Genomic DNA, 72,089 nt, shown 5'->3' with positions numbered 1-72,089 from the left:
ATTAGACTCCTGGACATAAACCGGATCTTATTAGCCACTCCCTATCACTATGCCTTGAGAGGATCTTTCACCAGAATTCTAGCCATGTCTAGAATCCCCCATGCTTGGTCTGAACCTGTTCGCTGTTGTGCTTGGCCTATTTGGATCCTATAATTTTATTTGTCCTCTCAATTACATATGGAATCTCTAGATCTATTTTAACTCTTAAATAGATCATTGCTTTAATAAAATCGATCTCAAATACAATTCAATTCTTGGTTCTAAAATCAATCTCATGATCTAGTTCAAGCCTCATTTAGAATTTTGTAGTTCTGATTTCCTAACTAGGTCTCTAAATCCGATTTGAAATCCATATTTGTGAGAATTCTTGTAGTATGATTGATGCAATCTCGAAGCCCAAGATTGCGAAAAATCAACTAAGTTATGCTACTCCTACAAATTACGTTATCAAAATAGAATTAATGAAAAATAAATAATCTCTAATGCATAAATAATCAACCTCCTTGAAAGATCCTTATAATGAGTATTTATAGAACATGAGAAACCCAAAGTCTATTTCAGATCTCAGATGGATTCATTATATTAAAAAGATTCAAAAGTAAATAGAGCTCAAATAAAAACCTTGAATTGAAACTAGATCAAAATGGATCCCTTGGACACATATTGCACGTTGCTATGCTCCTGCATCATTCTCCCTGGGTTGGAGAAGACCTGCCATCAAGTATGGATCCTGTTTACGCTTTTTCCAATTCCTCTCTACTCGTAAGAAACAACAAACTATTGCAACTTTTGAGAGATGCAAATATACTAGCACTAATGAGATTAGATCCAAAGAATGCCCAAGAAAGTGTAGTATGATAATCTAATTCTGTAGACATCCAATTTTTCCGAGTTCGGGCGATAGAAAGTGTCATCTGTCTCAAGCTAGATGGTTGAACCTCTCTGTCGTCCCACGACTGGACAACAAAAACTCTTGGTTGTTCACAATGAGATGACCAAAAATCTCATCTCATGTCATCCCAAGCTAGATGATCGAAGCTTCCAGATCGAATAATCAAACCTAAATTGTCCCATGTTGGACGACATACACAATTTCTATCATCCCAAGCTAGAATGCTCAAGGCTGTCCCAAGGGCCAAATGATTGAACATGCATCCCTGGTTGGATGACTGAACCTCCCAGGTTGACCCAATCCATCCCACAATGGGATGGTAGACAAACCTGTCTGCCATCCCAGGTTGGACGATAAACACACTGTCTGTCGTTCCTTGCTGGACAACCCAAGCCATGTTGTCTCAGGCCATCCCAAGCCATCCTTAGCTAGATGACCACGGCTCCCAGACTGTGCCAAGCCATCCTAGGTTAGACAGCTGAACCTCCCAAGCATCCCAAGCTGGACGCTGCCATCCCAAGGCCAGACAACACTCAGGTGTGTCGTGCTTCCCCTTCGAGCGCACAAATAAGCCTTCGAAGAGGCGTATCCTAGTCGGACTCGAACTCTCCCTGTGCGTTTTCATGTGAAACTCTTTTGGATGAGCCTTATCACCCATTGTGATAAGCATATATCCATTTGGATTGGATTTAAATTCAGAAAACCCTTTATCCATATCTCATCCAGGATTCCTATAAATATGAGCTGACCCCTAGAGGCAGATGATTAATTTTTTTTTTTACCTTAGTGTTGGCCCTAGAGAGAATGAGTCCTAGCTTTGCCCTCACTCTACCTCTCTCTCTCTCTTGAACTGCCATACCCTATGCAGAGGTGCTACCAACAAAGAAAAGCCAATCCAAGCATAAAAGAACTAAGTGAATCCTAAAATTTGAAAAAGGTTATTTTCTAATCGATCTCCTTCTTATTCATGTATTTTAACTACTATATTTAATTTGTTTTGTGAGTTCTTAAGAATACACGCTTGATTTCTATCACACGTCTCAAATCCTAATGGTGTGCTTCAAGCTGCGAATATAAAAAAACTTACCCTTGCTTTACTTTCTCATGGAGAAGGATGGTCGAGGTTTGAAAGAAGCACCCCACATCTTTTTTAATGGATTTGAAAGAGGGTTTTGCAAAATTCAGTTTAGTCCTATTTCTTTTGTTAACACTTTTTGGCGATCACAGTGTGACACCGTGTTGTTGTTCGATTTCTGTAGTTAGAATTGCATCATCGGGTGATTTTGGGTCCTAAAGATCCCCAGACCACTAGGTTTTCATGTTTTTTTTTCAGGCAGTAGACTTCTTTCTACAAGTTGTGTTGGTCGATCTCTTCTGCCACCTGCAGAGTGCCTTCTGCAGGTTGTGTTATCCCAGGTTATGCCATCTAACCCACATCTGTCGACCCCTCTCCACATGTTATGCAAATCTCAGGCTCTACCATCTGTCAGAAACAACAGTTTGAGCTTTTCCATCCGACCTTCAACTTGGTCGTTAGTCCTTCTTGGCTTCTGACCTGGGCTTTTCCACTCCCAGAGCTTGTCATTGGTCGCCCACTCAGTGCCGTCGAACCTTCCTCCCTACTGCTTGCCCTGGTTTTCTATTTTTGACCCATGCACGACCAGTCATAGTGTCCATTATCAAGATGATTATTGAACAACCAACCCCTTTATCATCCAATCTGACTTCCACCATTTGTGCCCTCTGCAGACTGTCAGACCATCTAAAAACCCCACCCTTTGCAGACTGTTAGACCATATAAAAACCCCCAGATCCAAGAGGGTTTGTTGCCTTAGTCTCCTATATTGTCTGCCAACTGGCAAGTTCCCTGTCATAGCAAGGATCATCATCCGACTGGCCTTTATGCCATCGAACACTCTTTGTCGTCTGGTACAAAAAGCTCTTTTTATAAGCTCTATCATCCCATAAAGTTGTGTTGTTCATAGTTCTGCCATCCCATCCCATGAGGTCTGTGCCGTTCGGGGGTATGTCGTTCAGTTGCCTGTGCTGTCCACCAAAAAATGGTGAAAATCTCACGATTGTTTATTTTGGACGACCATTCAATTTATTTTTTCAATGAATTTTATTATATTTTAGGATTTTATTTTTCTTTTTCCTTTTGAATATAGGTCTTTTTTTGCATTAGGTTGATGCATAAATATTAGGTTTAGATTTATCACATTTTAGAAACACTTGTTGTAAAAAATTTATGTTACATAAAAAATAAGAAAAATACAGCCTCCAACAAGTTAGGGTTTTGCTTGAGACCTTGGTTGGTCTCATTGTGTGTTTTTCATTTTTATATCCCTCTCTTTTAGGAATAAAACCCTTCTTTTATTGAAAATTATAAAAAATCTCTTGTACTATCATTTAGATCTTCGAATTCTTCCACCAATACTCTTAAGTTGTTAGCTTGGGTATATCAGTGGTGGTACCTTAGAGCCAGATTCGTAAAGCAACTTTCAAGAAAAACTAGGGTACCTAGTTATTTTTTAAAATCTCACATCACTTGTCTAGGCCTCTGTATGAACCACTGTTTGGGGTATATTGAATACTGGATCCATAAGCCGAAAACTCAAATCACTATCCATCCTTGAGGAGCAACCTTTAAAAAATTCTACATACGAGATGCCCAAAAGAAAGGAGGGGGGTAACTCCTCTTTTTCAACAACTAGCTGGTGGGTCCCTCCCCCCAGTAGGTTAGCCTCTTGTTGGCCTCCCCCTTTTTGCCAATTAATGCCAGGAGGGGCAGGGCTGACAAGGAGGCCCTCCTTAGTGGCTTTTGGTGAGAGAGAGAGAGAGAGAGAGAGAGAGAGAGAGAGAGAGAGAGAGAGAGTCTGGTGGGTGCAATTGGGTAACCTGTAGTGGCACCATGGAAAAATGGTGGGTTGCATTTGGAGCATGTATCATCAATAAAGGACACATTGAAATGTCCTTGCTGCTACTTAGATCCGGAGGATGTGACCCAACAAATGTCACTGCCATCAAATAGCCCACTTGATTCATATTATTGTTGTCCTCCCCTAGGGCATGCATATTCTCGTTCTTCCAATCATTCGAAAGTCACATAAACTCTATGAACCTCTTTTCCAGTGAAGGACATCTTTGATCCATTCTTTCGAGCATCTTCACCATTGAATCGACCTCTTAAATAATATGTTGCATGTTCGTCTTTATTTTATGCAAAGCAATTTTCATGCAACTCATGCATGCCTTTTGGGCTTCCTTTGATTCGCTTCGCAAACTTTTTAGCATCGTGGGAAAGGGTGAGAGATTTCACTAATACCAATTTGATATAATCTCAGTTATGTTATTCTTATGAATTACATTACCAAAGCAAAATTAATAAAAAATAAATAATTTTTAATTCATAAAATTAATGAAAAATAACAAGTTTCAATCTAATTAGACTCCTTGAAAGATCCCTATAATAAGCATTTATAGGGAAACATGAGAAACACTAAGTCTATTTTAGATTCCAGATGAATTCATTATATTAGAAAGATCCATAACTAAATTGAACTCGAATAAAAACCTTGAACTGAAACTAGATTCAAATGGATCCCTTGGATCCAAAATTGCACGCTACTATGCTCATGCATCAATGATCTACTCCATTATAGCTTTGCCTATAACAAAATGAATCTTAATAATAGAGAGAGAAAATATACTTAAAAGTAGGTAGATCTCATAAAAAATAGACGAGGATGTGGAGAGAGAAGATAACAACAAAGCAGACAACTGCTACCTTTATGAGGTTGTATTTCAAATTGAAAGATGAAAATATTTGGTGCTTCCCAATCCCATCCTATCTTTTGGAACATAGCAAGTTATGCATCACAAACAATGGTGGGGTTGCCTATAAGTGCTCTGCACATCTAGCTAGGTGGGTTGGCTTAAGGGATTCAAGTTGAAGGATGTCACGAGTTTAATATCTGGGTGTGCATTTTGTGCCTTATGACCAAAGCAACAAACTCCCTAGTAGGCAAAAGGGGGCGGTAGAGGGGTTTTAATTTTTTAAGGTTTGGCCATATGGAAGAAAATCAATCTCTCTTAATACTCACCACCTAAAAACAAGATTTTCTCTTCATAAAAAAAAAAAAAAGGTGAGTATAGTGGATTCGTTGAGTCTGCTCTATCAAGCGAACTACGGACTCCCAAACAAAGTTCTATGAGGCCCATATTTTTTTTGGATAATCTAAAGAAACCCCCCCTATCACTGACTACACATAAGCCAACCTTTGGTTGGTAAAACCCTTGAGGTCCCCCTTGCATGTTGGGGACTATACTTAGCTTTGACCATGCAACAAGGGATGCCACTTGTGGGCTTCAGACTTGTGATGTTTCGTCAACTTGGTGACACTCGCAAGTGGCCCCTACCAAGTGAGCAAAACATTTGTGAGTAGGAATGCAGAACGAGACGATCTAGCTTGGGCTTGACTCATTTAAGCTTGGGCTCGACCCATTTAAGCTTGACTCGAGCTCATTCGAAAAATAAATGAGTTGAGCTTGAACAAGGGTTTAGGCTCGGTATACATAAGCAAACCAAGCTTGAATGGGTAGTCAAGCTCAGATAGACTCGATAAACCCCATTAAGCTCAGTTCACATAGTTATATAAAAAAATAGAATTTATATATGTATAATAATTTTCTTTATATGAATACAAAAAAGAGGTGTTACCTTAGTGGGTAAGTATTTGGACTCTTTTGAAAGTGGCCTGGGTTCAAATCCCACCACTTTCCTTTCTTCTAAAAATAGCTTTTGTCACAAAAAAAAATTATAAACGTGTCTAGCTCAAGCTTAGCGAAGCTAAGATTTGCTCTATCTCGACTTGAGCTGATTCCGAGCATAGGTTGTTCAAGATCGACTCAAGTTGCTTGAGCTAGAGCCAAGCTTGAACAACCAGTTCTTCTTCTCGAGTTGAGCCGAACCAGCCCAAGTTTTGCTCAAACTCAGTTCATGTGCATCCCTACTTGTGAGTACCATCACTACAAGAAATATGATCTTTACTGGTGATAATTTAGCACCAACAAAAGTTTGACTAGTGTTAGTAAAGACCTTTATTGGCTTTAACAATGTGTCAGTAGTTTCACCAGTAAAAGTGTTGTTGGTAAAGCATTTACTAGTGCTAAATAGAACTAGAATTAAACTTTTTTTGGCACTAAAATAACACAAAAAAATTGTTATTTCTGGCACTATTTTAGCATTAGAAAAAACATTTTTTTTGGAACTATTTTAGCGCCAGTGATAATTTTTTTGCTAATTTATTTACTTTTTCTCATGTACATTTGTTAAAAAATGAACCTGCTCATATATTCAATCAATTCATTCATTCTAAAATGATTCTGCTTATACATACATTCATTCATGCATACATTTATTTAAAAATAAACCAGTTCATACATTTATTCATTTCATTTATTCAAAATGAACCTGCTTATTTATATCATTCATCTTAAAATGAACATGCTAATATATACATTCATTTTTTTGTATTCAATATGAACTAATTCATTTATTCATTCATTCATCACCAAATGAACATACTTATATATATATATTCACTAAAAAATAAACTTTCTCATATATACATTCATTCATTTATTAAAAAATAACCTTGCTCATATATACATTCAAGTATTCATTCAAAAATGGATAAACTCATATGTACATTCATTCATTCATTCGTTAAAAACTGAATCAGTTCATACATCCATTAATTTTATTTGTTTGAAATGAACATGCTAATTCATTTCATTAATTCTAAAAAAAAAATGCTCATACATACATTCATTCATTCATTCTTTGGATTAAAAAAGAATCAACTTATTCATTCATTTATTACCAAATGAACATGCTTATACATACATTCACTAAAAAGTGAACCTACTCATACATACATTTATTTATTTATTAAAAAGTAAAGCAACTCATACATATATTCAATCATTAATTTACAAATAAATATACTCATATGTACATTCATTCATTCATTAAAAAATGAACCACTTCATACATTTATGCATTTAATTCAGTCTAAATCACATTTCTTATTCATTTCATTCATTCTAAATAATACTTTCCATTTGTTTCATTCATTCAATAGTGAACCTCCATATCTTAAACCTTCATAACTCCAATATTCACATTTGAAACATTATAAAAAATACAATATTTAAAACATATATACACACACAACTATATAAATTTCTTTCTTTAACCCTCCATAACTTCAACATTTACAAATGAATCTTCATATCTCCAACCTCCATAACTCTAACATTTACATTTGAAACCCTACAAGAAAACAAGATTTAAAGCATACATATACATATAACTATATATTTATTCCTTCAACCCTCCATAACTTCAATATTCATATTTGAATTTCTACAATAAACATAACATTTAAAGCATACATATACACAAAACTATATATATTTCTTCTTTCAACCCTCCATAACTTCAATTTTCATGACTCCAACATTCACATATGAACCTTCATATCTCCAACCGCCGTAACTTCAACATTTATATTTGAAGTCCTGCACGAAATAAATATTTAAAACATACATACGAATACAATTATATGTATTTATACTTTCAACTCTTCAGAACTCCAACCTTTGCAACTCCAACATTCACATTTGAACTAAAAACCTTAAAATATTTAAAAAAATCATAAATTAACATGTTAGACAACATTAGCTAATAAAAAAAAAGTTTTTCGTCAAATATATATAAATAGTTTTATAGTTCATAAAATAAAAAAATATGACATTTTATAACTTAAAGTTTTATAGTTCAATATAATGCATCAATTATAACTACTAATAAGAAGGGTTGTAAGGTAGATGTGCTTTCAGGCTCTCATCAAGAGTATTATATTGCTTGAAGATCTTTTTAAGTTCGCAGCTAAAGTTTCTTCAGACTTTTGTATATTTCTTTAACACTCATGCTTTCAATATCTTATGAATATCAAACTTTTTCTGCAATAACAATCACCTATAATTGAATGAATAAATGTTAAAATTTTAAAAAATTATACTATATACACATATAAGGAATATACATACCGACACTAAAGTTCAAGCATCCTTCTTGTAAGAATCTGATAATGCATGCTAAGAAAAAAAATATAAAGATGTATGGTTAGCATCTTGTATGATTGTTTATATGAAACAACTTAGGTATTATGCCTCCCGCCATACGAGTTGCCCATACGTATTAATGCCAACCTTATTGCTTTTGTCTCTGCATCAATGTTTCTGATGATACTCGTCTAGAAAACATATATTAAAAATTTAACAATAAGTTAATAACATTTATGACAAAATAAGTATTCAACATAAACATGCATTATATAATACAAAAATATAGATTATAATGCAAAACCACTAAAGTTTAAATCATACATGAGAAAAAAGTTCAAATTTAACATATATTCACTAGAAAAATCGCAAAATATAGACTAATATGCAAAGCCATAAAATTTTAAATCATACTTAAAAAAAATATGAAATGAAGGTTATCGAGAAAATGTCATCATCAACTATTGCATCAAATTTCAATCTTAACTTGCAGATAAGGCAACTAAAAAAACTTAAAATTATATTCTAATTTTGATCCAACTTTTGTCATCCATAATGCCTGCACACTTCTTTAGATATGTGCAATTGCATAGAGTATTACCTAACTGGATATCACATAAAAAGTATTAAAGTACTATATATATAGTTATATATTGAATTAATTAAAAAACTTGATAATCTAGTTATATATAGATACACACACACATATATATATATATTAAATTAATTACAAACATATGGATTAAAGTGCAGAACCCTTAAATTATAAGTCGTATATGAGATGCATAACCCCTAAAATCTAAATTGCACTAAGCAAAAAAAAATCAAAATAAGCATGCATTCACTAAATAAATTACAAAATTAGTAATAAAAATTTGAAACCCTAAAATCTAAATACTTGAAAAAAATTAAATTAAGCATGCATTCACTAAAAAAAATCTAAATTAATAATTAAAATACAAAACCCTTAAAATCTAAACTATACTTGAAATTAAAATTAGATTAAGCATGCATTCACTAAATAGAATTTTAAATTAACAATTAAAATATAAAACTCCTAAAATCTAAATCATATATAAAAAAATAATTTAGCATGCATTTACTTAATAAATAATAAAATTAAGAATTAAAATATAAAATCTCTAAAATCTAAATCATATATGAGAAAAAAATAAGATTTAACATACATTCACTCAATAAATAGAAAAACTAAGAATTAAAATATAAAATCCCTAAAATCTGAATCATATATGAGAAAATAAATTAAATTTATCATATATTCACTAAATAAATAATAAAAATAGAAATTAAAATGCAAAACCTCTAAAACATCAATCACATATGATAAAAAAATTAGAATTTAGCATGCATTTACTCTATAAATAATAAAATTAGAAAATAAAATACAAAACCCCTAAAATCTAAATCATATCCGATAAAAATGAGATTTAATATGCATTCACTTGATAAAAAATGAAATTAAGAATTAAAATGCAAAATTGCTTAAAAATATATCATATATGAGAAAAAAATTGGATTTAACATGCATTCACTCAATAAATAACAAAATTAAGAATTAAAATGAAAACCCCCTAAAATCTAAATCATATTAAAAAAAATCAGATTTAACATGCATTCACTAAATAAATAATAAAATTAGGAATTAAAATGCAAAACTCCTAAAATCTAAATCATATTTGAAAAAAAATCAGATTTAGCATGCATTCACTAAATAAATAATAAAATTAAGAATTAAAATGCAAATTCTTTAAAATCTAAATCATATATATGAAAAAAACTCACAGATTTAACATGCATTCATTGAATAAATTATATAATGAGGAATTAATATACAAAACCTTAAAATATAAATCATATATTAGAAAAACTCAAATTTAGCATGTATTTAATTAATAAATAATAAAATAAAAAATTAAAATATGGAACCTTTAAAATCTAAAAATTATATGATAAAAAATTATATTTAATATGCATTCACTCAATAAATAACAAAATTAACAATTAAAATATATAACCCCTTGAATCTAAATTATATATGAGTAAAAAAATTGGATTTAGCATGTATTGACTAAATAAATTATAAAATTTGCAATTAAAATCTAAAACTCTTAAAATTATAAATTACAAAAAATTGAAAATTATACCTTTGGTGAGGCAATGGTGGTAGGCGGCCCAATAAGGCATCGACAGTGGTGGTGGACACAAAGACAACGCCGATGGTGGTGAAGGATAGGTGATTGAACAAGAGAGAGAGAGAGAGAGAGAGAGAGAGAGAGAGAGAGAGAGAGAGAGAGAGAGAGAGAGAGAGAGAGAGAAATCTGATCCATAAAGAGAGACAAAAGGTGCGATGGTGAATGACATTAGTGGTGGGTGAACACAGAGAGAACAAAAGAAAGAGGGAGAGAGCTCGAAATGATTTTTTTCTTAATCCTTTCTTTTTATTGGCGTACTTTTTTTGTGCACCCAAAAAAGTTATTTTTTACTTTGCGCGTATATTTGTTGCAACAAAAAAACAACTTTTCTGGTGCACCGGAAAAAAGTATTATATTGGCGCAGGATAACTGCCGCCAATATAATTTACTTTTTAATTGGTGCCAATAAAATTATTCTTTTACAGGCACACCAAGGGTACCCCAGTAAAAGCGTTTTTTCTTGAAGTGCATATTTTACCTTTATTAAAAGTACATTGTCATTTTTAAACACATGATGAGAACATTGAAGAAAATTAAAGGGTGAAGAGTATTTTGGTCATTTTAAAACATTTGAATTTGGTTAATGACAACATGGGGTCCTCATTTGACAAATGCCAAGAAATTAAACTCAAGTCTGTATCAGAAAATTAAGAAAAAAAGAGTTTTTTTTTTAATAAAAAGGTAGGTCACTAGATAAACCCCAAATTTGTTTAGTGAAGCAAAATACAAGTGGAAGAAAATGCCATGTCTAAGTAGCTGTATTTTTGGACTTTAAAAAGCATAATGAGAGAACCTACACATGCACGTTGAACTGTTTCAAGGCTCTCCAAACCAATGCACGTGAAAGCCTTGTACCTATCAATAGCCCTAAAACGTGACGGATATCAATAGATTGGGCACTCCCCTATCCTATGCGTTTCTGAGTTTGAATATTCTCACCCGATCATGAACTTGGTCGCGATCTTAATGTCGAAGTTCATGAACTGCAACTTCTTTTAAAGTCAAGCCAATGAATTGGTCATGAAACAACAAACCCTGAAGTTGAATTATTTATAAAGCCACTTATGAAGACTATCACGACTTTGGGTGCACACATCTGTCTTTGAATTGTCTAAAGGTGCAACGTTGACTATGCCTTGTTTTGGCACATTCGGTATGAAACTCTATCGTAGGGATGCAAACGGGTCGGATTCGAAACAACTAAATACATGGGGGAGTGGGATCCGATTGGATTTGGAACGTACAAAATTTATAAAACTTGTCCTGGATCCTACTCCATCTGGTATGTTTTAACTTTTACACTGGTTGCACTCTTGGTTTTGAACTTAAACTGTCCTTTTATCTTAGGACAAATCAAGCTATCACAACTAGGGATGGCAGTGGACTGCGGCGAGGGTGGGGGACAAGGTCTCCATCCCTGCCCCGTCTCAAAATCCGAACCTCCATCCCCGCCTCCATCCCCCATGGGGATGAATTTTAACTTCCACCCTCGCCTCCATCCCCGGTCCAAACGGGGGCGAGGCGGGGCACCATTTCCCCTCGGTCTATAGTCATTCCTTGAAGGATCGGGGATGGGGCGGGGCGAGGAAAAGCATAAGTCCATCCCTGCCTCCATCCCTGCACAGAGATAGATTTTAACCTTCATTCCTGCCTCCATCCCCAGTCCAAACGGGGCGAAGCAGGGTGGGGGCCCGTTATCCCCCGGTCCACTGTCATCCCTAATCACAACAATATCATTTTTATCATAAAATCTCAAAAAAATGATGAAGAAATTCTTGTGCTTAGAATATTTAATCAGTTGTGAAGATTAAGGGCACATTTGGAAGGCGGAAAAGATGAGAAAAATCTGCATAAAATATGAAAAAATAAGTTCTTCTCGTGCCATTCTAAATGAATGAAATTTATTATTTTTTTATCAATTTCATATCCATGTATATGAAAGTTTTCTTTACCTACAAAAGCTTAGAAATGGTACTCAAATTTTTCTTAGAAGTTTGTCTCATGCTTTCCATAAGACTTGAATTATCAAATATATACTTTAATATATAGCATAGAGAAGATGTCATTGGAAGGCATTATATGACAAAGATAGATAGTAACTTGTTGCTAGACGTCACGAGTTTGAAACCCATGAATGTAAGGTCATTAGCCGTGAGCCTGTGAGGCCAAATCTAAAGGTAGGTTTGTTTTGATCTCACATGTTACTATAGCTGTAAAAGTTTTGTACCGTCAGAGTGATTATTTAAGTGAATCACATTCTCAAGCATTAACTTTGTCGCTTAAGTTGTGAATTTGACTCATTATATAACTAGGTATGGCAGTGGACCAGAAAACGGGGGAAAATGAGGTCCTGCCCCACCTCGTCTTATTTGAACTGAGAACGAAGAACATGAAATAGAGATGAAGGCGGAGATGAAGGTTAAAATAAAAATCCTTGCAAGGATGAAGGCGGGGATGAACTTACTGCCCTACCCTAACCCATTAGTAAAATAACTAAAATGCTTTTAGAGATGACAGTGGACCGGTGAGAATCAGGTTCTCGAAATGAAGGCGAAGATGAAGGCCAAAGTGAAGGTTAAAATCAAAACCCATGTGAGGATGAAAGCAGGAATGAAGGGCAAAATTTTGAGAAGGGGCAGGGGTGGAGACCTTGCCCTTAGGCTCTGCCCCGGTCCACTGCCATCCCTATATACAATGTAGAACTTGTGTAAAATGTTATTCAAACCACATTGTAACACATTTTTGCATGTTTGTGATGCGTTATAAAAGTTGTAAAATGTTATTCAAAACTACAAGAAACCTTGAAAGTTAGAAAAATAATGACAGGTGTTGCAAACATGCCTTAAGTGTATTACCTGGTGGGATATGTACAACCAAGTTTTTTTTTAGATCATTGAACTAAAAACTCAAAAAGAGCCGCTAACATTATGAGATCAACGGCTGATCGCACCGCTCAAACGAGCCATGTGGATCAAGCCCCGATTTCAGAACGTCCATTTCTCGAGGAACAGACTTGTCTTTGGTATAAAACTCTTGGGGCATTCTTGTCTTTTCGCAACAATAAAAAACCGACTGGCAAATTTGACTAGGAATAACTTTTTCTAGGGTATTTAAGTCTTTTCATTACTCGACAGCCACTCCACTCAAGAGTGTAGTAAATACTTTTTGTCTTTAATGAAAATATTAGAGGTAAATAAGTCTTTTAGTTACTCCGAAGACAAGGATGACAGTGGGGCGGGGCGGGGGACAAGGTCTCCACCCCCGCCCCGCCCCGCCTCAAGATTAGAACCTCCATCCCCGGCCGGGATGGATTTTAACCTCCACCCCGCCCTCATCCCCGTTTCATGTCCTCCATCCCCAGTTCAAATAGGGATGAGGCAGGGCAGGGAAAAGTGGCAGGGACAGGGCGGCGGGGATGAGGCGGGATTGGGAAAAAGGGTACATCCATCCCCGCCTCCGTCCCCGAACGGGGATGGATTTTAACCTCCACCCCCACCTTCATCCCCGTTTCATGTCCTCCATCCCCGGTTCAAAACGGCAGGGACAGGCCGGGGCGGGGATGGGGAAAAAGGGTACATCCATCCCCGCCTCCGTCCCCGAACGGGGATGGATTTTAACCTTCGTCCCCACCTCCATCCCCGTTTCATACCCTTCATCCCCGGTCCAAACGGGGAGAGGCGGGGCGGGGCCCCGCTTTCTCCCGGTCCACTGCCATCCCTATCCGCAGACCTAACCCTAACGACTAGATACGCCTTTACGGTAAACTTCTAGGGGTATTTTCGTTATTTCTTCTAAACATGATATTCCTACCGCGAGGGGGCTCACCATTTCTTGTGTGCGCTCAGACAGACGGAGGGAGGATACATTGTTGCAGGTATCGTACGGCCAATATTTCTTCGGCGAGCCACCGGATTCCGGTCTCTCCCCTCGCCTGAATCCTCCTTCTAAGGCCGACCTGGGAGAGGTGCTTTTCTCTCCCATCCCTGCATCGTCCGTGCTTCATCGCTCGCCGCAATCCGTTCTCTCCGTGTCGCGCGTTCCTTTTCCCGGCGAGACGCCGGATTCTTGATGCCGTTGCTCCCCAGATCCTGGTTCCTACGGAAACGGCGGTATTCGGAAAAGGTTAGGATTTTCTGGCTTTTGCTTGTGTTGTTTATGCTCTGCAGCTCTCCGGAGTTCATTTTCCGTCGAATCGCCGGATTCTGGCTGGAGTGCCTCGTTTGAGTTCGTTTTCCGTCAGGGATGGAGTTCTAGTGTTTTTTCTTTCTCAAATTCTTCCACATTTTACTTGCTTGTTTCTTTCCTTTCCGTACGTGCATCATTTTCTCCGGCAAGTCGCCGGGTTCCGGCCGTTTTCGCCGAGTGGAATCCGTGCACTGGGCTTGAAATCGTTAGGTTTTGTCCTTGTCTTCTTTTGTTCTCTTGCTTGTTCAGTCTGCCATTTTCTTGAATCATTTGCCGGAATTAGTTGTTTCTTTGCGGTGCGGCCTCGGCTGCCTTCGCACTCGCCGGAATCCATTTCCCTTAAGGTACGGGGCCTTCGGAAAAGTGCCGTTCGCCTTTTCGTCCTTCATTTCACGCTTTCCTTTTCCTTTTCTTCCTTTTGTCTGTTTATCCCGTCCGCTTTTCTTTGAGAATATTTTTGTACGCCTTTTCCCCCAGAAGATCGTCAGTTTTCTTTCTAAGCTTCAGAGATACAAATGTCACTTAAAATCGTTTTAAGATTACTAATATGCTATTATTGTTTTTTTTTGCTTTTTTGTTTCATTTTTGGCGTCCTTTTTCCTTCAGCCTTTCTCTGAACAACGACATCTGTGAATTTTGAGCTTCCTTTTCAGTGTCTAGGGCTCCTCAAATTTCGGAATTTATGTTTGCCTTGACATTAATCGCTTTGAGATGCTTCTTACACAAAAAAACTTGCGTATTGTTTTCGGGCCTTCTATCTTTCTCGTTTCGAAAAATGTGGCCTGAGAAATTTATTTTTGAAGATTCGCCATCTCCGGACGCCATTTTTTCCCCAATCCTTTCTTTTGGTTTGTAAATGTTTCTATTTTTGTGGGAAAATGCTCATTTCTCAATCTGATCGGACCTCTCTCTCGTATGTGCTTCTTATTAAACCGGTTTTACTTGGGTTTTTTCTTTGTTGATAAACTTAAACTTTTTGGCTATTAATTCATTAAAACCAGGATTGTGTGTTTCTCCTCTACTGAAACCCGTGTTCGTTCTCTTTTGATCAGATTTGAATCCAGAATCGGCCCAGGAAGCGCGTCTCTTACAGAATCTTCACCAGCTTTAGGTTTTGTTTCTTCACTCTATTCCTTTATGAGACACTATGAGTGAAACAGTAGAAAAAGAAAAAGAAGCCTTTTTCGCTGTTGCAGAAGTTCGAAATTTTTAGGTTTGTGCTGATGAGGTTAGATATCCTTTCCTCCTTTTCCCATTAATTTTAGTATAAACGGGTGCAAGTGGATTTGGTCAACAAATTCTAGGGTTAGGCGCAGGCATCTTTCCCATATCAATTAGTTCGATCTCAACAAGGAGGGAGAATAGGACGTTACTCATTCTCTGCTTTTCTAACCTTTAGGCCTTCCTACCGTCATCTTCGTGCGTTGGTCAACTTCACTGGTGCACCGTCCTCTTTTTCTGCTGTCGCCATTTGCATCCTCGCACGCTTTCTTTGGTCTTCTTGACTACTGTGTCTTTTTGCAATCCTGTTTCCCTTTTAAATCTCCACACCCCTCAATTGAATCCTTCTTCTGTTCCAAATGTTTGGTGATCTCTGTCAAAATGCCACTGGAGAAAGGATGCCACTTCCTCCCCTTCATCATCCTGATCATCGTTGCTGACATCATCGTCCTTTTCTTTCCACTGATTTCCGCATCTGAGATTACCCTAGGTTCGAAGCTCACCACCTCTGAAAACAGCTATTGGACCTCCCCAAATGGTGATTTTGTGCTCGGATTCTTTAACAGATCAGGGCGTCAGAACCAGTTTGTTGTTGGTATTCGTTATAATTCCTTCTCAATCCCTGATCATCTGCAAACTCTTGTGTGGACTGCTGGAGAAGATGTTACTGTTGGTCCTGGATCGTTCCTGCAGCTGACCATGGCAGGGGATCTTATTCTCTTTGAGTCCTCTAAAGGACAGACTGTATGGTCTAGTAACACCACCAAGTTGTCCGTCAGTGCAGCCGGATTGCTCGATAACGGCAATCTTGTCTTGCTTAACCAACATGACCACTCCATTGTATGGCAGAGTTTCCAAACTCCTTCGGATACACTTCTTCCTGGTCAGACTCTAGCTCCCTACCAAAATCTCCGAGCTGCTCCAAGAGAAGACTCTGTTTCCAGTTACTATAGCATGTCAATCGATTCACTCGGTCAGCTGAAATTGCGTTGGGAAACCAATGTGAGTTACTGGTCCAGCGAAATCCCGTCTTCAACACCTCCATTCACTGCAACCTTGTCGTGGAATGGTGCTGTGCAGATCCTTAACAACAGGTCCGAGCCTGTATGGTCGAAGTTTAGTAGTGATTTCAATGATTCTTCGATCAGGTTCCGATTTCTCAGGCTGGATGTTGATGGCAACCTCCGCATGTATTCGTGGGTTGAGTCTTCCAGGTTGTGGGAACGTACATGGCAGGCAGTAGAGAACCAGTGTAAGGTATTTGCTACATGTGGTCTCACTGGAATTTGCAGCTTAACCAGTCCAACCAGTGCTGCTACCTGCCTATGCCCTTACCCGTCCACTTCAGCTTCCACTTGCTTGGCTCCATATGCGGCTTGCGATACCACTCCTGGCATGACTTCTCTCAAACACACCGTGCTCTATGGAGTATACCCCCCACATGATTCAATTGTATTTGCCAGCTTGGAGCAATGCCGGAAATCTTGTCTTGCAGACCGTCTTTGCACTGCTGTGACTGTTATGAATGATGGCAGCGGCCAATGCATGGTGAAGCGAACAAGGTACATCACTGGTTACAGGCACCCATCTCTTTCTGCTGTCTCTTTTGTGAAGATCTGCTTAGATCCATTGGCAGCATTGCCGGGAAACGTCTCTGCAGAAATGCCATTCACCTCGTCACCTCCTCATCCACAACCTATCAGATTCTGCAGGTCATGCCTGATCGGTGCAGCCTGTGGCACATTCGCTGCTTTCTTTGTGATCCAGGTTGGCATGGTTCTCTGTTTCATCCGTTACCACAGAAAATCTCAGGCCCAACCCCAGCTGTGTGGAGGAAAATTCGCCTTCATCAATCCAAACTCAAGAGGGTTGATCAGATTGTCATATGCAGAAATAGAGGACCTCAGCAAGAGCTTCAAGCATCTGCTCAGTCCCACTGTGTTCCGTGCGGTGTTGCCTGGGAACAAGCCTGTGGTCATCAAGATGTTGAACTGTTCCACCCAAGAGAGACGGTTTCGATCAGCTGTGTCCATGCTCGGGAGCATCCATCACAGGAATCTTATTCGACTGGAGGCGTACTGCTGTGAATCGGACCATAGGTATCTTGTTTATGAGTTTGCAAAGAATGGGTCAGTGGCCTCGTGGCTGTTCAAAGATAGGCGCAGCCGGAAGCTGACCTGGGAGCACCGCGTTAAAATCTGGGTCGGTGTAGCGAGGGCAATGACATACCTACACTCTGGATGCAGGCAGTTCATGGGGCATGGGAGGTTGAAACTGGAGAATGTGGTGTTGGACGGGGAGATGCGTGCCAAGGTGACCGAATTTGGGTTGGGCTGGGTGGAGTCTGGCAATGTGGAAGCCACTGCAGAGGAAGATGTGTGGCAATTTGGTGCAATGCTGTTAGAGATTGTGTCTGGAAGGAGGGGGGGGAAGGAATTGCACCGGTGGGCGTACGAAACAATGGCAACAGAAGGTGTGATGTGCGTGGTGGATGGTCGGTTGGAGGGTAATGTGGATGCAGGGGAGGTGCAGCGGGCCTTGTATGCAGCCTTCTGGTGCCTGCAGGAAGGAGCCAACATGAGGCCATCAATGGGAGAGGTGGCCAAGGTGCTGGAGGGGACATTGAATGCGGACCCACCACCGCCACCATTTTCGCTGCTTCCAGGTAGGCGGTTGCTGGAGGATGACAACAACAACAATGATGACGAAGAAACAGACAGCGATTCGTCGGTCATGGGAAATTTGGATAGTTGAGAAGGTTGGGGGGGTGCTTTTGTCAAAGCCAGTAGGATTCAAAAAATTTGGAAGGTGAGTTTGGTGGAGTTTTGCCAAAAGTTGGAACCTCCCTTCTTTTCATGGGCCCCGTTGTCTGGTTGTGGCTTGTGAGCTCCTCCACCTCATTTTGGGATTCACATGGGAGAATGTTGGCAATTGTATATAGTTTTCCCATCGTGATGCCTCCCTACTAGGAATTATTGTTTAAATTGGATTTCTGTAGGTCATGTGCTTATTAGGCATGAGACCTACTTGGATGTGGGTCCGAGCCTTGTGGTCCTAGTGATCTGGCTAAAATGGCTGAAAGGTCTAGCAGAACGAGTTCGAGGCCACACTTGGAAGCGGAAAATTCTCTCTAGAAAATTTGGATCTTTCTATTGTAAGGCATGGGACGGACGCTTGAGAAAAATTTTCATCATGATTTTTCTACCTATTTAAGACGAGGATCTTTTATGTACGGATGCGGAAATTGCACAAAGGTGTTAAGAAATTCACTCGCTTGAACATGGGAAGATTGTGTTTTTCATATTTTGCACAGAATTCACTCGGTTCCAAACGTGGAGATTTTGCAGAATTCTCATTTCTCAATGGCTTATAAATTTGGTCCGACGATTACCTAATCGTAGCTTTTTCGGGTTCTTACTAATAGGGAATTTGAAAATATTGGGAAATTCTAGATCTTCGGTGGCATCTGCCACCTCTTCAAGATGTATTTGGCACGTTTGGAAGTGAAAATCTTTAGAAAAATTATGATAGGAAAGACAATAAAAAGTTTTCAACCATTTCAAAAGAAAGTTTTTTATAAAAATTGTGATTTTTGATAGGAAAATTGCCTTTACTTGGAAGAGAAAGAATTTTTCTTATAAAAAATTCTTGTTGATTAGGACAAACATTTTCGGTAAAAAAAATTTGAGAGGGGGCTGATTGACCCGCTTTTTCTCTTATTTTTCTCTCCTCTTGGGTAGGGATGGCAGTGGACTGGGGCAGGGGTGGTCCACCCCCACCCCGTCTCAAAATTTTGCCCTTCATCCCTGCATGGGTTTTGATTTTAACCTCCATTCTCCCTTCCATGTCCTCCGTCCCTAGTCCAAATGGAAGTATCTATAGTGAAAACAAAATTATATAGGATATTTTACAAGCATAAATAAATCACCACCTTTGTTAAAATGAAGATAGCGGACTGTGAAAATTTTGAAAAGTACAAGAAAAAAACCATATAATTCAACCATGTGTGTTGAATCAACCCCCTTTCTTAAAAATAAAGTTGGTGGACCGTAAAATTTGTAAGGTCAAGATAGAACAAAATAACTGGATCATGTATGTACCGTTAAATTGGTACTCAGCAAGAAAAAATACTTGTGAATTGGAATTTCAGCTTTTTGAAAGAATATCAAGAAAAACTCAGTATCTATAGTTAAAAATGAACCATTAAAAATTAAAACGATAAAAAAACATAACAATATTGTGATATGTTTCAATTTTTTTTTTTTTGAAAATTGTATAATGTTTCAATATTTTTCAAGGTTTTGCAAAAGTATTGCAAGACTGTTAAAATCTTAGCAATATTTGTGACTATGGTTTTGACAGGTGGCGTGACAAGGGAATGGTGTGGGACTAGCATGCCCATAGCTAAAATGTGCATGGCTAGGGTGAAAGGAATGTTGGCTGCCTCTTTCTTTTTTTTTTTCCCTCTTTGTCTTTATGGGATGTGGGTGGCTCTAGGGATGTCAGTGGACCGGGTTCCATCCCCGTCTCCATTGATTTTAACCTACATTCCCGCCTCCATCTCTGTTTCATGTCCTCCATCCCGGTCCAAACAGGGCGAAGCGGATGGGGCCCCGTTTTCCCTCAGTCCATTGCCATCCCTAAAAAAAGATTGAGGATGGGGCGAAGCGGTACAAGGCAGGGATCGGGATGGAGACCAAGCGGGGCAAAGAAAGTGTAAGTCCATCCCTGCCTCCACCCCCACACGGGTTTTGATTCTAACCTTCATCCCTGGTCCAAACAGGGCAAGGCAGGGCGGGCCCATTTCCCCCTGCTCTACTGCCATCTCTAGCTGACTCTTCATATCTTCAAAGATGTAGATGGCCCTCACTTTGGGCACCATTTTGTGTTTTGGCTGAGACAAAAAAAATATGACAAACATAGACAATTTATAACTGAAATTGTGGAAATTCTGGTTAGTTGATTTTTTTTATGGCTTTACCTCTTTGTGGCATGAAAAATTAAGGGCTTTGGTGAAACTACCTGTCTAAGTTGTTGCCTAGAAAAATCAAGTGCCGTATAAGTTGTGAAAAAAAAAATCAGGAGCTCGTGAAAAAAAAATTCAGATGCCATAATTTCTACCAAACAAATGAACAAAACTGTCAAGAAAACAGTAAATTGGCCTTGTTTGTTATATTTTATGTATTGCACTAAAAATTAGTCATCTAAGTCATTGTCAGTAAGTTATACTTCAAAGATATGAGTGGCTCATAAAATCAGTAGTTGACCTTAGTTTGGTTAAAAAAGTGATTAAATGCCTTCATTGTTAATTCGTTGAACAAAGGACCACAAAATGACATAAGATGAGTTGTATAATAAAAATGATAAAAATGATAAAAATGATAAAAATGTCATTTTTATATAGTCCATGCAGGTATTTGAAAGGCAACTAATAGGGGTGTTAAATGGGTAAGGTGTATAACTGATCCCTACGGGTTGGACTGGGTCAGACCCATGAGATCCAATTATAACATATGGTTCATGAAATTTCATACCCAACCCAAATCCAATTAAGATCTGCAAATTTTCAACATAAAAAATTATTTTATTCAGTATGAACTGAGGTTGGTTTACATACCAAGTGGTAGGGGTCTGCCAATCCCAGTTTGCCTTTCAAAAAAAATAAAATAATAAGCTGTTGAATATAATAACTCAAATGATGAGCAGCTTTGCTTAAATAGTTGACAAGGCAGGCAGCTTTTCATAAATTACTTTTTTTTTTACCCCTTTTCTTGTGCTAAGATGCCCATATGATGAGATGCTGAAATAATGTGTGTGTGGTGGTGGTGGTGGTGGTGGGGGGGGGGGGGACCGGGCACTAACTTGAAAGAGTTTGGCAGCATGGGCAGACTTGCTTTGGCTGTCGTTATTTTCAGAAAGTAACAGACTGCAAAAGGATACTAGGGGCAGCTTTTGAGCTGCTTGGTTTTTGTCTTTTTTGTTGCTATGGTTTCATCAAGTGATTCCTTGAGAGTTGAATTTTTAATGCTTACAGTGACCTAGGGATGGGCAACGGGGCCCACTAATTGACTGAGTCTTATTGGAAAACCCCTGGTGGGTTTGGCCCATGAGTCTAATTAGGGGTGTCAACCCGCCAAAAACCTTATAGAGTCAAGGTATGGTAATAAATAAGAAGACCCGATTAAGATCTGGGTTCGGACTCGAAGGTCTGATTAATATGGACCCAAGTATAGCTTGTAAAATTTTATATCAAACCCAGACTCGACCCAAGTTTCGATTAAGACTCATATGATAAAAATTATGGTTTTATCGGGTATAGTTTGGCTTTGGTTTGTGACTCGGGCCTGAATCTGATACCATACTAAAAAATCTGATCCAAATCTGGTTCCACCCGGATCCCAACCAAACCCGACCCTTGACACGCATAAGCCTAATAGGGCCGGGCTTATTATATAAAATATAATATATATTATATATAATATTATGTTACATATATAGTGTATGTTATTTATATAATATATTATGATGTATATATATATATATATATATATAGTAGAGCGTGCTTGAACATTAGGTGCTTGTGATTTATTTTTAAATTCTAATCGTACACATGTGATCCATGTACTTGATTTTATTAGGATCAGCTCTTGAAGTGTTTGATTCCGACACATGGGTAGGTTTTTATAAGGTTCAAAAAAATCAATGGTCCAAAATCTTAGTAAAATTTTGAGGCTTTGAATATCATTTTTTTCATCGAAAACACATGAACCAGGTGTGGATTCCTCATAAATCAACCATGCCCAACACATTTATGGGGCCAGAACTGCGAAAAGAACACTATAAGAGCAGAAAAACTCATTAAACACGTATTGCAAATACGTAATCTTCAAGCACCTAGGTTGTACTCTCTCTCTCTCTCTCTCTCTCTCTCTATATATATATATATATATATATATATATATATATATATATATATATATATATATATATATATATATATATATATATATATATATATATATATATATATATATATATATATATATATACCAGCAGGCGTGCCGCACATCTCAGCTCAACCTTTCACCAATTAAGTTAATGAACTCTAGTGTGCTGCTAATCTCACGAATGACATTTAGGGCTGGGAAACCAGATGAGCTGCCGGTGATGCGGCTTATTTTTTTATTCATAAAGAGCTTGTTAGAACATGTGAAAGAGACTTGGTAAGCCAAAAGCTAAAAATGAGTGTTTGTCTCAGCTTGGCTCTCATGGGCAGATTTGTTAATGAGTAATAAATATATTTTATGTATATTTTTTATCATACAGTATAGATGGTTGGATGTTTGGCTTGCAAGCAGCCTACAACTTTTGAACAACATATTTATTTTTTATTCAATTTTATTAAAAAAAAACAGAAAATAACCGTATTGTATTGTACGATGAAAATGCCATGTTTCCTAAATTACCCTACAATTTTCCAAATCTACTTAATGGACAATACCATATATTTTCAATTTTTTCTTGTCGCTTTTACCCTTCACAGGTGCAAATTTTTTATTTACTCACGTCATAACGCTAAAATAATATACCCATAAAACTCGTCAATAAAATCACATATGAGGTTGTGAAATTTCAAAAAATAATGCGAAAATCCAAAAAATTTGTGAAACTCATCACGAGTTTCGCGCAAGCACTTGCGAAAATCCAAAAAATTTCCGAAACTCATCACGAGTTTCATGCAAACACTTGCAAAAATCATAAAATTTGCGGAAGTCCGATGCAAAATTGTTGATGAGTATCACATAAAATTTGTGAAATTATTGCAAAATTCTAAAATATTTGTGAAAGTCTGATATTGCAAAATTTCTTAAATTGAATCATACCCATATTGCAAAATTACTTTTTCTTGCAAAATTTTGTCCCATATAAATGACACTTCGTTTCACAATCCCTTTTTTTTATCTGGATGCCCTATTTTCGCAACACCTAGCGTTCTTGTGGTCCTCAATCATTATGGCAACATTCCGATGACATTCAGACAAATATTCTGGTGGGTGGCGATTGTGTGAATCCCTCATCGACGACGGTTCATCGACAATGGTTTACCAACAACAAGAAACCTTCAATTTTAGCCTTCCTTTAGTGAGTTTTTTGGAAAATCTCCTTCAAATATTTAAGTAAAACCATTGACAATGACTCTATCAATGTATCTCAACCAATTTTTTTTTATAAGGTTGCCGACGACTAAGTTTTCTAGTGAATAGTTTTTCATTATTGTTTTTCAGATAAAAACATATATTTTTTTAAATTGGTTGCATTTGTCAGTTACGTCCATCAGTTTTTTTTTGCATGTATATTATCCAATTTAATAACTTGTTTTTTGGTTTTTTTAGTGTGTAGAATATTGCATGCTAGTTATCTTGTTTTTTTTTTGTTGCATGTATATTATCCAATTTATTATTATTATCAAATTTCATTACGAGATACCACTAAAATTTGTTGCATGTATAGGTGTTATCAGTCTTTGCATGTATATTATTTAGTTTGCTGTTATTTCTATTTTTGCATGTATATTATCCATTATTGCTATTGTAATAATTAAGTTTTTATTATGAGATGACACGAAAGAAGAGAAAAAACACACAAGTTACACCTATCAACACAAAGAAGAATAATAACATGCAGAATCAACCTAACAGGAAGAATAAGCCTAGAGACATGTAACATTTGATGGTTACATGGTGTTTCATAACATATATCTTGACACGTACAATAAGCTTTCCACTCCGATAGAGAGAGATGCTTCTCCAACATAAAAAATCTGGTTGTCAGATATTTTCCATAAAAAAATACAACCTCAACGATCTTCAACATACAAATCTATGCTCACCGAATTCGTTGCTAATAAATGAGCTGCTAAATTTTTTTGGCTCTAAAGTGCTACTGAATCTGTAAAAAAAGTTGATAATATTGCAATTAAATATTTGTCTCCCATACTAGAAGCATAAAAGGAGAGGAGAAAAACTTATTAGTGAAGCATTTTAAGCCATTGGCTAAAGGCGAGGTTGTTACTGAATATATGTGTGCACTGATTCTTTTGGCCTAAAGCACACTCATGGTTTCTAATACCGACGAAGTCCCATATGAATTTTCTGGATCAGATGCATTTCCAAAAATTCTTGGAGATCACCCTATAGAACATCAGCTATAATCTCGTAGATTCTATTGTACAGTTTTGGATTCCATCTTCAAACACATTTTGTTGGAAGTGTTGATTCAATTGTTGAAGGTGTTCATTCTTTTGATGGAGTCATTCATGATGTTTGTTACGTTTTAGGTAACATGGTACCCCTACATAAACATGGTAGATGAGAGCCGTGATGATGTAATTGTGCACGTGAGAGACATTGTAAGGAGTGACATTTGGTTGCACAATATGAACGAAGTTAAACGACAACTAACCAGACGAGTGATCCAACAGTTTTGGCATCGTTCAACAAATATCGTGTCACCCTGAAGTAGTTAGTAAAACAATGTATGGCATAATAAATGATAATAAGGATACCTCACTCTGTTTGTTTGAATATGAGCTCGAAGACTGATACAACGATATGAAATACATCAACAAGAAATCCATGACTAATGTACAAAATGATGAAGATGGAGATAAGGTCAACATCTAAGAGGAAGTCAGGGTTACAATAACTGCTACTGAGGAGGATGTAGAAAATTCCCGTTTAAAGAAAATGCTTATCTCTCAAGGTGCTCTTATCGCTAATTTGCAAAATTAAATCAACGAGCATCTAAAGCAATGGATTTTATGTACATTAATTAAACTTTGTATATTATTGAAATTTTTTATGTATATTAATTGATTAATTGAACTTATTTATGAATGAAGTTGTTTGAGTTTTGTTATATACATTAATTAATTGAAGTCTTGTTTTTTGAGAAGGATGAATTGTATATATAATAGGGAATAAAGCTGTTTGAATCTTGTAAGTTATTGGATATGTGTTGTTTTGTAGCAGGTGATTAATTTGTTTGTGAGAACCATTTGTATATAATATGTGAAAAACACAGAATAAACATGTGTTTTTAACAGATGAATTTTTTACATTAAAAAGAAATTTTGCAAAGTGCAAATTTTTGTTTATTTTTATTAAATGAGAAAGTAAATTCATAAGGTATGTGTGAATTTCTGTTCATTCTTTTTTAAATCAAATGTCTCCTATATCGTGGGCCTTTGTTTCATTTGTTATGATAGTTAGCGGATCCTTTTCATACAAAGATGGGTCATTTTTTTCATGAAACAAACAAGCCTTCTAGTAAAATCTTGAAAGGTCACGGAGGCAAGCATTTGAAGACAAAACCTTTGTTTGGAAATCCAAACGTCATTGTGAGGTCGAGTCCACAGGATTTGTTATTGTAAGAATTGACATTTTATTCTTTTCCTTGGGCATTCTTGTTTGACTCGAGCTTTCTTGAGCTCTCAAAGCCTAGATAGAAAAATCCTCTATTGTTGATTTAAAACTATTTTAGTATATAGTTGATAAAATTGGTAATCAAATGGTTTATAGAAATTACTAACAATGTTTAACATGACATTAATTTTTGGCACAATACTATAACTGATCGTGAACTAAAAAATATTACAAATATACTGATTTATTATTTTGGTAGTTTTGCCTTTTTGTAGCGTGGAAATCAGGTGCCTTGGTCGAAATCTTGGCGGTTGATCTTTCAAGTGACAATTTATATGGTGCTTGGTTTTCTATGACAACTTACATGATACTTGAATTTTTTAGGCAACAACTTAGACAAATGGTTTGCTGGAGATTTGTTTCTTTTTTGTCCTGATCGGTATGACCGAAGCTTGGAGGCGCACATCAATGACACTGTCTTAAAAACTCCATTTGTCTCACCAGGATTGAATCCGAGTGCAGCAGGGTTGGACATAATCTCATTTCTGAGATACAACCAAGCCTACACCTTTCGTGCAATACTAATCACCCTTGACACTGGGTAGGTTAGTCACCACAACACAATTATCTTGAACAACTTAACAATAAGAGAGAGAAGGAGAAAGACACGAAAAAAAAATGAGAAAGATGAGGTTGAGGAGAAGAGACTCGCCTTTTAAACCATATAAGGCAGGTAGGGTTTCAAAGCAGGAGTGCAAGGTAACTCGCCCGTCATGGGTGGCCACCGTTCCAACATGAATGTCACGTGTCACTAACATCCCATTATGGGTGGCTACCATTTGGACTGAGTGCCACGTGTCACTAGTGTCTTATCATGAGTGGCTACCATTCTGACAAGGGCATCACATGTCACTAATCGTACCAACATGCTTACACGTTGAGGCTAACCAAAAGGATAGGTGTCACCTTCTATAGAAAATACTTTTAAAGAGAGGATTTTATAAGTTACAAAAAAATTGTCCAAAACAGGCAGTAAAAAGATAGGTTAAAGTTAGACCAAGACCAAACCAAAATTAAAATGGATCCAAATTTGGATTCAAGTCCAAGTCTAAGTCTAATTCTAAAGTTTAATGCTCCTTGCGGGCCTTGCCCTCTAAGCCAACTCTCCACATTAAACTCAAGGAGTTTTTCAAAGATGATCAATGTTGGACTAAACAATTTTTATAAAGTGGGCTTTTCCCTAAAAAAAAAAAAACTTTCCAAATAACAAGGCAAAAGAAAAAGGTTATTTTGCAAAAAACTTTGGTTTCAAAAAAGTATAATTTTGAGCCAAATAACAACACCAAAGTTTTTCAGGGCAAGCCCTCAAGAAAATAAATTAATTGGCCAAATTTGTCATATTTTTTAATTTTATGGCCAATCTTGGTATTGTGCCCATAAGCAAGAGTGGATCATGTGAAACTCTGGGTGACAATAGCAATGTCACCCAACGTCCATAACCGTTTATGTGGGTCTTGCTTGAACTGAGCTACAGCAGAAGGGGGCGGGATTAACGGTTGTGGATGCTGTTTCATACGATCCACTCTCAAAAGTGAGTCCCATCTACGTCAATTTCGGTAGAAATTATTATTAATTAGGTGACCTAAAAATATTTTTCAAAAAAATGATCGTAGGTCAGAAATTTTGAAAATGCTAAGGGAAAATCGGTGATGCCACTAGCATTTTTCAAATGACACAACTAAGAACACACCTTGGCTAAAGGAAAACTCTACGGTTGTGTCTCTTATCACTTCCAATGTGTATTAAGTTCAATGTTTATTTTGACTGTGAAGAGGCTGTGCTCCTTGTGTCCAACATTTGTTTTATGCTGTGCGTGCGAACAGCATGAACCACCGCCGACCTCACTCAACACTGCCTCACCGGTCGCCGGCCTCACCCCAACGGCTGCAAGAGAGAGACAGTTGGGAGACGCCTCCCCCGACTTAAAAAAAAAAAAAAAAGTTTCCCTGTTCCTATTCTAATAGTAACAGGAATCATAGGGATAATCCTTTTTGAAGTCAAGACAATATAGGAGGGTAATCTAAAAAATTTGCAATAACCTATGATCAAGTAACAACTAGTTGGTTATCCATTTAGGTTAGCGTTCCTAAATCACTGTTATGGTTTGAACATGCATTACCACGTTGACCATGAACCAAAATCCATATTCAAACTCTAGGAGTAGGATTAGCAAAATAATGCAATTGAACAAAATTCAAATTACCTATATTGCAAATAAGCAACTAATTGAAGGCACATTTTAGCAAATTTTTTTTTTTCACGAAGAACAGGAAAATCATCCTCGAGATCAAAGACCTAATCGTGCTAGTTAAGCCTGCCGTACTTATGATTGCTTTCCTGACGATGTAAGCCAATGAGTTGGGTTTGGTTCGGACCCAGGTGGAACCAGACCCCGGCCATCAGATCAACTATAAGATAAACCATAGTCGAATCCTATAAAGATTACATGAACCAGAATCAGTAAATTTATATTCTTTTGTTCATTTTACATTGAAAAATTACAGATCTTAGTCAAAACTCGGGTCGAGCCCAAAGTCTGGTATGAAATTTCACAAAACATTCTCGGCTTCATATATTAATCGGACCCTTTGAGTTCAGCCCGGATTCTCTTCAGACCTTATTTATCATCAAACTTTAACCCTATAAGGTTAGGTACGGTCGGGTTCGGATCAAACTCGATCCATTGACACCCCTAGGAATAATACTAGTGGCAGAGCTACATACAAGCTAAGGTGGGCAAGTGCCCACTCTGAACCTTAAATCCCCAATGAAGAGGTTTGAAACGTTTGATTCCTATGCATGGATAGGTTTTTATAAGGTTTCAAAAATGGAAATCCTACAATTTTCATAAATTTTTGAGGCTCCAAATAATATTTTTTTTTCATCCAAAATGCATGATCCAAGTGTCATTTTTTAGTAAATCAATCTTACTGAACACATCAATGGGATTGAAATTTCGAAAAAAAAATACTGAAAATCCACTATCATGTTTGGTACCCTTTCACATTCTTATATGCAAGGGGCTGACGTCCCTGAACACATTTAACAAATTCAAATTGCATATGTTGATGATATCTTAAAATGTTTTAAAACTTTAAATATTTTTAGACATGTATTTCTCATGGAGTCCTCATGAAAAGCTGTTACTTGCTGCACCTTGTTGCAGTAATAGACAACGTACCAAGTTATATAACCCAGGTGATGTAACTTTACCTGCATCAGCCATCACATGAGACATGTCCAAGTTGACCAGCTTCATGATCTCCAAATTGTCCACTGCGTACTTGGCTCTGTATCCACTTCAAAGAGAGCACACCCGGCCAGCTTTGGCTTAGCAACAAGAAATCATGATATCCTGTCTACTTGGTGAAGTTAACAAGTTGTGCCAATCAGATGAGTGGAGCTAGGGGTGGCAATTTCTGACACGACCCGCCAACCCGCCTCTTAGGCGGGTTCGGGTTGGGCTTAAGCCAACCCGTTTAATAAACGGGTCGACCCGCGTAACCCGTTTATTAAACAGGTCGGGTTCGGGTTGGGGGTATGCCAACCCGTTTAATAAATGGGTCGACCCGCGTAACCCGTTTATTAAACAGGTCGGGTTCGGGTTGGGGGTATGCCAACCCGCCAACCCGGCTGACCCGTTTAATAAACGGGTTAGGCGGGTGGGTCAACCTGCCAACCCGACCCGCCATCCCGCCAACCCGACCCGTCAACCCGACCCGTCAACCTGACCCGCGAACCTGAGAACCCGTTTACCCGACCCAACCCATTTATTAAATGGGTTGGCGGGTCGTGTCGGGTTACCCGTTTATTAAACGGGTCGGGTTCGTGTTTGCCACAGCCGACCCGTTTAATAAACGGGTCAGGTTCGGGTTGAGGTATGCTGACCCGCCAACCCGTCGGGTCGACCTGCCAACCCGCCAACCCGACACGATTGCCACCCCTAAGTGGAGCCTCCTGGTCAAGGAGAACATACTCTATGATGTCCTTAAAATTTGAAATTTTGGAAGATGTTTAATATTGTCCCACAACCGTAGGGCATTTAAAATAACAAAAAAGATATCCAGGATCTTTTATTAATTTTAGGGTCGTGGATTTGGGCCCAATATGCATGTCACATATAATAACTTAATAGACAGGCGATGCATAACGATGCATAACGGACCAGGCCCCACTAGGCCCTTTTTAAATTAATTTTTTTGAAAGCCAAGCTGGGGGTCACCCACCAGTTATTATTCAACGTATACCACTGGGTTTTGAACCTGCAACGTCCTACCACAAGGAGACGTGCACTGACAGCTCATACCAACCATGCAGAGCCCCCATTAAACCCTTTTTCCCTCAGAAAGGTTTTAGGTCATAGTTTTAAAACCTAGTGACTCATGAATTAGCTTGTCCATGATTGACTCGTGACTCGGATGAGTCATGTTTATATTTGTAGACACCTAATTTCAGACCAAGAAATTTGTCATATAAAAAATCCTCATTTTCATCACTCAATCTGATTTTTGACTTTTAAAACTACTTCTTTAAGGCTTTTAAGAGTAGAGGAAGAGGTTCTTAGCTGTTTAACACATCAAAAATCAGGTCAAACCGACATCGAAATAAAAAGTTATAACCAAAACTAGTTTTAGAATTATAACAACAAATTCATTTGTCGTTATCACTTTTGAGTTGTTATATCTTTTGAATTGTCGTTATACATGTCTTGTCATAACTCATTTCAAAACAGCTTGTTTCTAGTCATGATGTCATGTGTCGTTATTAGATATAATGACACATCCATTTATCGTTATATCTCGACCTATTTGTTGTTATATCTTTTAACTGATTTTTCATGTTGACAACTTAAAAAAAGCATGCCCCACCCATTTTTAAGTGTTTTAGCCAGCTAATGACAACCCTCTTGCTTAATGACTCTCATTGTAAGACCTGCAAATTTTCAATGAAAATTTTGAATAAAACTAAGAGGTATTTTATGTAAAACTATCATATGAACCCGAAATGAAAAATGAGTAAAATTCAACAATACTTAGCACATATATATCTTCAAATATGCTCAAACAATGAAGGAGCCATAACTCTCTCCCTGGACAAAATTGGAAGAGTATGATCCCAAAGACAAGGTGAAGAGGATCCAACTGATGTTCCCAAAAAGTTTGTAAAGTTCAATGAAATTGAAAATCCATTCTCTCATATAATGATGTTTGTTAGAAAATGTGCCAAACACCATGAGATTGGTTGCCTTATAAGGTTGTTCCCAAGAAGCTTGGATGGGGATGTAATAACTTAGTTTTCGATAGTAGACCTCCAAAGAATTCCAACTTTTAAAGAATTGACAAAGGTCTTTCTTGAGAGGTTTCAATACGATATGAAAGTGATCCCTATGATAAATCACTTATTTGAGACTAAGCAGAAGAAAGAAGAAAGTGTGGCTGAGTTCATCAATAGATGGATGACAATTTTTAACAAAATAGCTTAGCCCATTTAAGAAAACAACGCTCTCACCATCATACAAGTTAACTTCGTTTAACCATTAAAGAGGCTCATAAGTACAATCCAAGCTAACAATTTTAAAGAACTGATCAAGTGAGCCGAGTGGATCAAGATAAGGATAAAGTGAGGTCTTTATGAAGAGATTATCTTAAAAACATAGTATAGTAAGGAAGGGAACTACAAGAAGGGACACTTCTAGAAAAACCAAGTCAATATTGTGAACTACAATGAGAATAACAAGTATCATAGAAAAGACAACAGAAATTGGAAGCTAAAAAGGGGAAGCTAAAAAGGGACAGAAGAGATTAAGGATAGAACCAGATCCAACAAAAGCATATTAGTCAAAAACTCTTTGAGTGGGATAGACAAATAGGACAGAGGCAATACAATAACCAATGAGACAAAGATAATCAATATAAGAACCAGTGGGACAAAATAAGGAGGCTTTTTTGGTTATTGCTTTCTCTTCTCCCTTTCTGTTAAATCCTAACCCTTCTCTGAGTTAGTCTTTGGGATTGAAATAGGAATTCAAATTCTGTGATTCTTCTTTCCCAATCCTTTGAAGGGTAGGTATTCCATTTTCAGGATCATTGGCCATACTTTGGTGAAATTGGTGAATCTAGCATATTCTTTACATTGTCTGAACTAAGAGTCACCAATTCTTTCTGTTGGCTTGAAAAATCTGGGCCATTTTAAACAATCCACATTTGCTACTTTGAAAGTTCTACTAGTGTTGGGTTTGATAGTTGACGGTGAGGTCTCACCCTTTTCTCAGATGGAGGAGATATTTGTCACGGGGCAAGGAATCATGAGTTGTACCACTCTAATAGTTGGACCATCAACGAAGACTACGATGATTTGATCTTTTTGTGAAATTTTGATGCACCAATGATAAGTAGATGAAGCCATTTTCAATTCATGGATTCAGAGTCAACCTAAAAGGTGACCGTAAGATGAAGGAATGTCTACCACATAAAATAGAGTTTGGTGGGATACATGTCTAATTTCAACATTCATTATTAGCGTCCCCAAGGTTGTTGTGACATTCTCATCATAACCACTGATTTGGATACAATGGTCTCAAAATTCCGATCAAGTCACGTTCAACTTTCAGGTGATGATATAAGGACATATGTAAGACCTCAACTATTGTAACACCCCCAATTTACAACATGTTTTTTTTTAATTATTATTTTTTAAATAGAAACTCAGCAGAAACATTCAATTGGGATTATCACAATTGTCATACCAAACCATTGACTAATCAAACTACAATAAGGGATAAAGAAAAAGAAATTATCATGCATTGGATTAAATTAAATTAAATTATCCATAATAGTTCAAATCATCCATAATGATCAAGATCCGGAACCACCACCAAACATCATGTTCAAGCCAATCAAAATAGTTCATCAAGGAAGGAAACAAAATAACCACCTTGACAGGTAGCAAGTAAAGTCTAACGTCACAGCCACGCAGAAGAGAGTCACTCGACCACATCAGAACCTAAAATTGTTAAATTAATGGGGCGAGACAACCCAAGTCAGAGTAGAAAAATGACATACTTGCATCCGTAAATGATACCAGCATACATTAAGATATAGTCTCACTCAGAATACATCTAACATATCATAGTTAATCATGCATATTTCTTAGCAATCAATAATCATGCAACATGCTATAAATTAGAAATATCATAATATCAAGATATCTATTCATGCACACCAATTCATGCTACAATTTGCAACATTACATCAAAATAATTTATGCATGAACAATTAAGTAATGCATTAACTTACAATTTTGGTTGTATGAGTCCTCCATGCATGAGTAAGTTATTATATTCAATTATTATTTTTTTTCTTAAATAATGCATGCAATGTTCTAACTACATGCATTCTATATTCTTGTTTTACTTTACCAATCATTTGTGGGTACAACACAAAGTTACCTAATTTGGAGGTATGGCTAGGCTTGTTCATTCATACAATTGTGACTTATTAACATGCGTTATGCCCCAACATTGGTCATATTTCTGGAGATGGGATGGCAACTTTGAGAGAGTTCCCAACCTTCGCAATTTGATATATCAATTTTTCTCATGAGTCCAACCTACCACACCACAGATAAATCATGATAGTTTCTCCTAACTCTGTGGGTGGGAGACAAAAGCAACCTTTTGTATTTAAATCAACATCCCTACAGAGTCACCAATTGTATCATGCTTACCCTCTCTAGGTAAGCCATAAGAGAATTAAATTCACATTTATTTTTAATTCAACTCTCTTGTTAAATGTGCCAATGCAAAATACAACCACACACATGGCTCATATGCAAACAATATATGACACCAACATGCATAAGTTTGATTAATCCTTATCATTACAATTCACAGGATAACTACAATCAACATGCATCATCATAACATGATAAGCTAATCATCTATTACTTATACATGCAACATCTATGTATATGCTCACGTGTATGAAAAATATGTAACATTCACATGGCATAACAACCCTATGTATACATAAACATACAAATTATATGCTTCAGTTAGGCATGTATATTGTACATATGCATTCATCTATGTCAAAACATGCATAGTCATTCTTAATTTCACTACTTCAAGTATCATGATTCATGGCATATTAACATGCATAATTTCACATGATACGTCTTCATAAAGCAAGCATATCATTTCACATTTTAGCTCAAAAATAATATACATTTACAGTAAATCATCTCAATACATTAAACCATTCATCCAGTGCCTTAGGTAAATCTTCCCCTTGTTCAGGTCTGCACCAACTAAATTTTGTCAGCCGATGATAAATCATATAAATTCATACATACCATATATAATTTTTTCTAGAGTCCACATACATGTTCACAACATACAGTCCAACACCCAATTTCAGATTCCCTACGTATTAAGAGAATTGAATATCAAAACAATGAACACTTTTAGTTTAGCAAAATAGAAAATCATAACATGTTAACAGTCTGTCTAGTTTTGGAAATATCACTAAAATTCATATGTAACGATTATGCCCAAACAGAGTTAAGTCAAAAAGTGTTCTGATGGGCTTGGGTTAGGTTTTAGAGCTTAGGTGGGCTATGTTAGATTCAGGGTTAAGTTAAAAAGTTAATTTGTGTAACAGGATAGGTTGGTTTTAAAAAAGTTCAGTATAAAATTTAAGCCCAAACGGGGTTACAAAAAAATCTCAAAAATTAGGAGATGATTCTAAGCACCTTCATGAATGTATGTGCCAATTTTCGGACTGGGGATTGGTATATTGGGAAATAAAAATCGGGCAAGTTGTAGGTTAAGATTGAGTTTTTTGTATGCTGGACTAGGTTTAGGTAAAACAAACCTACTTTATAAAATCAATATCTTCGTATAGAGATACAATAAATTTCTGATTTTTTAAGAGTCTAATATAGGTATCCGAAGGAAGTTCAGATTCAAGTTTCAAATTTGAATAACTAACGGTTTGGGCTGGGCAACTTCTGCAAGTCTGATGAGAATTCAGCTATGTCGGAAAACAAATTCTGTACATGTTTGGTCTTGGGAGGGGTTAAGGCTTAAGTGAGGCTTAGGAAATGGGTTTTAATGACTTACACATTTTAGGAAGGATGTTCTAAGGTTGGAAAAAGGTCTCGTCTCATTAGGGTTGGCCAAGGTTACACGTACAAGGTTGGGTTGGGTCGAGTTCTCTGCAATGTTGATGTAGATCACACAAACTCAAAGTAGAAGCGATCCTACTTTGTACTTAGGCAATTCCAGACCCAAGCAAGGTCTAACCCATCTTCAGTTGATAAAGAGAAGATCTTTTAGAGCAGAGTGAACGAGTAAGGGGTAGGGACTCTATAACATCCCAATTTTTAAATCCCCAAAAATGGTGTTTTTTTTTAAATACTTTTAAATACTTTAACAAAATAATAGTGAAAAAATCTATCAGAACTAAAACTTGGTGTGATACTTCTTGTATACATTCATAACCATACAACATTTGAATTGAAAATAAAACATTCGTAAATTGAATTAAATGTTCATAATTATCCAAAACTAAATACAAATATTCAATTATCAATTTAATTAAAATATCAGAGTCTTAATCCAAAATGTCAGAGGTTTGGAAAGGTATAGCTCAGTCTCTGTCGCAACCTCCCGCCATCGAATATAAGTCTACTCATTTCCTAAAAAATATTAAAATCGAAGGGTCAGACATACAATGTCTCAGTAGAGTAGAGCTATACTAAACAAGTAAAGCAGAAATTGTATCTAACTTTTTATACACTAAACCAAATTAAATCTAAAATAATTCAACGTGCATTTCAATAATTCAAGTAAGCATACTGTTTTCAAAAATATCAAATATGCATTATTAATTTCAACTTAAGTAGGTAAAATGCATAAACAGTTAAAATGCATGTACTTACTAATACAAAAGCCATTCACATGCATGAGCCAATTCTTATATTTCATTACATTTTCTTTATTATATGATGCATGCTATACCTAGCTAATGCACATACATTTAAGTTTCACTTCTTAGCCTCATGGGTACAAACACAGATAGACACCTGGATTACACTATAAGAAAAATGTCAATTAGCGACGGATAGTAGCGACGGCATTTTTCTGTCGCCAATTAGCGACGGCTTAGCGAGCATCACTAATCCGTCGCTAAGTTTCATGATATTCACAGATGTAGCGATGGAAAATGGTCCGTCGCTAAGTCGTCGCAACGTAGCGACGGCTTAGCGACAGACCATTTTTGTCGCAACAACACGCTACGGTTTGCGACGGATTGGGCGACGACATTTTTCCGTCGCTACTTAGCGATGCCGTTAGCGACGGACATATTCCGTCGCTAAGGAGTTGTATATATTTACGCCGGCTTAGCGACAGAATAATTCCGTCGCCAATTCGTCGCTAATTTTTGCGTAAATCTGATCAGAACCCTTTTCCCTCTTTTCCTGTTTCTTCTCTCCCGCCCTCCCTACGCAGCCCGACGCCTTCCTCCGTCGCCCGCCGCCTGTCGCCCCGCGTTCCGCCCGAGCCGTCGCCCCACCGGAGACAGGTTCGCCCGCCCTCCCTACGCGTTTCAAGCAGGGGTTAAACCCCCTGCCGTGCCAGAAACGCAGGAGTTTAACCCCTGCGTTTCCGTCATGGGGGGTTGACCCCCTGCCGTGCCAGAAACGCAGGGGTTTAACCCCTGCGTTTTCTGCATGGGGGGTTTAACCCCCTGCCTTTATGGCACGGCAGGGGGTTTAACCCTCTTCCGTGCCGGAAACGCAGGGGTTTAACCCCTGCGTTTCCGGCATGGGGGGTCGACCCCCCCTGCCTTTCCGGCAGGGGGTCGACCCCCCGTGTCTTTTCGACAGAGGGTTAACCCCATGTCGGAACAGGCAAGGGGTTAACCCCTTGCGTTTCCGGCAGGGGGTCGACCCCGGCAGGGGGTCGACCCCCTGCCTTTCCGGCAGGTCGACCCCGGCAGGGGGTCGACTCACTCACGGAAAGGCTGGGGGTTAGTTAACCCCCTATGTTCCGTAAGGGGGTCGACCCTCTATCGGAACAGCAGGGGAGTCGACCCCTTGCCGGAACAACTTCCTTTTTTTTGTGGCAATTTTTTTTTAAAACTGCATTTTTTTGTGCAGATTTTTCAACGGAACCAGCTCGTGCTCAGCCACCTGTGGTAAGTAAGTGACAAAAACAATGCAAATTAGGTAAATACCCGTGGTGAGTAAGTGATGCAAGCGTATCACATGTTATTTAATTTATTAGATGTAACACTTTATTGTTCACACACTCACTTAGTTGTTGATATTTAGGGTTGCTTTGTTGGAGTTCGGAGATCATGCTGAGCATGATTTTAATGTATGAATATGGAAGTGTTCTTATTTTTGGAGTACGGAGTCCATGCTAAGCATGGTAGTAGTTAGTAAGATATTGAAGTGTGTTTGCTGCAGGTACATGTTTGTCATTTGTTTGATATGAATAATTACGATGTATTGCAATGTTTGATGTAATTGTATTTATGCTTGCATGTAGTTACTTTCAATTTGATTTTGACTTCCATGTAAAATTTTATAATAAAAGCATGCTTCAAATGATTGTATCGTGTCATTAATAGTTTGCACATGAAAATATTAAGTTATCAATGCATGCATCAAAATTCTTGTTATTGTTTGACATAGTATATTGCATGATAAATTTGATATTTTCTTCATCGTAGCATTCTGATTATTTTCTTTTAATTCGTTAGGATACTATTCGTAACATCATACGACAGAATGACTGCAAACCGTGAATGGATGTACCGTAGGATAGTGGACAATGAGTTATCGCATGAATATATGGATGGTGTTGACAGTTTTATTGAATTTACAACGGCAAGTGTCAGTACAGTGGATCCTACAGGTCAGATTAGGTGTCCCTGCAAGATTTGTAAGAATAACGATTTGTAGAACCTCATAGCGTTAGACATCACCTATACAGGAAGGGTTTTGTGAGTGATTATCAGAACTAGATGTTTCATGAAGAAGAATTTAGAAACAATTTTGATGCACGGGTGAATGTGGTGCACTATAATCCATATACGGATTTGATATTTGATGCCACAGGAACAGAACTGGGTTCTGCTATGAGTTCTAGTGATGTAAGAACTGCCGTAGATGAAGAATCACCAAACGATGCAGCTAGTAGATTTTATGATTTACTTAGAGATGCTGATGAGCCACTTTGGAACAGTTATGAGAGTCACACTATCTTGTCTGCAGTTCTTCAACTAATGAATTTGAAGTCCGAGTATAATTTGAGTCAATCATGTTTTGACCGTTTGTGCATGATTGTGAAGAGTATGTTGTCCAAAGATGAGAAATTGCCACAAAATTTCACCAGTTATTGGTTCTTTCAGTTACGGCTCACCGACTTCTTGCGCCGACATAAGCTCCAAGCAGCCGACTATTCTTTCCGGTGATGATGTACGCCAGATCATTAATGAATCACTGAATAACTACTTTCAATACACCGTCGCCCCCTTTCTCCGAAATGAGATCAAGGCCGCTGTTCTGGATAGAGGATCTTTGATTCCAGGCCCCTCTCAGGTATAATCACATATTCAGTTTTTTGTCTGCCTTAGAACACATATGAGCATAATCGAATCACATATATAACTTTTTGCCTGCCTAAGAACACATATGAGCATGTTATAATCATATATTCAGTTTTTTGACTGCCTTAGAGCACATATGAGCATGCTATAATAACATATAGAGTTTTTTTATTGCCTTAGAGCATATATGAGCATGCTATAATCACATATAAAGTTTTTTTGCCTGCCTAAGAACACATATGAGCATGATAGAATCATATATAAAGTTTTTTTGACTGCATTAGAACATATATGAGCATGCTATAATCACATATTCAGTTTTTTGACTGCCTAAGAACACATATGAGCATATTATAATCACATATTCAGTTTTTTGACAGCCTTAGCACACATATAAGCATGCTATAATAACATATAGAGTTTTTTTATTGCCTTAGAGCACATATGAGCATGCTATAATAACATATAGAGTTTTTTTATTGCCTTAGAGCACATATGAGCATGCTATAATCACATATAAAGTTTTTTTGCCTGCCTTAGAACACATATGAGCATAATTGAATCACATATATAACTTTTTGCCTGCCTTAGAGCACATATGAGCATGATAGAATCACATATAAAGTTTTTTGCCTGCCTTAGAGCACATATGAGCATGCTATAATAACATATAGAGTTTTTTTATTGCCTTAGAGCACATATGAGCATGCTATAATCACATATAAAGTTTTTTTGCCTGCCTTAGAACACATATGAGCATAATCGAATCACATATATAACTTTTTGCCTGCCTTAGAGCACATATGAGCATGATAGAATCACATATAGAGTTTTTTGCCTGCTTTAGAGCACATATGAGCATGCTATAATAACATATAGAGTTTTTTTATTGCCTTAGACCACATATGAGCATGCTATAATCACATATAAATTTTTTTGCCTGCCTTAGAGCACATATGAGCATGTTATAATCACATATTCAGTTTTTTGACTGCCTAAGAACACATATGAGCATGATAGAATCACATATAAAGTTTTTTTGACTGCATTAGAACACATATGAGCATGCTATAATCACATATTTAGTTTTTTGACTGCCTAAGAACACATATGAGCATGTTATAATCACATATTCAGTTTTTTGACTGCCTTAGCACACATATGCGCATGCACAAATCACATATAAAGTTTTTTTACTGCCTTAGAACATATATCATTTATGATAGAATCACATATAAATTTTTTTGCTTTGCCTGCCTTAGAGCACATATGAGCATGCTATAATCACATATTCAATTTTTTGACTGCCTTAGCACACATACGAGCATGATCGAATCACATATATAGTTTTTTGCCTGCCTTAAAGCACATCTGAGCATGATAGAATCACATATAGAGTTTTTCTAGATGCCTTAGAACATATATGAACATGCTATAATCACATATTCAATTTTTTGACTGCCTTAGCACACATATGAGCATGATAGAATCACATATATATATATAACTTTTTGTCTGCCTTAGAGCACATATGAGCATGATAGAATCACATATAGAGTTTTTTTATTGCCTTAGATCACACATGAGCACATGATAGAATCACATATAGTGTGTAATTTATTTCATTATATTTTGTTTATCAATACTGACTGTTCTTTTCTTGTGTATGCTGCTAGCGATAATCAGCGTATTGGAGCTGAAGGGACAGATAAAGACAATGAACAAGAAGACACACAAAATCTTGGCGATGATTAGAGAACTGTGTTGAAGAAGTTCTATTTTTTTATGTTTCCTAATTGTAATTGTTGAATTGTAAATAATTAAACTTGTTAATTTTAAGGTGGAACGATTAATTATTGTAGATTCTTGTTACATGAAATTTTTTGTGTGGTTTGTTTTTTATTTACAGGAAATATAAATTGTACAGTTCTCGGTATTTAATTTTCAAATAATTTTTTTTTTTAATTTTTTTCGTGTTTGCGACGGATTAGCGACGGAACCATCCGTCGCTATTCATATTAATCTAGCGACGGCATAGCGACAGAAGTAAATCCGTCGCCAAGCCGTGGTCGCCGTTTAATACCGGCGGATTGGCGACGGAATATAGCGCTCGTTATTCTGTCGCAATTAGCGACAGAATAATTCCGTCGCCAGTTATCATCGAGATATTCACGACGTAAGCATACTGTCGCCTCGTTGTCGCTAATCCGTTGCTACCCATGTTAGCGACGGATTAGCGATGGAATGTTGTCGTCGCTAATCTACTGCTTTGTTGTAGTGTTAGGGCCATGACTCCGACAGTGTTTTCATACAGAGGTGGCTTTAGCCTGGCCGAGCACCATTTCCCAATCTCAGGTGAGGGACAACAAAAGCAAGAGAGAATCCCAACACTACCATCCTGATTCACAAGAATTTTACTCATGAGTTTCTTTTTCCTATGCTGCAGTCTATTACAGAGGGTTTTCCTATCTTCATGAGCGGGGAGGAGCAACCTTCCGTGCTCAAAATAGAATTTCACAAAGCCAGATGTACCGCTTGCCCTCTCCTTGTAAACCCTTACTTTAATGTCACATGTTTCACTTATTTAAATTAAATGTCTTACATGCAACATCATGATTGAATCCATCAAAAAGGATTCGAGCACTTTAGGGCAATGGATGCATATATATTAGAGCATTGCATTCAATAACAAATTTATTTAGATGCTTTACAAACACACATGCATATTACATGAGCAATGCGATAAACATTCGTAACTTGCATACATTATCATCATCATCATTATTATTATCATAAAGATATGCATAAACATACAATAGGGACAACATTAAATTTTGTTTAATAAATTCACAAATCGGACCTTTCGGTCCCTTACTTAGCGCATAGTCACTTAGGAGAACACATTTCATTAATTAAATGTTAATTTATGCCTCCATATTGGGCATATCATTCTCTGCATAAAAAATAGACTTTTATAGCATATATACAGTATGCATATTGTTCATAATGGCACATACATCAATAAATAAATTATGCAAGTGTTCAAGGATCTGTTTTTAAACCGATTTCAAACTTGTGAAAGGTCTGACTCTATCTGACTGTTACATAGTTTACAGAAAACTTTTTAATCAATGAACATAGTTGATTTTTTTCTAATTTGAAGAAAATTTTGTCAGCTTTCCAGAGCCGCAAACCGTTCATAAAAATTTATCCGTATGAGAAAGTTATGAATGTTTTACTACAGACCTATACTTTTCTGTTTCAACTGTCACATAATAGTGCTCAGTCCATGAACAAAGCCCAAAATTTCATAGATGTAAAATTTTATTATCTTTTTAATGCAATAAATAACTCATCAAAACTCATATGAATGAGGGACATACGAGCGATTTATCGATTAAGTGTCAGGCCAGAAATACATAATATCAAGTATATGTATTTGTGTGGGGCCAAAATGGGTCATCCAAATCCATATTTTTGATTTTTTTTGCATGAATTAAATCAGAAAAATTATAAAATTCATAATACAGTAAATTAGAATAATCTACAATTAAAAAAACTATTTTTTCAGCTGTTTGGCAGGAAAAATGGACCCGTCTCACTTAGGCTTAATTCCTCATAAATAATTTTGGTAAATTTCATAATATAAGAAGTAAATCATGAAATTTTCCTACGAATAAAAAAACTCATGTACTAATTATAGAATAATATCATTCACATACACTACCATTTACAATTAAACTTTGCATGAACTTAATTAGGCATATCATGGTTTTCACTAAAATTACTGATTTTTTTTCTAAGAAACACGATAAAACCAAATACGTAATATCTAAAGAATTTGACCATGAAATCCTTCAATTTTTACAGAACATCTATACTAACATGATCTACTAACCCAAATCGAGACTTACAGAAAAATCATTGCATAATCTAAGTATTTGAAAATTTTACGGTTTTATTTTCTAAGAAACTAGTTTTTAGGAAAATATACGATTTCTAAAGGGGTTTTCTCTCAAGAACCCACTCTATTTTTATTCTTTGATAGCCCTAAGCCAAACCCATGTGGGTGGCATGGTTTAGGGTCTATACTTATAAAAAAATGGTGGAATTTCGTGTCATGAATTCTGTTTCACAAGTAGAGCATAGATTCTCCTACCTCTTTTGGCGAAATTCAGTCCTATAAGCTTGGGTTGTTATTTTCGCACAAACCGGTCATTCCACACGACCCACGGCTTCACACATGACTTCCTTAAGCTCTATTCACGCACGTGAAACCCCTCCCTTGCCGAGCCAAGGGTGAAACACTAAAGACTTGGTGTAGAGAAAGGAGAGAGAAGAGAAAGGAAAATTTGGAAGAGAGAAAAAAAAACGGGGAAAAATAAAAGGGGATCAAATGGGGGGGGGGGGGAAGCCCCTCCACCCTTTTTATAGGCCTTTGGTTAGGTCAAGGGTCAGGGCTAATTTCAGTCCTTGATCTAATCTAGTCTAACTTTTCTTTCCTTTTCTTGAATTCTTTTTTTTTTTGTTAATTCAAGCATACTATTTCTCATACATACATATATATATATATATATATATATATATATATATATATATATATATATATATATATATATATATATATATATATTACATAGTATGATATATGAAGAAAATAAGTGTGGGTCGACCCCATGGGTTGGCTCCCTTTCTATTTTGAAAAATATTTCAACTTGCTTGCTTGGCAAGCAAGTTGACTAGGAAAATTTCTTTTTCTTTTTTATTCCTTCTTTCTTTCCTTTTTCTTTTTTTTCCTTCTTTCATTGGTCCAACGCTTGGTAAACCTTTTTAGACCCCTCTAGGTTTGACGCCCCCCCTTATGGGGCTTGATTTTTGAAAAAAGATTTTTTTTGTCTTTTATGCTTTTTTTAAAATTTTTGGTAAGTTTTAATTTCACTTGTTTTTAAAGTTTTATTTTTTTATTATAATCAAAAGTTTAAATTGGGATGCCACATAGAATGGAATGACCCACCTATGGACTCCTACCATTTTATCAAATTTGGTCATTTATTTGAAATCCATTCCATGAAATAAAATTCCAATTTAATTCAAATAAAATCTTTCATAAATTAACAATATAAATTCACATAAAATGTCAATAAATAAAATTTAAGCTAAGTCTACACCTAATTAAATTTTATTCATAAATTTTTGAATTTTTATATAACTAAATTATTTATTTTAATTTATCCTTTAAGGGTTAATTCGAATTTCTCAAAAATTATTTATGAAAAATTTAAACTCTATAGGGTCAGTGAGACCCTAGGCGTGTAGGGGTTGTTTCCTCATTTATTAATTTTTTTAAGTCCTAAAAACCCTCTAATACAATACCCACTTAATATTTAAGATTTTATTTTATCACGCGATAGAGAAAAATACAAAAATTAAAGAAAATGCCTCAAAAAATTGCGGGTATTACATCCAACCCCCCCTAAAAAAAGTTTCATGCTCAAAGTTTGGTTAAGGTTATGTACCAAACAATGTGGATATTTCACTCTCATATCCACCTCGGGCTCCCAAGTACACTCTTCGAGCCCATGGTGTTGCCATCGTACTTTCACGAGCGGGATCATCTTTTGTCGCAACACCTGTTCTCGTCAATACACTATCTCAATAGGATGCTCCTTAAATATAAGATCCCTCTGAATCTCAACCTCATCGTATTGAATAACATGTATAGGGTACGACACAAACTGCCTCAATATCGACACGTGGAAAACATCATGGATGTTCGAGAACTAAAGGGGAAGTGCCAGTCTATAAGTTGCGCCTCTTATCCTCTCGAGGATAAAGAAATATCCTACATACCTTGGACTCAACTTTCCTGTCTTGTCAAACCAAAAAACACTCTTCGTAGGTGATACTCTGACAAACACATGGTCTCCCACCTCGAATGTAACATCTCACCGCTTTGGATATGTGTAGCTCTTCTGACAGCTCTGAGTGATCAGGAGTCTCTTACAAATCAACTGTACTTGATCCGTGTAATATTGCAGAACTATGGGTGATTCGATAGCTCGATCACCAACCTCACTCCAACAAACTGGGGACCTACAGAGTCACCCATATAGTGCCTCGTAAGGAGCCATGCCAATGATCAAATGATAACTGTTGTTGTAGGCGAACTCAGCTAGCTTTAAGTGCTTACTTCAGTCACCTTTCCACTCTAGTGTACTAGACCATAGTATGTCCTACAAAGTTCGGATAGTCCTCTCTGACTGTTTGTCGGTTTGTGGGTGAAACACCATACTAAACTTAAGCTTTGTTCCTAAAGCTTTCTGAAGTTGCCCTCAAAACTTTGACATAAATTTTGGATCTCTATCTAAGATGATCGAAATAGGTACTCTATGTAACCTGATGATCTCGTCGACATACAAATCGGCCAAACTTTCTAATGTCTGATTTGCCCTGGTCGGTAGAAAGTGTGCCGACTTCGTAAAGCGATTCATAATTACCCATATGGTGTCATACTGTTGGCGCATTTTGGGTAGACCTACCACAAAATCTATGGTAATGTCTTTCCACTTCCACTGCAGGATCTTAATTGTCTACAATATGCCTCTAGGTCTCTGATGCTCTATCTTGACCTGCTAGCAGACCAAACATCTAGATACGTAATCGACAATGTCTTTCTTCATTTCTTGCCACCAATAATTTCTCTGAAGATCCTTAAATATCTTTGTTCTCCATGAATGTATCGTAAACCTGATACAATGTGCCTCATCTAGAAGCTCTTTCTTCAATTGAGGATCCTCTGCCACCCAAAGCCTCTAGCTATACTAGATGCTTCCATCTTCCACTAGATGAAAGCCGATTGATCCTGATTGCATGCTACACACATTTTCGTGAATCCGGTGCCATCCTTCTACTGAGAAATGATCCGATCCATAAGCTTTGTCCTCATTGTTGTACTAGCGATCAAAATATGACCTGAATCCATGCCAAATGGTCTCCAATCTATCAGATCCTCGAGCAGTCTCCACTCGTTGCTAATAAAACTCGCAAGGCTTCATGCCTTTCTACTCAAAACATTAGCCACTACGTTGGCTTTCTCTGGGTGGTATGAAATAGAGAAATCATAATTCTTTAGGAACTCTAACCACCGTCTTTGTCTCATGTTCAAGTCTTTTTGCGAGAAGATGTATTTGAGGCTTTTATGATCAGAGAAGACCTCAAACTGCTTGTCATACATGTAATGTCGTCAAACCTTAAATGTAAAGACTACTGCTACAAGCTCCAAATCATTTATAGGGTAATTCTGTGCATGCACTTTCAGTTGGCGTGAAGTGTATGCTATAACCTTACCATACTGCATCAACGAACATCCCAATCTAGTACCTGATGCATCGCTATAAACCACAAAGCCTCCCTGTCTCGAAGGCAATGTGAGTACGGGGGTTGTAGTAAGCCTCTTCTTCAACTTGTGAAAGCTCTTTTAGTATTGCTGAGTCCATACAAACTTTATTCTTTTACGAAGCAGCTTCATCATCGGTATAATGATCTTCAAAAAATCCTGAATAAACCTTCGGTAGTATCCTACAAGTCCAAGGAAAGTACAAATATTTGACACACTCTTAGGCTGTTTTCAGTCTAAGACTGCTTCCACCTAGATCCAAACATAAAATTCAACAGATCAAAACAAGATCCAAATAATTTCCTCAAACATAGTTGTCGAGAAGATTTACCTTAACAGAGTTTACTGACCCCATCTTTAGAGATCACGTGACCCAAAAACATGACTTTCTTTAGTCAAAATTCACACTTAAAGAATTTAGCATACAACTGATGTTGTTGAAGTGTCTCAAGAACAATCTTCAAGTGCTCTCTGTGGCCTTCTTCACTCTCTGAGTAGATCAAGATATCGTCGATAAATACGATCACAAAAAGATCCAAGTAAGGCTGAAAGATCCGATTCATCAGATCCATAAATGCTTCTTGAGTATTGGTTATCCCAAAGGGCATCACCAAGAACTCATAATGGCCGTACTGTGTCCTAAAAGTTGTCTTCTGCATGTCTGACTCCTTGATCCTCAATTGGTGGTAACCCGATCGAAGATCTACCTTCGAGAAGACTTTAGCCTCACGTAGTTGATCGAATAAGTTATCGATCCGTGGAAGAGGGTATTGGTTCTTGATCGTCACCTAATTCAACATACGATAGTCAATGCACAAGTACATTGACCCGTCCTTCTTCTTGATGAACAATACTAGAGCACCCCAAGGTGAAACACTTGGCTGAATAAAGCCCTTGTCCATCAATTCTTGCAAATGCTTTTTCAATTCCTTCAATTTTGCTGGGGCCATGCGATAAGGAGCTTTGGATATTGGGATCATTCTAGGCACCAACTCTATTGAAAAATCTACTTCCCTTGCAGGCGGTATGCCTGGCAAGTCATTTGAGAATACGTCTGCAAACTCATAAACCATGTCCAAGTCCACCATTGGGGTTGTGCTGGGATCTATCAATGACACACTGGCCAAGAAGGCCTCACAACCCTTTTCCATGCATCATTGCGCTTTCATCACCGAAATTATCCATCTTTTGCTTTGCTTTTTTCTCGCCTTGTACTCAAGTACAGGCTGATCTAGGTGAGTGAACCGGATATGTCGCTCATGACATATCATACAAGCGTAGTGCTCGTACATCCAGTCAATACCAAGAATGACATCGTAGCCCACCATGTCCAACAAAATAAGATTGACAAAGAGGTTCTGCCCTAAAATTATGACTTCTATATTGGACAAAAAATATACGAGCAATGGAACTACTGCTCGATGGTGTGATAACCTCTAAAATATATCCAGTGTGATCGTTGCCCGTAGATACAAAGGAATGCATAGCGCCAATATCAAATAAAACTTTAGCATCGAACTTCACAATAGGGATTATACCTTCGATGACATTTGCATCCTTTTGCAACTCCTCTGCAGAAGTCACATATACTCGACCAGTGGCTCTCCTCTGTCCCTGTGCATGGAGCTACTGCTGGCGCTGCTCCTAGGGTCGTTGCTGCTGTTGCCCTTGAGGTGTAGTGGTCGCTCCCTCCTAAGCCAGCTTTTTAGGGCATTCCTTAATGATGTGTCCCATCTCATTGCATTTGATGCAAGCTCCTATTGCCATATAGCAGACTCCCACGATTCTGAGAAATTCGAATTAACCCTTAAGGGATAAATTAAAATAAATAATTTAGTTATATGAATATTCAAAAATTTATGAATGGAATTTAATTAGGTGTAGACTTAACTTAAATTTCATTTATTGACATTTCATGTGAATTTGCAATTTTAATTTATGAAAAATTTCATTTAAATTAAATTGGAATTTCATTTATGGAATGAATTTCAAATAATTAACCAAATTTGATAAAATGGTAGAAGTCCATAGGTGGGCCATCCCATCCTACGTGGCATACCAATTTAAACTTTAAATTATAATAAAAAAATAAAACTTTAAAAACAAGTAAAGTTAAAATTTGCAAAAAAATTTAAAAGAAGCATAAAAGTCAAAAGTTTTCTTTTTCAAAAATCAAGACCCATAAGAGGGGAGGGGGGCATCAAACCTAGAGGAGTCTAGAAAGGTCTAGCAAGGGTTGGACCAAGGAAAGAAAAAGGAAAGAAAGAAGGAATAAAAAAAAAGAAAAAGAAAATTTCCTAGCCAACTTGCTTGCCAAACAAGCAAATTGAAATAATTTTCAAAATAAAATGGACGCCAACCCAAGGGGGTCGACCCACCCTTCTTTTCTTCATATAGCATGAAATATATATCATACTATGTAATATATTTAACATATATGAGAGATAGTAAGCTTGAATTAACAAAAAGAAAGAAAGAAAGAAAGAAAAGGAATTCAAAAAAAAAGGAAAGAAAAGCAATGAAAGATTTAGAAACTTAGCCTAGATTAGATCAAGGGCTTAGATTAAACCCAACCCTTGACCTAACCAAAGGCCTATAAAAAGGGAGGAGGGGATCACCCCCATTTCATCCCCTTTTATATTTCCCAAGTTTTTTTTCTCTCCCAAATTTCCCTTTCTCTTCTCTCTCCTTTCCCTACACCAAGTCTTTAGTGTTTCACCTATGGCTCAGCAAGAAAGGGGTTCCACATGTTTAAAGGGATCTTAAGGAGGTTGTGTGTGAAGCCATGGGTCATGTGGAACGGTCGGTTTTTGTGAAAAGAACAACCCAAGCCTGTAGGACCGAATTTTGCCAAAAAAGGTGGGGGGATCTATGCTCTACTTGTGAAAGGGAATTTGTGGCACGAATTCCATCATTTTTTCATAAGTATAGACCCTAAACCATGTCTCCCACACATGGTTTTGGCTTAAGTCTATCAAAGAATGAAAACAAAATGGGTTTTTGAGAGAAAACCCCTTTAAAAATCATATTTTTTTTCTAAAAACCAGTTTCTTCGAAAATAAAATCGTAAAATTTCAAAATACTTAGGTTATGCAATGATTTTTTTATAAATCGTAATTTACGTTAGTAGATCATGTTAGTATAGATATTTTGTAAAAATTTGAAGGATTTTCATGGTCAAATTCCTTAGATATTACGTATTTGGTTGTATCGGGTTTCTTAGAAAAAAATTCAGTAATTTTAGTGAAAACCATGATATGCCTAATTAAGTTCATGCAAAATTTAATTATAAATCATAGTGTATGTGCATGCTATTATTCTAGAATTAGTACATGATTTTTTTATTTTTATTCATAGGAAAATTGCATGATTTACTTCTTATATTGTGAAATTTAACAAAATTATTTCTAAGGAATTAAGCTTATGTGAGATGGGTGTGTTTTTCTGAACAAATGGTTGAGAAAAATAGATTTGTCAATTATAGATTATTCTAGTTTACTGTAGGGTGAATTTCATAAAATTTTTTATTTAATTCATGCAAAATAATTCAGAAATGTGGATTTGGGTGACCCATTTTGGTCCCACCCGAATATATATACCTGGTATTACGTATTTTTGACCTGACACCCGATCGGTAAATCGCTCGTATCTCCCTCATTCTGAAGAGTTTTGATGAGAGATTTATTATGTTGAAAAACTAACAAAATTTTACATCGATTGTGAAATTTTGGACTCCATTCATGGGTTGAGCACTGTTTTGTGACAGTCAAAACAAAAAAGTATATGTCTATAGTAAAATATTTGTAACTTTCTCATACAGATGAATTTTTACAACCGGTTTGTAGCTCTGGAAAGCTGACAATTTTTTTTTAAACTAAATTTTTTTTAGCTCTATTCACTAACTGGAAAGTTTTTTGTAAACTCTGTAACAGTCGGATAGAGTCAGACCTTTCACAAGTTTGGAACCAGTTTAAGAATTGATCTTCAAACACTTGCATAATTTATTTATTGATGTGCATGCCATTATGAATAATTTGCAGACTGTATATATGCTATAAAAGTTTGATTTTTTTATGCAGGGAATGATATGCTCAATATGGAGGCATAAATTAATGTTTAATTAATGAAATATGTTCCCCTAAGTGATTATGCTTTATGTAAGGGATCAAAAGGTCTGACTTGTGAATTTATTAAAAATATTTTATTGCTATCTCTATTGTATGTTTATGCATATCTTTATGATAATAATGATGATGATGATGCATGCATGCAAGTTATGAATGTTTATCGCATTGCTTATGTAATATGCATGTGTGCTTGCAAAGTATGAAAATGAATCTGTTATCGATTGCAATGCTCTAATATATATGCATCCATTGGCCTAAAGTGACTGAATCCTCTTTGCTAGATTCAATCGTGATGTTGCATGTAAGTCATTTAATTTAAATAAGTGAAACATGCAACATTAAAGTAAGGGCTTAAAAGGAGTGGGCAAGCAATACATCTAGCTTCTGGAAATTTTATTTTGAGTACAGAAGGTTGCTCCTCCTCGCCCACGAAGATAGGAAAACCCTCTATAATAGACTGCAACGTAGGAGAAAGAAACTCATGAGTGAAATTCTATTACATCAGGATGGTGGTGTTGAGAGTCTCTCTCGCTTTTGTCGCCCATCACTCGGGACTGGTGAATGCTGTCCGGCTAAGCTAAAGTCACCCCTGTATGAAAATACTGCCTGCACCATGGCCCTAATCAAGGTGTCAGCCTGTGTTTGTGCCCATGGGGCTAAGAAGCAAAACTTAAATGTATGCTCATTAGTTAGGCATAGCATGCATCATATAATAAAGAAAATGTAATTAAAGATAAGAATTGGCTCATGCATGTGAATGACTTCTGCATTGGTAAGTACATGCATTTTAACTGTTCATGCATTTACCTACTTAAGTTGAAATGAATGATGCATATTTGATATTTTTGCAAATAGTATGCTTACTTGAATTATTGAAATGCAAGTTGAATTATTTTAGATTTAATTTGATTTAGTGTATGAAAAGTTAGATGCAATTTTTGCTTTCATATTTTTGCTTTACTTGTTTAGTATAACTCTACCTTATTGAGACATCGTATGTATGACCCTTCAATTTTAATGTTTTTTAGGAAGTGAGTAGACTTACATGCAATGGCAGGAGGTTGCGATGAGGGTCAAGCCATACCTTTTCCAAACCTCTGACGTTTTGGATTGAGACTCTGATATTTTAATTAAATTTATAACTGGACATTTGTATTTAATTTTGAACAATTATGAACATTTAATTTAATTTTTGAATGTTTTATTTCCAATTCAAATGTTGTATGGTTATGAATGTATACGAGAAGTAGCATGACAAGTTTTAGTCCTGATAAATTTTTTCGTTGTTATTTTATTAAAGTGTTTTAAAGTATTTCAAAAAAAAAAATCACCATTTTTTAGGATTTAAAAATTGGGGTGTTACAGACTCACAAGGAAAGAGAGAGAGAGAGAGAGAGAGAGAGAGAGAGAGAGAGAGAGAGAGAGAGAGAGAGGATTAACTAGAGAGAAGACAATGAGACAATTTTGAGAGAGAGAAGTCTATTTCTTTTCATATATTTCATATCCAAAGACATCAAAATGATGCCTATATGTTGTCTAGAATGAACCTCATAATGACTTCACAACTTACAAAGTAAATTAATTTAAAAAATACTTAAAATAGATAAACCTACTCCTTAGATGGAACCTTTCTTGGCTTATTCAATACAGAGCGCAATTCACTAGGTCATACTTGGGCTTTCAAGGTCTATAAAGTTGAAATCTCAAAGGAATGCACAAGTTCCATGAGGAGGCTTAATGGCCTTGAGGGTGCCTTTAAGGATGGGGCACACACGTCTCCTTAGAGCCATCTAAAGGGGATGTCCCATATGGGTTATACTGGCATTTAGTGCTCCCAAGAAGGGCACTCAAGGGTGGGTCTCACCCGACTGATGTGGATATTGGCTAAGGTGACATCACTTGGCATGGGTCTTACTTGGTTGAGGTGGCTTGCTTCAAATAGAGCTTGGATCAACCATACTTAGATTCATATAGAAGCTTTGAATCCTTGGAGCTGGAGCTAGACTCTTCCACCACTTGGTATGTATCAAGTTCTTGTGGCAATGGATTCATAACAAAGTCTTCAAAATTTGGTTTGTATTACCAGTCTTGTTGAATTTTAAACTTTCAAGAGATTATACCTAGAGGTTCAGTGTCTTGGCTTAGGAAGAAGCCCTGGATCTCGTAGGGTTTTCTCTCTCCTTTGGCTCTATGCATCTAATGAGTCATGTCTCTTTATTATTCTTCAAGATTGCAAACCTGTAACTCATACTCATTGGGTTAAGAATTTGTTCTCTTGGCAACCAAAATCATTGGCAGTTCTAGGATCTGAATTTATTATGGCCTAAAATATGACAGTAGATCTAGATTCAGTGATCAGGATCCAGATGACACCTCCAAAGGATAAGGGGGTTGACCAACATAATGTGGGTCTCAGGATGATGATTTAGCAGCTAACATGGCATTTCTAATAGTTGATAAGTCAAAGATCCAAAGTTTCAATCAAGAGTAGGAAGAGTCAGACATGTGTGAAGCCTAGAAGGTATGACAATTAAAGAGTAAGGTCCATCTAAGGGGCGTGCCATGCTAGAGAGTCCTTGGAGACATTTCCTAGTTTTAAAAGATTAATTTGAGTTTATTAAGTTAGTTAATTAATTATGAGATAGTCTTTTAGTTGGTTTATTCTTTTGAAGAGTCCTTTGTTAGGAAGGAGTTCTAGTCTACTTGGTTTCTTTATGAAAGTAGAACTCAACTCAAGCTCTATCTATATAAGGAGGTCTTGGAGAGCCATATGAATCATGGATTGATTAATGCATTGAGTTTTCTAAGAAGGCCTAGTCATCCCTGTCTCTTTCTCCTTTTGTCTCTCTGGTGTTCATACCCTCTGATGCCATTTTTATGTCTCCTCCCTCTTTCCTCTTGGACGTCCCTACCTTTTTGATGTTTTCTTCTCTTCTCTCCCTTTGGTCCAACCTATGCAAAGGCCCCAAGCCCTTCACAAGTTATTTTTAGAAATTCAGGAAGACTATATTATCCTAGAAAGTTATTCGGAAGCCTTTGCAGTCATGGTTCTATTATACTGCTCTATCCAAAGCCTAGATCATGTACTAAGTCCTCTAACCCTCTGATATTAGTTTTTTAGACCTATAACTAGACCTTAGGTTTCATTAGATTATTTTCCATAACCTTAGAACAAAAACTACATCTACTTGATTAACCTAAAAAACTATGTTTTTATTGTTTGACCTTCCCAGCCTTTCAACAACCTAATTTAATATTCACTGACCTATATCAGCCTATCATAACTCTAACACATGTCCCTAGGTTACCAACAGGCCCTTAGTTCATTCCATATTAGATCTGAACTGCAACTCTCTCCCGATTGACCTCTAGGACCATTTTTAACTAACCCGATTTCTATATTTTTGTAGGCCTTTTCCTAAAACCTCCCATAACCTTCATCGTAATTACCCTTAGATCACTGCCCCATCATGTCCAGCGAAGGTCTTCACCCCAGATATGATCAACCTAGCCTCAAAGGGACAAGAACCTTAGGTTTGATGATTTCACTTTCACCAGGCTCAAACTAGAGCACCTGTCTGTTGCTAGCACCTAGCTCTCTTATGGTCCAGACTCCGTACCAATCCAACTAAACCTTAAGGAGGGCCTAACAAAGTGATATAAGAAAGAACAACATACCATGAAGAGATTAAACCCCTCTGTGATGATAAACTCAAAGAGATTCACCATCATGCAGAAAACATCTAGGCGATTGCTGAGCAAAAGAAAACCCAAGCCGAGATGTATAGACGAAAGCAAGAGAGCGCCAAAAAAATCAGCCACTTAGAGTGCATTGAGAGGGTTATAGAAACCCTAGGAGATCGACTAGATGTTTTTCACAAGTGAAGGCATGGCACCGATCGGGGTGCCAACTTTAATAATGGCCAAAAGGAACACCTAATTGAACTGATTCCTAGGAGACCACCACATGAGTTCGATCTAGACATGGGTAAGAAATCTTGTTTTAAAGTACCTTCTTTTGTTGGTGAGAATGTGTGTGAGTTTTTAAACTCAAGCACTTTTTCATGTGTCGCAACATGCTCCCTGAAGCACGCATTGCTAAAGCGGTCGCCCCCCTTGAGGGTGGCACCCTTCGATTGATTAATGCATTGAGTTTTTTTCAAAAGGCCTAGTTGTCCTCTCTCTTTCTCCTTCTGTCTCTCTAGCGTTCCTATCCTCTAACACCCACTTTCCTCTCTCCTCCCTCCTCCCTCTTGGACATCTCTACCTCTCAAACGTTTTCTTCTCTTCTTTCTCTTTAGTCTCACTTGGCACCACATGTGTGGTGGTGGATCCAGCCTACGCAAAGGGCCCAAGCCCTTTATGAGTTCTTTTCAGAGATTCAAGAAAGGTATACTGCCCAAAAAATAATATATAGGATTTATTTTTAATTTTTATGTATTTTTTTCTTTTATTTTTTTAATTTAGTCAGATCCACTTTTGTCAGTTTGAATTTAAGCCAAGTTGGATCATTAGATCTAACTAAAAGGCCTTTAAGCCTAAGGACCCCACATTAGCCATATGGGGTGGCCATTGTATTCCAAAAGAGAGAAAAAGAGATGTCGCTTTTTCATCTCTTTTCTTTTAAATAAAAAGAGTAGGTGGTGTGAAAGGGTTAAGAAGGTGGTGGTTGCTATTTAAATAGGTTAGATAGGTAGCTTAGATTCGTATGATATTTTGACTTTTGATTTTTTATTTAATATGATTAATTGTTAGTTACTTTTATAAAAGTAGATAGTTTTAAATATTAGTGAGTAGATGAAGGGGCTTGTCGAACATCTCGTCCTTCTCTTTCTTTCTATTTAAACCATATGTATCAAATGAAAAAAAAGTATGAGTTTTTTAATGAATGATTTTTTTAAAAACCCCTCTTCTTTACTTGCTTTTTGAGTGAGAAACTCCTAAGAGAGAGTGAGCATTCAATGGACCATGAGCTTGGGTGCAGGCATGTTCGAGCTCACCACCGAGTACTATCGGTTGATCGCATGTATCTTGGTTGACCCATGTTGGAGCCACTATGCTGCCAAACCTCTAGTTGATCCTCATAGTACCGCATGCTACTAGGTTATTGTTTTAACATGTTGTCTGACTATTTCCCTGATGGAGGTTAGCTTTTGATGTCGATTGTATTACAACCAAAAATCATGTTGCACACTCTAACGCTGTCAGTCGTGGGCCCCTGACCTTCCGCATCAAGTTTAGTCCATATCAGTAGGGGTCTGCACCCAAGACATGATCAACCTAACCTTAGAGGGCCAAGAACCTCAGGTTCAATCCTCTCGCTTCCATCGAGCTCAATCTTGATTAACAATTTGTTGCTAGCCCAAGGCTCCCTTCTGGTGTAGACTCTGTATCGATCCAATCAGACCTTGAGGAGGGCCTAACAGAATTGATCTGACCTTCCTTATTGGCACCTGTTGTGCCTTATGCTTCTGACTTTGCTTATAGTTGTACAATTTGGATTTGTTTTTCAAGAATTTCTGTTATAGCCCTTGCATTATGGCTCTCAAAGTTGCATTGAAATTTTCAACTTCTTTCAAGACTAATTGATATAAATACTCATTTGCTACACCTTTTTCTTTATCTATTTCTTTGCCCTAAACATCTCCATCGTCCTCCTCTTTTTCTTCTAGTTCTGATTGATTCAGATCTTCCTCAACGAGTTCGTTGATGAATATTCCACCAGATAGAAGTGCTCCCACATCCTAGAGCGAGATCCTGGCTAACAATGCTCTAAACTCTCTTGTGCCTTTAGGTAATTTTCCCAAATTCTAGGATCGATTTTAGATCCTAGACTTAGGTTGATTAGGCGGGTTAGGGTTCTCGGAACCCTGCCCTAGCTTAAACGCAAATTAGGTCATTGGAGGATCCATAAAATCTTTTTGTAGAACCACAATTTAGAATCTAATACAAACAAAGCTCCAAACAAGCCAAACAACATGCAAATCAAGATTTTAAAAACAAATTTCCTATTTCTCCTAAAATGCTTCATGAATATGCGAGGTCTGCTTCAAATGAGATCTAATAGGATGAGCTTTTCTCCATACCAAACCTTTAGCGATATACCTAAACTAAGGTTTCTAGTACTATGAGCGGGTCACTAGTCTCCTTGGTCCAACACCGATATACCTAATTTGAATGCTTCAGGTACTAGTGGGGGATCAAAAGATCCAAAATGATAGGATGTGTTGGGGTTTTTTGAATTTGAGATTCTACAATTAAAGTCCTAAGAAAAAAAGATAAATAATTAAGAATATGTGCAAAATAAGTATTGCCTCAACTAAATGATTTCCTAGTTTATTGGGAGTTCGATATTTTTCTAGAAAAATCTTGATGACATGCAATTTCCCAACAAAGTTTTTCTAAGTTATTTTTCTAAACTAAAGCAAGAAAAATTAATAACATAGTCTACCTAGTGTTTTTTTACCTAAGAAATCAGAAAGAAAACACGCAAGAAAATGCTATGGTTTTGTATCCAAAATAGTTTTCATGCAAAAAAATGAAAATATATTAGATTTTGGATTTGGATATAGATTTTACCAAAAGGTATACCTGGGTCCAAACTCTATAAACAACATCAAGATGCAAACACGGGTTTTAGGAACCAGGGCTTAAAAAAAAACAAACAAATCCGATCTAAAAAAGAGTGTTTTCTTAGAAATTTTCTAAGTCAAGAAACAATAGCAAACTTTGCTACTAAATTTTGCTTCAAAAATGCAGGAATTCGAGAAACTTAAAACAAATAAAAGATGGATAATTAAAATATCTTTTCGATGATGTATGGCATGCCAAAAACCGATAGGAGGGTGCTGAGATATAGCCTCTAGAGCGTTCATAAAAACAAGTGTTAAATAGGCACTGCTGCCTCTGTTCTATATATTTTAATCTATTTTTCAGCCTCCTATGTTGAAAATCTGAGAACACAACAAAAATAATAGAACAAAATGGATTTATATCTTTCCAACACCACTGAGATCACAATGATCTGATTATCAGATGGAGAAATATGCCTCTGAAAAGGCAACTAGGTCAGCGATTTTAGACTGCATATCACTTACCTGGTTTCAATTTTGAATAAAAAATTAGAACCCTAGGGAGGCTTTCGGTTTTTGCTTAAAACTAGAAAGTATTAGATCTACTATTCAACTTTCCAATGATTTCGTTGTGGAGTTAAAGACCAAAGAAGAGGTGGATTTCTGTAAAAGATAATCACGACAATGACTATTTTTTCTGTTCAAGCATATTTTTAGAGTTTGTAGAATCAGAATATAAAAATGTGTCAAACATGTTAAACATAGTGTCAGTTTTCTGCTTTCCAATGACTCTGATTGTCGTTGCAGAGGTTGTGTTACAAAAAGGGATGTACCTCGAACACAAAATCCTAAAAAAAAAGTTTTGGTGGTGTGAACACCCGAAACTAGAAAAGACACAAAATACGAACAATATACCACCATTAGTCAAATCTAAACTTATAAAATACAAAAAGTAAACATCATATATATGACAAAAAGAACTCTGAATCTCACCTTGGGCTACAGATAGCCCTCCTACAGTTGATGAGTTTGGGAATGAGCATGGGTTCCAAAGTAGTGTGAGATAAAGGGGGATTTGGCTTCCTAGGTTAGGTTGAAGTGGGCTCACACTACGTCCACACTAGACTGATCGACTGGCCAGGTAGGCTAGGTGGGTTAGCTAGGCTAGAATCATTTTTGGAGAGTGAGGGTGCTAGGAATGAAAAGGTTCAGATCTTGCAAATAGGGAAATTGTCCATTTGATGAATTTGGTAAATTGTGGAGCATTTTCGAAAACACGTCATTTTTGTCATACAATACGGCCATTTTCCAAAAATTAAATGGTAAACATTAAATGTTTACAACAAATGGTTGAAACTCAAGAAATGACAGATAGGGCTCGTGTATGCTTAAAGACCAACTAGTTGCCACATCATTTCTTTGAATATAACACAATATATGTTGTTGTGGACTTTGCATACTTACAAAACATAAATTTTCACATATGATCATCAACCTTAAACTCGATTTATGTTATAGTTCTTAATTCATGTCAACTAGGGTAACAAACATTGGGTTCTTTGAAAAATGTATATGAATGTGAGGGAATTTAGGTTGTATAATTCGATTTGGTCTATAACTAATGCAAATAAGAACAACAGAGCACTAGTACGATAACATTACTTATTCAATTTAAAGCTTATTGTTCTCTTGTACTTGATAGGTTGAATGTTGTGTCATAGGTTTAGTTTTTACAAGGTGGTTTGACTTTGACTGTTATATATATATGTTCTTGACTTGATATATGATTATTACATAAATGATTGTGATATATTTGTCTTACTGTACATGCAGTACTTGGACAAAAACATATAATTAAACTATACACATGTACATATTTTTATATATCTTGACTGAAACACTAAGCTATAGTTAGTTGTTTGCTAATAACTCTTTTTTTTAAATGATGCAACAAACTATAATAAGCATATGATCAAATTCTATAAATGCATAAGGGATAATACAACTTTAGAGGGTGTCAAACAAAAGGATGAGGAGGAGACAAAGAGAAAAAAATGATCGCACAAAAGAAAGATTTAATATCTGACACTAAAGTGTTAGATGACAAGATATCGGAGGTTGCATTGTGAACAATTATGGAGAGTATAAGTTGATTACAATTGTAACACATTGAATGTAAATTTGACATAATTGTCAAGGATTGTATATAAATTTGATGAATTTTTCTATAAGTGTACTTTATATATTGGCTTAAGGTGAATTAATTATGTATATTTTATATGTTTAATTTTATTCTATGGTGTATATGCATATTTTATGTTTAATTTTATTCTATGGTAGTTGTGCATATTTTATGTTTAATTTTATTCTATGGTAGTTGTGCATATTTTATAGGTTTATTTTCATTCTATGCATATCGTCCATATTTGAGGATCTCCTTAAGGTTTTAGTAACAGAAAGTTCACAGTATGTGAACTTCGTACTATATATGTGAGTTTAATAGAATATTTGCAATGTTTCGATAGGTTTCAATTACAGGAAGTTCACAAATTTGTTTATGCAAACTTTGTGTATATATATATACATATAAATTTAGTAGAATATTTGTGAAGATTCAAAGGTTTCAATTACAGAAAGTTCACAAATTTTTTTTATGTGACCTTCATGTATATATATATATATATATATATGAATTTAGTGAAATTTTTGCAAAGTTACGAGAGGTTTCAATAATAGCAAGTTCACATATTTTTGATGAACTTTATACATATATACGAATTTAGTGGAATATTTGCAAAGTTTTGAAGGTTTTAGTTACAAGAAGTTCATAGATTTCTTTATGCAAACTTCGTACATATATACAATTTTAGTGGAATATGTGTGAAGATATGATATATTTCAATTACACGAAGTTCATATATTTACACCAGGTACATAATTCAAATTCACAAATACTTACAACTGATACATAATTTACGTACACCTGTAACAGTCAAATTTATAACAGATACACAATTCACCTGTTATAGGTATTCAAAGACAAAACTATATACATTCATTTGCAATTTAAAGTTAAGTTGTCACAATCACACAGGTATATAAATTCAACCTCGGCATACATTTCAATTGTTAAACACAAAATCAATTACAACTTCATTTACAATTATTTACAAAACATTGTTTACTTCAATACAATGATTTATAAAATAATAAAAAACAGAAGTCACTGTTATGGATGTGTTAGGCGGGCTAGTAGCTCCTCGATAACTTTATCCTTGTTAGCAATAAGGTCAGCTTGAGGATGTATAATTGACTCATTTGCTTAAAGCAACTCCTTCAACATGCAGTTTTGAGATAGTTCAAGAGCCAACTCTACATTCGCTCTACTTGCAGTCCTCCTATACTTCAGACTCCTCGCCCCAAGTTTCTCCTCCTCATCAATGCCCCTCTTTATAGAGGTACTGCTTGCAAACTGTTGGTTGTCAGCAACTACATCCTCATCATCGTAGGCACGTACCATATATGACAAGTAAATGTCTTCGCTGTTGTTGTGCCAGTATTCAAGTTCAAAGAGGAATATCGTGGGGTAATCATTTGTTTGATCCTTTATTGTTAGCGACACAATTATGCTAACTGTGTGAGGGCAACATGGTGGTTGCTAGAAAACTTTAAACTGTTGGACCACTTGGTTAGCCATTTGACGTTCAACTTCATTCATGTTGTGCAACCAAATGTTCGTCCTCACGATGACCTTCGCTTTCACAACCATATCATGATTCTTTTCCTCCTCCTCTACATTTTTGTAGGGGCACCACTTTACCTACATAACAAAGTTTCCTTCATGGTTAGTGCTATATCACATTATTTATAAAAATATAAAAACTTATTTTAAGTATACTTACACGTGCCCTAGTTAGTGCATGCAATGATGCAGCAAGATGAGTCATTCACATGTGAGAACCCAATGTTTTTTTATTCTTCTTCTTCTCTTCATTGCATGATATACTCCACATTACAGTACACGGAAATTCAGAGAGACAATCACGTCTTAGGGGCTTTTCAATTCATATGTGCTCTCATATCCAAACTTGCAAGGATCAATGCAAGGATTAACATAGATTAATAGACAATATAATATATGAACAATGTTAAATAACTCAAAAGTTTAGATACAATGAACGAATAAATACCTCCAACACAACTAACATGCCAGTGATAGTTTTCCTTCCACTACTCAATGCACTCAAACTTGCATATAGGTGTGCAAGTGATGTTACTATCTATACATATTCATCGATGTGATCCAGGTATTGCAACAGTTCAATGTACGATCTATGAACCAAATTTTCATCAGTGTCGATGAATAAACATATACCAAAGAAGTACAACAAGAATGTTGTTACCTCCTTGTTCATCCTACGACCTCCCGTCTCTTCAATACACGATAGCTTCCCCTTCATTCTCCTCCTCATGCTAAGATCATAATGCTTCCCTAACTATGATAATTTGAACATTTTTTCTTTGAATGCATCCTTATTGGTTTGTAGATAAACACTTAAAATGTGCTTATAATCTCTTCACCGGTATGCATTCACTGGCTCCACATGACACTTAAATCCGGTGATTCATGTCATATCCTTCAACATGATGACCATCTCAATATCTTTGAACTGAAATGTATCCATTGCTGAATTTCAGAACTTCATAATATTCTCTAGAAGAGTTCCATGATGTAATCTAAACAAAAGAGAGTTAATTTATAGGATCAAGCCTAGCCCAAGCTAAATTTAATGTTCTTTGGGTTAAACTTGAACTTAATTTATAGGCTCAAGCTTAGCCCATAACCGACTGAGTTGGGTTGCTCAACTCATTGCCCATCTTTACTTATAACTATACTCACCTACAACCAAACATGATAAAAAATTATTTATGCTTCCAAACAAAAAAGAAAATCTACAACTCTTTTAAAATCTATTTTATTTAAAGTCCATTTTTTTGTATTTTTTTCGGACTCCTTGCAAATCCCTCCAACACTGTTTTCCAAACAGTGATTTGACATCTTTACCTCCGTAAGGACCTCATGGTCTTTGTATACATTGTGGACGGTGAGGATGCCAATTACTTAATCTGCTCTTGCATTTGACTGTTTTCAGAAAAAATTAACCCATATTTAAAATTTCAGAAACTTAATAATATTTAGAATTAAAGGCAAAAGGTTGCACCTAAATGGAATTTTCCCTAAATTAAAAGTATCAAACGGACCTGATCATTGACATTTTAGTATGAGAGAGAGAGATGCTAGGTTAGTTTAAAGCTTTTAAAATGAGATTTTTAAAATACAGCCAGGAATGCAATTAACCAATTAACCAATCTAAGTTAACTCACCCTTTACTAATTGTTATTTGTATGTGAAAAGAAAAAAAAAAAATTGAAAAAATCGAAGTTCAAGTTTACCATAATCATTGAGCTCCTTTGACTGGACAAGTGGATTCCTGGCCGTCCGATTGAAAACCATCATGCCCACTGTCATTCACCGACACCTAATGCCTTCAAGGACTCTCTCTCTCTTGCCCGAAGATCTGTCCGACATTGTACGGGCTGCCATTACACCCATGTGTCCTGAAGTCAACCCTGATCCATGAGAGACTCGGACAAATCAAGATCCCGAGTCGCAATATTGTTTTTCCCTCAAATCCTAGAATATCCTGACAAAGAGGCTTGTGACACCACTGAAGATTCAGAATTTCAGATCATTATTCGGATCATCAGTGATCAAGCCCATATCCGATTCGTTTTCGGTCTCCTAACCTTATTCACCACCCGCTGAACCGGGTTATCAGACTCTTACTCCACCAGTCCAAACGAGACGTTGACTGACAATCAGAGACGCTTTCTCTCTCTCCTGCCCGTCTTTCTCGGGCAGCCTCCTTCATCACGTTTGCCAGCTCACTACGCCACTCCTCCCTGGAAACAGAAAAGTCAACTGGAGGGTCTGAGAGGAAAACCCTAAAATGCCCTGGAAATTAATTTCCTCATTATTTAAAATTATTTAGCTGTTAAATCAGCCTAAAATATTAAAATTTCCAGCAATTCAAATATTTAAATTCTAGATTCTCCGCGTCTTCTCCGTAATTCTTCCGATCTTTGCAGTGAATTTCCGGCGTACTGATCTCCGTGTATCGGATTCCTTACCGGTGAGTGAAGATATTAGAAAAAAAATCGAGGTTTTCACCCTTTTTTCTCTCCATCTCTGGATTCTCTTACGTGTGTGAAATTTCATCTTTTTTGAGTGAAATTTGGATTGGTTGAGTAGATCTGGCCTTTTCGGGCTTTACTGCAGTGTCTTTTACTATCCAAAAATGATGTGATGGGAAAAAGTAGATCGGACCTATAAATTCCGGCCATTCCCTCTTTTTCTCGCCATTTCTTGGGTTTTCTCACGCCGGATCGTGGTAAAATTTCGCATTTTTTATGCATTGGGTGAAATTTTCTCTTGATCTGTAGATTTGGCATTCTTTTATGGTTTAACTGTGCTGCCTTCTTTGCTTTTAGGGCTTCATGTGAAATCCTGAGATTTATAGATCTATATTTTAATGTAAAGTGACGTTCTAGATCCGTGAAGTTTAGATTTGCTAAAGTTGCTATTTTTATATCATTTTCTTTATTCCCTCGTTTGTCTTGTAGCGGAATCTTACTGTTTCTTTTGACTCTCTTACGCCTTGCTGTAACCCTAAAAGCGACCAACTCTCAAAAGCTCAAGCTCTTGGACGCGTCGGTAGGCTATCGCTTTCGATCTCGGGCCGTTTTTTTTTATGTTTTTTGGTTTTTTAATCGTGAGATAGCTCAGCAAGTGGAAAATGTGACTCTTGATTTATTTATTCTGATCGATTATTGTGTAATTGGGGGTGTTTTTTCTCCTTTTTACGCAGAAGCCACTTTCTGGGCGTTCCAAGGGGTTTCCTTGGCTGCCGTTTCCGGTAGATCGTCTCTATCGTGAAGCCAGTCGGGATCCTCTTCATCTTGAGGTCTAAGTGATTTTGGAGTTTGCGGCACAAGAGATGAGAATTTGGTGTGGGAAATTATAGCGCATTGGCTGTGGATCTTGAACCCCCCATTGTGTTTACTTGGTTGGTGAATGAGGGGATCGCCTGAGCTTTTGAGTTCTCTTCTGCTCGTTTGGTTGTGAGTCACTGTGGAATTTGCATTTTCTGGAGAAATTCTGTTGGGGTACAGAGAGTGGGAGGGCTCTTTACTCATAGTTGATATGTTTTTCTAGAGAATCGGAAGCCTTCTATGATTGAGATGCTGCTTGATGGTTTCTGCAACTGCATGGTCGAAGAAATGATGCGCTGAAGCGAGAAACTCGAAAAATTGTCGGTGTGGAAGTGGAGCTGAAGCAGTGGCGTTTTATCCTCTAAGGCTGTTCTGTGAAGAAGATTGCCAATGGATGCGGGTACTGGCATGGGATCTCTCCGGAATAACGGCGATGCGGTGAATTATGGTCCTGATGGAGGGGAATCTAGGGTGAGTATTCGTGTCTTATCTTTCCTTACCGTGTATTCGAGCTACTTTTCATGATTTTTCATGCAGATCTGAGAGAATTCTGATCGTTCTGAGAAAATTATGTTTTTTCAGGTTTTATAGTGCTTGTCACTGGATCTTTAACTTCGGATCTGGCTTGCACTCATATAAAATCAGAATTTTGTGATTATGTTTTTCCGAGTTTTTCTTTTAGTTCAGCCTTTTTATTTCTAGTTTTCCTTTTTGATCTGTGTTCAGGTTTCCTCAAAACTTCCTGTATTGGTTTATGATTTCGTTCGATGAAACCCTTTCTGCTTTTTGTGGCTCTGTTTTCTTTGCCGTTTCTTGCTTCAGCCAATTGTATTGTGTGTTGTGGTCTCTTTGGTTTCAGCTTAAACATTCAAAACATCAGGGTGGACAGGTGTGCCAGATCTGTGGTGATGAAGTTGGTTTGACCCTTGATGGTGAACTCTTTGTCGCATGCGATGTTTGTGCATTCCCTGTGTGTAGACCTTGCTACGAGTATGAGAGGAAAGATGGGAATCAGTCCTGCCCTCAATGCAAGACCCGATACAAAAGGCATAAAGGTTTGGAACTTCAGAATTAATTACTATTATCAATTCAAATAATTTGGCAATGAAACTCTTAAGTAGAGTTCATGTTCTGTCTTGCATAAGGCAATGGATGCCTTGTTTAGAGATCTGAGAAAGACATTGCCTGAATCTGCTTGCAGGGAGTCATCGTGTTCATGGTGACGAAGGGGAGGACGATGATGCTGATGAGGTGGCTAGCGACTTCAATTATCCATCCGGTAATCAACATCGGAAGCAGAAGATTGCTGAGGCGATGCAGAATTGGCAGACGAGCTATGGACGAGGGGTGGATGTAGGAGCACCCACTTATGACAGGCATGAGGTTTCTCCAAATCAGATTCCTTTACTCACCAATTGCCAAGCGGTAGGTTGCCTTATTCATGGTGATGCATTCCTTCCTTTATAATGAATCTGTGCAGTGAATGATATGTGGAAGATTTTCCAGTTGTCTGGGGAATTACCTGCAGCATCGCCTGATCATCACACCATGCCTTCTCCTGCTGCTGGTGGTGGGACGAAGCGTGTGCATCCACTTCCTTATGTAGATCTTCATCAATCAGGTATACTTGAGAATGTAGTTTTAACATATTATGCAAGAAAGATGTTCTTTTATGTTGTGCTTTTGGTTCTTTTATTTTATTTTGATTTTAATCTATGAGAATTGTCTGTATTGGATTGGCTGAAATGGTTGAGAGCATTTTGTTTTGCAGCAAATATTAGAGTTTCCGACCCATCAAGAGAATTTGGTTCACAGAGTTTTGGCAATGTTGCATGGAAAGAGAGGGTTGAAAGTTGGAAGATGAAGCAGGATAAGAATGTTGTACATATGACAAATGGAACAACTACTGCTTCTGAAGGAAAGGCAGGAGATATTGATGCTTGTACTGATGTCAACATGGATGACCCTCTATTGTAAGTTCTTTTTGGAATTACAGATGCTTAATTTCTGCAATTTTTGCTTCTGCGTGAATATATAAAAGTAAGTATAAAGAATTCAATAGCTAATCATGATTAATTTTAAGCAATGGAGAACCTGGCCAACTGAATGTAGGTGAAGGACTGCCTTCCGTTAACAAAGTATAGGTCTGTTATCAGAACCACTGACTGATCTTTTAAATCATTGAAGTTGATATGAATCCAGCAATTGACAAATCAAGTGAACTTGATCTAGCCACTCCATGCCACTTGTGTTAAGTAGTTGGCCTTTATTGCCCAATACTTGAAGAAGTATGTTTTGATCTGGCATCAAAATGCCGATGGTGGTGTGTGAAGGTGCTACATACAAATTCTTCTATGTTATGTGTTTTTTGTGTGCCATTTCCTTTTCGTACTTTTCTTTTAGTCAGGAAAATACATATTCACCGCACACATATGATATATGATGTGTCCTTCAAATTAGCAAGGTTTGAATCCTCAAATCTCTTGCCATAGGGATATAGGCTTATTGTAAGTCAATTTGCCATTATTTTCCATGTATGGACTATTAGTTTGTTGGATTATGGTAAGGCTGTTTTGGGTGATAACCGTGATATTCATTTCATTGCCATCCAAGCAAACTTGTAATTGTGTGGCTTTGTTTAGAAAGCACCAAACAAATTTGGAGTGTTTTCAAATGATTATTTAACAGTTTAACTTAAAATTAAAATATGATGCTTATGTGAAATTGTCTGACTGATGATCATATGTGCTTTTATAGCCATACCTGTTTCTCAATTCAAGAGCATGTTTCATGTGATTCAAGCCGTGAAGCACTCTTGCCTTTGATTTTCCTTTTTATGTGGCTGCTCATATCAACAAGTAGGTGTAGATCCACTAGTTAGATTTTTTTTTGAAGCCAAAAGAATAATAATTACTTTTAAGAAGAGTGGAAGTGAAAAAACACTCTTGCCTATGTAGCGTAACTTGATGATACACAGGCAAAGCACATATCAATTGACTAATGTATTGATATATTGCACACATAAGAACTTGGACAAGGCACCTTTTCATGTTTGTCCACATTGTTTACATGCAGGCTCACACAAAAGACTCACAGTTAAATAGATTTTCACGTTTCCCTGGTTATAGCATAAAACAATGAGTTGTTATATTGGCTATATGAGCTGGATATGAAAGCATGCTCCTATGTTGCTGGAGCATGCTCTTGGCTGGTCTGCTTCGTGGCAAAATGTCCTTATCAAGATATGGAAGTCTGGATGTTACCTCAAGTGGAAGAAAAGAACCATCTGTGTGTGTGTGTGTGTGTGTGTGTGTGTGTGTGTGTGTGTGTGTGTGTGTGTGTGTGTCTGCTAGTTATGCTTACAAATAATTTTCTGTCTGTGCTTCCTTATGGTACAGTTTTCTAATAGTTTTCTCTTGTGCAATACAGGAATGATGAAGCCCGTCAACCACTTTCAAGAAAGGTGCCTATTCCTTCATCTAGGATAAATCCTTACAGGATGGTTATCGCTCTCCGGCTTGTTATCCTTGCTATTTTCTTGCATTACCGTATAACAAACCCTGTAAGAAATGCCTATCCATTATGGCTGACTTCTGTGATATGTGAGATATGGTTTGCCATATCCTGGATACTGGATCAGTTCCCAAAATGGTTTCCAGTAAACCGTGAGACTTATCTTGATCGGCTTGCACTGAGGTGAGACATCACTCTTCATCCACTTCGAACAAATCCAAAACCATTCCCAACATTTGATGACAAATTCTTGTGTGCTGTAGGTATGATCGAGAAGGTGAACCTTCTCAATTGGCTGCTGTTGACATTTTTGTGAGTACAGTTGACCCTTTAAAGGAACCCCCACTGGTCACAGCCAACACTGTGCTGTCGATTCTTGCAGTTGACTATCCTGTTGACAAGGTCTCATGCTACGTCTCTGATGATGGAGCTGCTATGTTGACATTCGAAGCTCTTTCTGAAACTTCAGAATTTGCTAGAAAATGGGTTCCTTTCTGCAAAAAGTACAACATTGAGCCCCGTGCTCCAGAATGGTATTTTGCCCAGAAGATAGACTACCTGAAGGACAAAGTTCAAACTTCATTTGTCAAGGATCGCAGGGCCATGAAGGTAATTTGGTGCTTTTTTCATCCACCTTCGCATCTGAGCATTTATTGGCAGGTTATTTACTTGTTCCTGTTATATTTTTCTAAACAGAGAGAGTATGAAGAGTTTAAAGTTCGTGTCAATGGTTTGGTAGCCAAAGCGCAGAAAATTCCTGATGAGGGATGGATCATGCAAGATGGCACCCCATGGCCTGGAAATAACACTAGAGATCATCCAGGAATGATTCAGGTATGCTGGAGAAGTCACTACTTTTTTATGCTACTGGATCCTAAATTTCAAACTAGTTACTTTGTTTCAAAGGCATGATAATTTTGTTTGAAGTGAAGAAATTAATTGGTTTCACTGGGCACTGTGTAGGTTTTCTTGGGTCACAGTGGAGGGCTTGACAGTGAGGGTAATGAGCTTCCTCGTCTAGTCTATGTGTCTCGTGAGAAGCGTCCAGGCTTCCAACACCACAAGAAGGCTGGTGCTATGAATGCACTCGTAAGTACTTTATTGAAAATCTAACACCTTGCTATATCAAATCAGTTACTGTGGTTGTAGTCTGAATATACTCCTTGTTTGTAGGTCCGAGTCTCAGCTGTTCTTACCAATGGCTCCTACCTTTTGAATCTTGATTGTGATCACTACATAAATAACAGCAAGGCCTTACGGGAAGCTATGTGTTTCTTAATGGATCCAAATCTTGGGAAATCAGTTTGCTATGTGCAGTTCCCCCAGAGGTTTGATGGTATTGATAGGCATGATAGATATGCAAATCGCAACACTGTGTTTTTTGATGTGAGCCTTTGCTATCACCTCCAGGGTCTTTTGCTTTGCTCAGTCTCGCTTTTCATGGTTCTAATACTGTTCTTGTTCTTGTCTCCTTTTCTAGATCAATTTGAGAGGTCTGGATGGTATTCAAGGTCCTGTTTATGTCGGTACTGGATGTGTGTTCAACAGGACAGCTTTGTATGGTTATGAACCTCCTGTGAAGCAAAAGCACAAAAAGCCAAGCTTTCTGTCAAGTTTGTGTGGTGGATCACGAAAGAAGGGTTCAAAATCAAGTAAAAAGCATTCTGACAAAAAGAAATCAAACAAGCATGTTGATTCAACAGTGCCTATCTTCAATCTTGAAGATATAGAAGAAGGAGTTGAAGGTATGGTGGCCATTCTGTTTCAGATGAGATTTCCCCAACCTCTGCATTATTCTGACATTCGCTACTTTTTCTTTGAAAGGTGCTGGGTTTGATGATGAGAAGTCACTGCTCATGTCCCAGATGAGCTTGGAAAAAAGGTTTGGGCAGTCATCTGTTTTTGTCGCATCCACATTAATGGAAAATGGTGGTGTACCACAGTCTGCAACCCCTGAGTCCCTCCTCAAAGAAGCTATTCATGTCATAAGTTGTGGTTATGAGGACAAATCAGAATGGGGAACTGAGGTAAAGTTTGCATTCTTGTTGTTCCGCTGTTTTCTTCTGTACATAATTTTCTTTCGGCTCCTATATAGCATTTTGATTTGGATTTCCTTTTTCCAGTTCCTGGTACATAAATATTTTATTTGAAGTTTCTTATTGCATTCAGGAGCTTCTTTGTTTATCAAGAAACCACTTGTACCGTTATTTAGATTAAGTCTTTTTTGGAGAAGGATTTCTTCTTCTCATTGAGGCTAAATAAACTGTCTCGGATGCTTTGAAGTTCACCAGAGCACCCTTCCCTTGAAGAAAAAGAAATGCTTTCATTTCATGAAAACATTTGTCCTTCTGAATTATCTTGTTATATGTTATACAAATAATTAGGATGATGCCCCATGATTTTAAGATCCATCTGCTGAAACACTCAATTCACATGGGTCGTCCTGGTTTTGAGTGTGAACAATGCTGGACGATTTCCTTATGTATTCAGGAAATTTGCAGAATTCCTTAATCTCTTTAGATGAACAAAACTCTTATCATTTCAGAAATTATATATTTTTCATTTCTGTATTGTCTAAATTGTCAAGTTCATTTCTGTATTCAAGTTAGTGAAGCACTACTGATGAAATAATGTAATGATGATTGACAGATTGGATGGATCTATGGGTCTGTCACTGAAGATATCCTTACAGGATTCAAGATGCATGCCCGTGGTTGGAAATCAATCTACTGCATGCCTCACCCTCCAGCTTTCAAGGGTTCTGCTCCCATTAATCTTTCAGATCGTCTGAACCAAGTGCTACGGTGGGCTTTGGGTTCAGTGGAAATTCTTTTCAGTCGGCACTGCCCCATATGGTATGGATATGGAGGAAGATTAAAATGGCTGGAGAGATTTGCATATATCAACACTACAATCTACCCTGTCACTGCAATTCCTCTTCTTGCTTATTGTACGCTACCAGCAGTGTGTCTCCTGACAGGAAAGTTCATTATTCCACAGGTATGTCCTTGTTAAAAAGGAAAGTTATTTCTTGGAGGTATTTTGATGCACGTGTGCCACTACAAGCACAAACTTTTACATCTTTGAAAGAGCAGAATAGCAGACCTTATGACAGGATTAAAATACCATAATTTCAGAAATTTCAAGCATATCATGCCACTGTTGAATTTCTTGGAATTTCGTTTTCAATCTTTCATATTAACTTTAAGGAAAGTTCAATTATTTATGGTTATTTTGTAACTAAATAATCGTGTATCTTTTCCTTTTTTTATCTGCAGATCAGTAATTTTGCAAGTATTTGGTTCATTGCCCTCTTCTTGTCTATTTTTGCCACTGGTATACTGGAAATGCGGTGGAGTGGTGTAAGGATCGACGAGTGGTGGAGAAATGAGCAGTTCTGGGTTATTGGAGGTGTGTCAGCCCATCTCTTTGCTGTGTTCCAGGGGTTGCTAAAGGTCCTTGCTGGAATTGACACCAACTTCACTGTTACTTCGAAGGCTTCAGATGAAGATGGCGATTCTGCTGAGCTCTACATGTTCAAATGGACAACCCTTCTGATTCCTCCAACCACCCTCCTCATAATCAACCTTGTTGGTGTCGTTGCTGGCATATCCTATGCGATCAACAGTGGATACCAGTCATGGGGTCCACTTTTTGGGAAGCTCTTCTTTGCATTCTGGGTGATTGTTCATCTCTATCCCTTCCTCAAGGGTTTGATGGGGCGCCAGAACCGTACTCCAACCATTGTAGTGGTCTGGTCTGTCCTCCTTGCTTCCATTTTCTCCCTATTATGGGTCCGGATTGATCCATTCACAACCAACGTGACTGGACCAAACCCACAAAAATGTGGGATAAACTGCTAGGGATGAAGAATAAATTAACTATGGGAATTTTGAAAGAATGATGAAAAGATAACCGACCATTCTAGTTGAGCTGAATGGTGTGCTCATCAATGTTGAAGGTATGTACTTTCAAGATGTGAATTAGTTCATTATATATAAACATGTTTTTTTTTTAATTCTTAATAAGTTTGGGTGGGTCTCAGGGCTTCATTTTTGTGTTTATATGTTTTTATCGGTGTTGGATCCATGAGATCTGGACTTCTGTTTCTTGTTGGAAGTTGTTTGAAGATGGAATATGAGATTCTTGTTGGAAGTTGTTTGAAGATGGAATACGAGATCACAAAATGTGGGATGAAAGATTGTCTCCTTCCTTTGTTCCTTTGCTTTATTCTTTTTATTAGTGCAATAATTAATGAGTATCACTATGAAGAGAATCCTAAAGTTTCTCATGAATCAGGCGTAGCACCTCTTCTGTATCTTGTCGCTTTGATTGCCAAAGAAGGAAACCTGAAAGGATATGTAGAATTCAAACTTCATGCATTAAGTGTGAAATCTGTAATCTTGGATATTAGATTGAGTTCTAGATCGAAGGCATGAAGTGAACTGTAGCTAGGAAAATATGAAATCTGTGGCTTGAAATTGCGTTCATGAGCCATTATATGCGTTTGAATGTGTAACCAAGATTTGATTCAGTGGTGCTGTGTGAAAGTGATGGATACACATCCCTATTTTAAGTTTCTGCATTATTGTCAACAGCACAGGAACATGGTTCAGAGGTGCTTGGATTGGCCCATGTTTGACAATTTTCAGTTTCTGCATTATTGTCAACAGCACAGGAAT

General features: G+C 37.0%; 1 protein-coding gene and 1 pseudogene across 3 annotated transcripts; both read left to right on the top strand.

Moving 5' to 3' along the window:
- Positions 1-14,068: 14,068 nt before the first annotated feature.
- LOC149828903 (G-type lectin S-receptor-like serine/threonine-protein kinase SD3-1 pseudogene) lies at positions 14,069-18,933 on the top strand (annotated as a pseudogene). The gene is made up of 2 exons (XR_016434360.1): positions 14,069-14,358; positions 15,474-18,933. The product of XR_016434360.1 is annotated as a G-type lectin S-receptor-like serine/threonine-protein kinase SD3-1 pseudogene (transcript).
- A 44,776-nt stretch (positions 18,934-63,709) lies between these two features.
- Positions 63,710-71,606, top strand: LOC149828902 (putative cellulose synthase A catalytic subunit 8 [UDP-forming]). Of its 2 annotated transcripts, XM_090017792.1 has the most exons (15): positions 63,738-64,023; positions 64,118-64,365; positions 64,754-64,949; positions 65,096-65,319; positions 65,401-65,515; positions 65,666-65,867; positions 67,324-67,590; positions 67,671-68,016; positions 68,104-68,241; positions 68,371-68,496; positions 68,581-68,793; positions 68,888-69,152; positions 69,232-69,434; positions 70,057-70,407; positions 70,686-71,606. In XM_090017792.1, exons 2-15 carry the CDS (start codon positions 64,285-64,287, stop codon positions 71,268-71,270), a joined length of 3,312 nt encoding a protein of 1,103 aa, XP_089873918.1. In that variant the 5' UTR covers positions 63,738-64,023; positions 64,118-64,284; the 3' UTR covers positions 71,271-71,606. The 2 variants fall into 2 exon arrangements, with proteins under 2 accessions (XP_089873917.1, XP_089873918.1); XM_090017791.1 differs by having other exon boundaries at positions 63,710-64,365.
- Positions 71,607-72,089: the final 483 nt, after the last annotated feature.

The sequence above is a fragment of the Nuphar pumila genome, chromosome 9 (assembly GCF_984573655.1).
Source record: "Nuphar pumila chromosome 9, dmNupPumi1.hap1.1, whole genome shotgun sequence".
Lineage (NCBI taxonomy): Eukaryota > Viridiplantae > Streptophyta > Magnoliopsida > Nymphaeales > Nymphaeaceae > Nuphar > Nuphar pumila.
This window is presented reverse-complemented; position numbering and strand designations above follow the sequence as displayed.

Excerpts from the sequence above, each read along its gene's own strand:
- LOC149828902 (XM_090017791.1), top strand. The coding sequence starts at position 64,285 with ATGGATGCGGGTACTGGCATGGGATCTCTCCGGAATAACGGCGATGCG. Across the intron at positions 68,794-68,887 it reads GCAACACTGTGTTTTTTGAT|ATCAATTTGAGAGGTCTGGA; the intron begins GTGAGCCTTTGC and ends CTCCTTTTCTAG. Across the intron at positions 69,435-70,056 it reads AATCAGAATGGGGAACTGAG|ATTGGATGGATCTATGGGTC; the intron begins GTAAAGTTTGCA and ends GATGATTGACAG.